Raw genomic sequence first — 72,089 nt, forward strand, 5'->3', positions numbered from 1 at the left:
GAGTCTTCTCACTATACTTACCTGAGTGGTAATACTGTGCGGCTAGAGGGTCTTATTTGAGTTATTGACCGGAGGGTCTTATATGAGTTGCTGAGTGGAGGGTCGTATGTGCTTATTCTGAGTTATTTGATATCATGCATTTTGTCTTTGTGATTTATGTTGTATATTATTCTATGTTTTATTGAGTTAGGACCAGAGGGTCCAAACCGAGTTGTGAGACCGGAGGGTCTTCACTGAGATACCAGACTGGCGGGTCCGACCCAAGCTGTGAGATCGGAGGGTCTTCACTGAGACACATGACCGGAGGGTCCTTATCGAGATATAACCATGAGAGGCTAGTTATATGTGTGTTGCATTTTGGGGAACTCACTAAGCTTTGTGTTTACCGTGTTTGTGTAAATGTGTTTCAGGTACTTCTGTAGATTTCGGGAAGGCAAAGGCATGATTGTACACACCAGCTGCAGATTATGTTTGAGGATTATGGGATATTGTTAAACATTTTATTGTCTTGTGTTTTGAACAACTTATAAATGTTATTTTGAGAAACGTGAAATTGTGTTTTGGGAGGTTTTAAAAATGAAAAAAAATCTATTTGGAAATTTAGAGTGTTACAAGTTGGTATCAGAGCCTTGGTTTGAGGGATTCAGATGTACTCTCGGGTATGTCTGGACTCAAACTGAGGATTTGAGAAAATTTTCTAAAAAGAAATGATTTTTCTAAAACGATTAATAGCTTTAAGAGGAAACGAGATGAAGCAGTGTGTACAATCAGCCAGAGCCCGAACGGTGATTTCCCAAAATACCATTACTTGTTTATATTATGAGATACTCATGAAATATTAGAGTTGCGTGCTAGAGGATATGCTAGGTATTTCAGGAATTTAGAGCTAGAGTTGCCTGATTCATGATGCCTTAGCCTAGGGGATGCTATTGATTGACATTATCTGCTATTTGCCCTATATATGTGCTGAGTAGGAGTACCAAGCAGGTATCTTTTAGAGAGAGAGCTTTGAGTAGCAGAGTAATCTAAGGGAGATACCTAGATGTGCATTTGAGTAATCTACTGTGAGAGTAGTTAGATACCCACGAGAGGTAGGATTGCCTGAGTTCAGTGATGCCTTTTGAGTTGTGGATAGAGCAAGTGGAGTTGTATTATAGAGTGGTTAATGTGCTGGTGGAGGTTATTCGATGCCCGAATGATGCTTGCTTTGTGCTTTGTGGAACTCTTGAATGATGGGAGTCAGCTACTAAGTGAATATGATGATATTCAGGAGGTAGATAGCTGGCGTCATGAGGAGTTCTTCAGAAACTGATGGCAGAGAAGTGTGAGAAACTAGGAGAGCCTAGGGAGTAATTTTAGCCTGATGAGTGCGCTATTTAGAGGTGAGTATTCGCTGGAGAGTGAGCATGTGTAATGGGATTGGTGATCGAGAAGGTTGAGCAGCTACTTAGGAAATCTGGGACGATCCGTGTGGAAAGTATGGGTAGATGTGGCAGGTAGTATGAGCCCGTACTACTGAAAGCAGATGACCCATACTTGAAACAAGGAAAATTCCAGAGGTTCTAAGTAGCAGGTTGAGGGGAGATAACATGGTTCGGGTACCATGATTCGTAGCAGAGTATGTTTCTGTCTTTACCAGTTATCCGACGATGGATGTTAAAACTAAGAATGGATATGGTGAACTGTGGGGCCAGAGGGTCATGTCTGTTGAGCTTTAATAGAGTGTACCTTGCGAGGAAAATTGAGTTTAGATCCCAAGGGGTTTGATTGGTGAGGTGCCAGTTGGAGTCATAGGACTCAAGGGAAGTGGAGATGATGCTTTGTGGAGGATTGCGGTATGGGTTGAGTGATCGGCTGATGGTTGAGATGTCACTTTCTGTGACGAGAATTACACTATTTCTGCTTTCCGCATGGAGCGAAGGGGATAGCGAGTTTCTGGTTTCATAGTTTGGAGGAAACCCCGTGGGGTAGCATATAGTTACGATATTTTCACCAGAGTATTTTGTAGTGTGTCTGCTGCGAGGTATTTCTTATACCGTAAGAGAGTCATCAGTGGGGACTGAGATGGACGAGGACGAATACATGCCTTAGTTGAGTATAGTAAGGCATATTGTAGCAACAGTTCTAGGTAATCAAGAGGATTAAATCGGGGTGGCGGCCCTCGTTGTTTACGTTGTATATCGACTGTGAGAGTGAGGTCTCTTGCTTCTATGATAATTCACACGATGGAATGTTGGCTGAGGAATCAGAGATGAGGTGTGTGTGATAGTTCATTATTCTCAGGTTGAGATTCGTAACTAATTCGGGACAATCGAGATGTCCGGTGATGTGTTGGTATGAGATTTTGGGGCGACTAGATGCAGTCACATTGGGAGGATACCGAGGTTTTCATCTGAGATTCGGGATACTTGGAGTTATTTGGTCATTATCTGGAAGACCATCGAGTGTGGTGTAGTACGTCCCATGATTCGGGAATGGTACATCTGGTGAGCCAATCTGTAGTGTAGTCTATTTGTTATGTCAGTGGGCGATGGTTCGAACCCTAAGTGGGGGAGAACTGGGTGTTTTGTGAGAAGGATTCTCAATCTGGTGTGTTGCAGAGGTTTGAGTTATGGGGATTTGCGGTCCGAGTATATGAGACTGGGGTCATGTGATGGTCAAGGCAACGTACAGAGCGAGATGATGCATGTTGCATATGCTCAGGAGAGAATGAGTGTCTTCACGGCATGTGGCCGTTAGCCAGGAATCTGATTGTGGCCCGTATTTCTTCGGGTGTGCCAATGTTTGAGTTTCGAGATGGTTGGGTTGCTAAGGTCAGGATTCGATTGCTGAGAGAATGGTAGTCTGACGTATAGATTGTTATCTATACTCCGGGAAGGGCAGCAGTTGATTTGTCAATCAACTTCAGAGTCGATATGAGTAGTTTCACATGGGCTGGATCAGTAGAGGATGGGGCTTTGGATTTGTATTTAACGTGTTCTCAGTCATGGACGATTCCTCGGTGCTTCAAATTGTGAGTTGGAGTACATCAAGGGTTCGAGTTGTATAAGTAAAAGATCAGTGATCGTGGTAAGACATTGTGAGATTCTGTGATGGTGTATCGAGGTATCCGAGTATGATGCCCTAAATTTTTGGATTACTATGAGACTTGGGTTTGTCAGACGGCAAGTGGAATGTCAAGCGACTATATTTCCAGATATGAGACCATCAGTTAATTATCGCCAGACGGGGATTGTCCAAGGGAGTAAACTGTACTGAGGGAAAGTGCCTTGTCTACGAGAGATTTCGTCAAGAGTAAGTGAAGCATAATCTAGGTAGGTGTGTGTAACTATCTAGGTTGGACCGCGGGGCACAAGTTAGTGAACTCGGTATGGTGATGATTTGATGGTGAGATTGTGGAGTGATAAGAGAGTGAGTGGATCCAGGTGGGAGTAATCACTTAGGATTGTCAAGGAAGAACCGTAGGGTGAGCCCATGGCGAGTGAGAGAGTGTTGTAAGACTACGGGGAGCCACAGCATTCACGAGACAATAAGAGAGAATATCGTAATACTGCGAGGAGCCGTAGCATTCACGAGTCGATTAGAGAGAATATCGTAAGACTACGGGGAGCCGTAGCGCTTAGTAGTCGGGTTAAGCTTGCCCAGAGGGTGTAGTTGCAGATCTGGACTCCTCTAGGCCCTCATGTACATAAAGTCTTAAGCTTTATCAAGATTTGGCCCTTCTATATGCCCTAAACCCTTCTTGAGCTTAGTTTTGGGTGTTTTAGCCTTGTGAGGCCCTGCATGATCGTAAAGTTAGCAGCTTTACGTGCTAACTTCTTCCTAAGAGGTTGGATTTGGAGTTCGGAGCATTGGAATCGACTAGAATGAGATTAATGTTTAATGGCTGAAGAATTCGACGAGTTGGGCATGTAACTCGATGAGTGGCTAGGGTTTTCCCAGATCTTTTGGACTCTGCATGGACTCGACGAGTTGGTTTGCAACTTGGTGAGTTGACTCGGGTTTTCGCCACTTACTGAGTTCTGGGGGGACTCAACGAGTTTATGAGCTGCACTCGACGAGTTGAGTCAACATGGACCGTTGACTTGAGTGTTGACTTCCATTGACTTTTAGGGTTGGGTCAAGTTGTGCACTTTGGAGAACATGGACGGGTAAAATGGTCTTTCACCCTTTTTGAGATTTAGTAGAGGAGTTAGCTTAACATTTTATATAATTGTTAAGTAGAGATGATTGTGATATGTGTAGGCGGAGTCTAGACCAGCAACTCGAGTGTGAGATACATTGCTTTACTCTGCAAGGTGAGTCTTCTCACTATACTTACCTGAGTGGTAATACTGTGCGACCAGAGGGTCTTATTTCAGTATTTGACCGGAGGGTCTTATCTGAGTTACTGACCGGAGGGCCATATGTGCTTATTCTGAGTTATTTGATATCATGCATTTTGTCTTTGTGATTTATGTTGTATATTATTCTGTGTTTTATTGAGCTAGGACCATAGGGTCCAAACCGAGTTGTGAGACCGGAGAGTCTTCACTGAGATACCGGACTGGAGGGTCCGACCCGAGCTGTAAGACCGGAGGGTCTTCACTGAGACACATGATCAGAGGGTATTTATCGAGATATAGCCATGAGAGGCTAGTTATGTGTGTGTGGTATTTTGGGGAACTCACTAAGATCCGTGCTTACCGTGTTTGTGTAAATATGTTTCATGTACTTCTGTAGATTCCGAGAAGGCAAAGGCATGATTGTACACACCAGCTAGAGATTATGTTTGAGGATTATGGAATATTGTTAAACATTTTGTTGTTTTGAGTTTTGAACAACTTATAAATGTTATTTTGAGAAATGTGAAATTGTGTTTTGGGAGGTTTTAAAAATGGAAAAAATCTATTTGGAAATTTAGAGTGTTACACCTTTTGTGTTCAAGCATGCTAGATCTAGGCTTTTATGCATTTTCTCCATGTTTGGGAGAGTTTGAGTGGATGTATTCTATGAAGTTGGCAACTTTATGGATCATTGAGGTCCCTTTGAGGCTTAGTGTTCCAGATCAGAATAATGGTTGAGTTTTGGTTCCGTGCATGAGGTTTTGACTACATTTTTCACCATTTTTGACCTAACCAAGTTCAAGACATGCATGTCCATAGAAGCAAGGGTTTTTATGAAGCATATAGGCGTTGGGATGCTTTTCAATAATAGATGAAAGTGTGGCTTAATCCATTAAGTTGTTCTAAAGCAGTTCCCACATCGTTGCATCTTGCTCGCCACGTCATTGAGGAGGGGGTTCTTCGTGACTGATTAATTTGGGTTGCTTCCACGGTGTGGTGGCATGCTTGCCACGACGTGGTTATTGGTTGGGTCTCAACTGTTTTGTCGTGGAGCTGTCACGACTTGGCCAGTGGGTGGCCACGACGTAGTGGCTAGCTGTTGACTTTGATTGTTGACTTTTGGTCAGCTTGAGGGTTTTTAGGGTGTAGACTGAGAGAGTACTTATATATTGTTGGTTAAGTGATTCTTAGTATCGGTCTTCACTGTCAGAGAGTTGTTGTGTTAGCATGTTGTTTGCGAGGTAAGTCTTCTCACTATATTACCTATGTCATAGCAGGGTGCATGTTAGACTAGCAAAGTCTTATTTGCTGATTTTTGTTAGTGTATTTATTGAGTTGTTGATTATTCCATGACTGATGATAGTCCACAGGATTGTTGATTACCCATAGGGCTGCTGTAAGCCCACAAGACTGTTGATAGTCCTCAGGACTGATGATAGTCTCAATGTTATTGAGAACCCATAGTTGGTTATTATGCTGTGTTGTATGTGATATTTTAGAGAACTCACTAAGTTGCATGCTTATAGTTGTAAATTTAAATGTGTTTCAGGTACTTCAGATGATCGTCGGAAGGCGAAGGCTTGACTGTGCACACTCATCGACAATTTTCGTGATTCCGCATTTTATGATACTCTGATTTTTGGGATGACTGTATTTTGATACATATGGCTTTCTTGACTTGGTTTTATGGAAACAATGTTTTAACTTACTTTAAAAATGAAAATTTTGGTTGTGAGAAATGGGACGTTACTGTAGGGTTTTGAGCATTCTAACACTCCTAAGGTGTACATGCAACCCTAGAAACCTTGGATCTATGTTTTACCAAGATACATGCAAAATTGATTTTCCAAGGTTCATAACCTATCTAGCATACATGGGGAACTTTTAATCATAAAAGTAAGTAAGAAAACATACCTTGTAGTAGTTTGGATTCCTTGAAAACCTTGTGAGCCTAGCACATCAAGTGTGATGCCTCAAATGTCTCACACAACACCAAATGCACTTGGAATGACTTAGAGAGCAATGAAGAACACTTAGAAATCGGCTAGCCCTCACAATTCTTACTTAGTGCCCGATTTTGGTGAACATAGTGATGCTTATATAGTGTGTTATAGTTAGGGTTACACCATGTAAACCCTAATTGTCATGACTTTTCATTTCCATGACCCATGGGTTCAATAAACACCATGGAGCATCCATGGAGCATCCTATGGGTTTTAGCCAAACTTGATAATCCATGAAGCATTAGCCCACTATATAAGTATGCATGATTTACACAATCAACCCATATATTTAATTAGTCTCCTTTTGATCACTTAATTAATTCCAAATTAATTCTTGATCATACTAATTAAATAATATTATTAATATATTAGAACTTATAATATATTAATAAACCATAAGTGTTATTTCTCTCATTTTAGTCTATCCAAATGCATGATGCCATGCAACCCAAATGGACCATGCCAAAACGGGTCAAGTACATACCAGAAATAGTTATGGACTTAGACACCTTATCCGACAGTCTCCCACTTGGATAAGTCTAATAACTATAACTGCAAGTATGACTTCAGGAACCGATCAGCAATTGTACCTCTTTCAAGGTCTCTCGGAACTGAGATGATGATGATACGCCATTTAAGATAAGTGATCATATAATCCTCTGTTCTAGATATTAGCCGGACAAATACATGGAACAATGTCTTACTTATTGTCCAGCAGTTTGTTTCCCGATTTCCGATTTGTTTGACATAGAACTTAATCGAACACATCAACTTAGTTCTGATCGGGCCCGGTACATGGGTAAACACAAAATCATCGAGGGGCCCAGATATCACTTCTGATCCAAGAAGGAACAGATAAACTTCGACTTATATGCTTGTTCTACTACTTGTTGAATCATACACAAAGGCACGTTTTATAACATCGAGTTACCAATGCATTTTCGTACAATCAATGCATAACCAACTCATAGGCAACAAGTCATATCTATAGGTTTGAAGACTTATATGATATTACCGTCTCGCGATCACTCGAGATAAATTTCATGAAGTGATACCAGCGAGCGTGGGTTGAATCCAATACTCAGAACTTATGAGCACTCATGAGTGTTGTAGCAACACTTTGCTATGTCCAGTGCCTTGGACATCTACAAGCCAACTCATGATAGTCTTGATTTATATCTACTTCCTACATATGACAGAGTGTGGAGAATTTGAATAATATGAGATACAATAACATAATTATTCTGGAAGTCAAAACATGCAAAATGAAACAATAGTAAACGATTGACAAAAGATAGCAACACTTTAATCATAAATAAATACAACTTTTATTCATCATCAAATGTCAATTACACTTTACACATTTCAAAGCTATCTAACTACTAAAACTAATATCATCATTCAGCCCTATGCGCCTCGCATGCTGGAGATGCTTAACCCTGCCCAGTCCCTTCGTGAGGGGATCTTTCGGGTTCTCATCTGATGATACCCTCTTTGCCACGAGGAGTCCTTCTTCTATTCGATGTATGATGAAATGGTATTTCCTGTCAATGTGTCTGGATCTCCCGTGATCCTTTGGTTCCTTGGCTAAGGCAACTACACTTTCACTATCACAGAAAATCTCCATAGGCTCCTTTATAGTTGGTACAACTCCAAGGTATCCAATGAAGTTCTTTAGCCATATAGCCTCCTTTGCTGCCTCGCTTGCCGCTATATACTCTGATTCGCAAGTTGAATCAGCCACTGTCTCCTGCTTGGACCTTTTCCAGGAAATTGCTCCTCCGTTTAAGGTAAAGACCCGGCCTGACTGAGAGCAGAAATTATCCCTATCAGTCTGAAAGCTAGCATCACTATACCCCAATACTCTCAAGTCATCACTCCCACCGAGGGTAAGGTCCCAGTCCTTAGTCCTCCGCAGGTACTTGAGAATGTTCTTTACCGCAGTCCAGTGAGCCTTGCCAGGGTTCCCCTGATATCTGCTGACCATGCTCAACGCAAAGGCCACATCAGGACGAGTACAAGTCATAGCATACATGATTGAGCCTACAGCGGAAGCATACGGTACTCGACTCATCTCAGCTATCTCAGCCTCTGTACTCGGGCTCTGAGTCTTACTCAATCTGGCGTTACTCTGGATCGGTAACTCTCCTTTCTTGGAATTCTGCATGCTGAACCTATTCATCACCTTATCCAAGTAGGTACTCTGACTAAGTCCAATTCGTCTTTTACTCCTGTCTCTCAAAATCCTTATCCCTAGGATATAGGCAGCTTCTCCAAGGTCCTTCATAGCGAAACACTTCCCAAGCCAGGACTTCACTTCCTGCAGAGTTGGGATGTCATTTCCTATGAGTAGTATGTCATCCACATACAATACCAAAAAGCTAACTATACTCCCACTAGCCTTGACATATACACAAGACTCATCTTCGCTCCTCGAAAAGCCAAACTCTTTGACTTTCTCATCGAAACAAAGATTCCATCTTCGAGGTGCTTGTTTCAATCCATAGATGGATTTCTCAAGCTTACACACTCTATTAGGGTACTCTGCATTGACAAAACCCTCTGGCGGACTCATGTAAACATCCTCAACCAACTTCCTATTAAGGAAAGCGGTTTTGACATCCATTTGCCATATTTCATAGTCATGAAGTGCAGCAATGGCTAACATAACCCTAATAGACTTAATCTTTGCTACCGGTGAAAAGGTCTCATCATAATCAACTCCCGGAGTTTGAGAAAAGCCTTTTGCAACCAGTCGCGCCTTATAAGTGTGTACATTACCATCCATGTCGGTCTTATTCTTGAAGATCCACTTGCACCCAACTGTCTTTCGACCTAGTACATTGTCAACCAAGTTCCAAACTTGATTGTCATAGATGGATTGTATCTCATTGTCCATAGCCTCTTTCCATTTAGCAGCCTCAGGGTCTGTCATGGCTTCCGTGTAGCTGTTAGGTTCATCCAGACTTACCAGTATGTTATCACTGATAAGTGTATCACCTTCTAAGTGTGTACATTACCATCCATGTCGGTCTTCTTCTTGAAGATCCATTTGCACCCTACAGTCTTACGACCTGGTACATTCTCAACCAAGTTCCAAACTTGATTGTCATACATGGACTGTATCTCGCTGTCCATTGCCTCTTTCCACTTGGCTGACTCAAGGCCTGCCATGGCTTCCGCGTAACTGTTAGGTTCATCCAGACCTATCAGCGTCTCATCACTGATAAGTGTATCACCTTCTGCAATAATATGGAAACCATAGTAAAGCTCAAGTGCATTCCAAACTCTCGTGGAACGCCTCAGAGGTACAGACTCTTCTGTCGGATCAACAGGAGTTTCCTCCTCAGGTTTATTGCTAGGATTTGAGGTTCCTTCACCACTTGACTCTTGAATTTCTTCAATGTCAATTTGCCTCCCACTGTTTCCTTGGCTTATGAATTCTCTCTCGAAAGACTCCTCTCCTCGCTACAAAGACCACATTATCACTAGGTTTGTAGAAGAGGTAACCAAAGGATCTTTGTGGGTAGCCGATGAAAATACACCTCTCACTTCGAGGTTCGAGCTTATCGTGAGACTCACGCCTCACAAAAGCCTCGCAACCCCAAATCTTGATGTGGTCCAGATTTGGAACTTTTCCGGTCCACATCTCATGAGGTGTTTTGGCAACCTTCTTTGTAGGGACTAGATTAAGGATATGGGCGGCAGTCTCTAAGGCATACCCCCAAAATGAGATTGGTAGCAAAGCTCCACTCATCATGGAACGAACCATATCCAACAAGGTTCGATTGCGCCTCTCAGCCACACCATTCAACTGTGGTGTCCTGGGAGGTGTCAATTGTGAGACAATCCCACATTCCTTAAGATAGTCAAGGAACTCTGTACTAAGATACTCACCACCTCGATCGGATCGAAGCATCTTAATGTTCCTGCCCAACTGATTCTCCACTTCCTGTTTGAACTCTTTGAATCATTCAAAGGTCTCTGACTTATGCTTGATTAAGTAGACATATCCATATCTACTAAAATCATCAGTAAAAGTCATATAGAAGCGGTTAGCATCTCTTGTGGCGGTTCTGAAGGGTCCACACACATCAGTGTGTATGAGGTCCAACAAACCCTCACCCCTAGCACAAGTATCAATGAAGGGTGACTTTGTCATTTTCCCAAGCAAACAAGATTCACAACTATCATTTGACTTAAGGTCAAACGACTCCAAGACTCCATCCTTTTGGAGTTGGCTTATGCGTTTCTTGCTTACATGTCAAAGACGACAATGCCATAAATATGCTTTATCCAAGCTAGTGGATGAATCGATACACAATACATTATTTCCTAGGTTATCAACCACCGACACAGTTTCATATACACCATCACAAGGTAATGCTTTAAAATAAAAAAACATTATTAAGGAAAGCATTAATACCACCACTATCATTATCAAATGAAAAGGTAAAACCTTGTTTGTACAAACCATAAAAGGAAATAATATTTCTTGCCATTTCAGGCGAATAACAACATTTATTCAAATCTAATGTTAACCCACTACTTAGCAACAAAGAATAAACTCCAATCTTGGTGACAGGTGTAACTTTCCTATTTCCCATAATCAAGTTTATCTTCCAATGCTCCACATTCTCACTTCTTCTTAGTCCCTGAAAATCACAACATATGTGAATACCACAACCTGTATCAAGGACCCAAGAATTAGAATAGGGTGAGTTATTAGGCAATATAGTGTAAATACCTGCATGGTTGGGTTTAATTTTCCCATCCTTCACATCTTGCTGGTACTTTGGGCAGTTTCGCTTCCAGTGCGACTTTACATGGCAATAGAAGCATTCCGCCTCTTTAGGGTTAGCAGAAGGAGTGACAAAACCTTTCTTGGTTCCACTCGAAGAGGAGCCATCAAGGGACTTTCCCTTGGTACCCTTCGAAGGGATCTTCCTCTTCTTTCCTTTGCCTTGCCCGATTGCCAAGATAGGGGCCGCGGTAGGAGTGGGAGTAGTATCAACCGACTTACCTTTAAGACCACTTTCTGCAGTCTTCAAAAGTCCTTGAAGTTTGCTGAGTGTAACTTTCTCATTGTTCATGTGGTATGTCATGCAGAATTGATCATAACACGAAGGTAGAGAGTGCAAAATGATATCAATTGCCAACTCCTCTGGGAAGTTCACATTCAGTTTCAGCAAACGGTCCACATACCTTTGCATTTTCTGTATGTGGCCCGTGATGGGTTCACCATCCTTCATCCTGGTTGTTATCATGGAGGAGATGATTTCATATCTCTCTTGACGAGCACTCTGATGGTAGAGGTCCATCAAATCTCGGTGCATCTCAAAAGGATAGTAGTCCTCATAGGACTTTTGGAGTTCGGCTGTCATAGTGGCCAACATGATGCATGCCACTTTGGTAGCATCTCTTTTATGGGCCTGATATTCAACGATCTCCTCAGGAGTAGCAGATGACTCGAGTTCTTTAAGCTCCTTGTCGAGGACATATTCTTTGTCCTCATACCGAGTGACCATCCTGATGTTTTTGATCCAATCCATAAAGTTGGATCCATCAAAGATGACTCTCCCACAAAGGTTCATGAGAGAGAAGGAGTCGGTAGGGTTTGAGCCAGAAGCAGCATTGTTGGAAGACATCTGAAAAAGAAGAAAGACAAGTTTAAATTAGATATAAAGATAGTCCTTAATAAAACACCCAAATGTAATATTAAGGCTAGGACCCAACACAATATTTTATAACTTAGAAGAGGGATGCCGTAATCCAAGCTATAAAATATTTGAAGGTAGGTGAATGACGATTCACCAATTCCACCATGAAAACAAAATAAATTATTAGGTTTTAATTGGTTTTGAAACTCCTAGATTCTTTGAGATTCATTGAACTTTTCAATGGCGTGTTTCAATCTCGAGTGTGCCCTTCAGGTTTTGTGACTGGGATGCCGAGGATCACAAAACAAGGTGTGAAGTAACCATGCAAATTACTTGGTACCCTTAATATTTACCCCTCAATCGATGTGCCGGTTAACCACACGCGCTCCACCGATACTATGATAACTATTAAGTTACCCTTTGCCTACCTTGTTAAGTCCAGGTTAGTGTGCCGGTTAACCACACACGCTCCACTAACGACTTAATCAAAGTGCAAAGTGTAATTTCATGGGTTAGCACGTTATTCACATTTTCCTAAAGTAACTAAGATTGGGAATTTATAAAAAACATTTAGTTACTTTATATTCATCATACTTTTAATGAAGATTTAAAGTCCTTGTCTTACCCATTCGGCTAACGACCCTCCACCTATCAAGGAAGCGGTGGGTGAAAGTGGACACTCATTAAGCTGTCATTTTATAGGCAACAACCTTATACCCCCCTTAAAGACCGGCTTCGTGAATGAGGCCTACTAACGGTAAAACTACTTGATCTTATACATATATAATTATTATTAAACTTATAATATTATAAAGTATAAGGGTTGAATTTTAACTTTTAAAATTCTAGGGGTTGGAACTAAAGTTTTTAGAGTGACTTTACATGTTCCAAAACTTGAGGGCAAGTTTTGTAACTTTACAAAACTTTTCATCTTTCATAACTTATGAGTTAATGATGTAATAAAATGAGTGACTTTTCATTTTTTTGTAACCTATGTGTTTCTTTAATGGACTTTAAAAGAAAGACTTTTGGTAATCCATAACTTGAAGACAAATTATGGATTCCATTAAAACACATAATGATCATGAATTAAACATTAAACAATTTTAACAAGTAATTCCTATGATCTATCAAGAACTCATAAGAACATGAATATTCCTATCAAAATTTCAAGAACATATGAACACATATAAACATGAAAATTTGATGTTAGCCATTGTAAATGGATTAGAACAACCATTACACCATCTAAAACAAGTTTTAAAACACCAAAACAGTTTAGGGTAATGTGTCTAGTCCATTTCCAACAGCAAAACTCGAAAATCTGCATTCAGCGGCTCCTACTCGTCGAGTGCATGAACCTACTCGACGAGTAGGATGACTTTACTCATGGACTTGTCGAGTTCATGCTGCAGAGTGCAGAAAAACTGAGTTTTTTTTCACAATTTTGCATCAAGTATCAAACAAACAAGCCTAGGCTCTGATACCACTGTAGGGTTTTGAGCATTCTAACACTCCTAAGGTGTACATGCAACCCTAGAAACCATGGATCTATGTTTTACTAAGATACATGCAAAATTGATTTTCCAAGGTTCATAACCTATCTAGCATACATGGGGAACTTTTAATCATAAAAGTAAGTAAGAAAACATACCTTGTAGTAGTTTGGATTCCTTGAAAACCTTGTGAGCCTAGCACCTCAAGTGTGATGCCTCAAATGTCTCACACAACACCAAATGCACTTGGAATGACTTAGAGAGAAATGAAGAACACTTAGAAATCGGCTAGCCCTCATAATTCTTACTTAGTGCCCGATTTTGGTGAACATAGTGATGCTTATATAGTGTGTTACAATTAGGGTTACACCATGTAAACCCTAATTGTCATGACTTTTCACTTCCATGACTCATGGGTTCAATAAACATCATGGAGCATCCTATGGGTTTTAGCCCAACTTGATAATCCAAGAAGCATTAGCCCACTATATAAGTATGGATGATTTACACAATCAACCCATATATTTAATTAGTCTCCTTTTGATCACTTAATTAATTCCAAATTAATTCTTAATCAATACTAATTAAATAATATTATTAATATATTAGAACTTATAATATATTAATAAACCATAAGTGTTATTTCTCTCATTTTAGTCTATCCAAATGCATGATGCCATGCAACCCAAATGGACCATGCCAAACCGGGTCAAGTACATACCAGAAATAGTTATGGACTTAGACACCTTATCCAACAGTTACAACTTATGATCAAACAAAACTCTATCCAGTGAACTAAAGCTCGTAGTCAGTAATCTAAAAGTGTAGTTCCTCGAAATCAAATTGTGGATTCATACGTACCTCTTTATACAAGACGACATGTGTAAGTACCGATCCCTAATCATGACATTTTGGATTTTATTTTTAGGGTTATTGTCAAAATTAGATAACTATTTTTTAAATGTGACTTGATAATTGAATACCATCAGCTCGATGGCTTAGCCATCATTTAGCTATTGTACCATCAGTTGACTAATATCTGACATACCATTAACTGATAGACCATTAATGTAACATTCTAAAATTTAAGACTATGTTCTTAAATTAATAAAGTAGATAAATAAAAAATGATTTATTTAATTAAATCATTAAGGAGTAAACAAATTATTGGTTGATATGAAGTATAGAAGGTTATAAGTAAAAATTATAACATCTTAAAGTTAAAGGGCCATTTGTGACAATCAGGTGAAACTTAGGTTTTACTAGATATTTGACCAACTTAATAACTTAGACTAAGTTTGTGAAGGTTAGGATGGAGAGGGACCATTTTGGAATTTAATTGAAGCTTCTAAGTTAGTTTGGAGTTGTTTTAAAAGAGCTTTTGCAAGGAGGGACCAAAAGTGGCAAGTTTGGAAAGTTCAAAGCTACTCAATGGGTCTTCTCTCCCATTTGCTTGGGAAGAACTTAACTAAGAGAAATGAAGAGGTAAATGGCGATTTCTATGAAACAAAGGAAGATTTATAGTGGTTGTTGAGGAATCAAGCTAGAAATCGAAGATATGAAGCAACATCAAGCTTGAGAGGTATAATTTAGCATCCTCTGACTCTGTATTTCGAATGAAAGGTTTGGGGAAAACCCAAATGTCGAAATTAGTTTGATTCCTTGATTAGGTTTTTGGTTTCTAACCTCCCTTGAGCTGTTTTTATGATCCCAATCTCATTTCAATCATCACATTGATGGATTTGATGATCCCATTGATGGATTTGAGGATTTGGGTGAAAACCCTCATGAACCCTAGAAATTCAAATTGGGGATTTCATGTTTATGTGCTATATTGGAATGGAATATATGACCTAGATGATATTTGATAATAACAAATCCAATTGGAATGCTCAAATTCATCCATGATGGGAGAATCATGTATAAGTTTAAATGGAAATGGATTTGGGGACAATATGATGAAACCAATGGAATCATTTGTAGTTGAGAAATTTATGAGTAAAGGAATTTCATAATCATGAATGGATGTTATTGGGATGATTTGAATTCAAAACTTACGATGTTTGATTCCTAGATTGATATATGGCGTTATTGGCTATAAGGGCAAAATGAGAAGGTTAGAATGGAATTAGACGTTCCATAATTACATTAAAGAATTAACATGAGATTTGTGTAATGTTAAGTAGTTTACAACACCAAATGATGTATTAGGTGATTTGGGAATAAGTCTTATGGGCTGAAGAGTGTTATTGAGCAACATAAACTCTTAACCCTTTCAAATGAGTAATTATAAGCATTTAGAGTGTAATAATGGAATTGAGGATTCCATTGTAAAGTTAAACACTTACAATGGGGTTGGTTATCATTTCATGTACTTAACAACATTCTTTTGGGTGATCAATAAGTTAGGAACAAGTTTTGGAAACTTTGGCATATGCATTTGTAAGGTAGACTAGTTAAACTTTCAATTAAACTTAAGGATCCTTATATCCTTAATGGTTTCAATGAGCACTTAATGGATTAAGTGGCATGTGTTTGGATGATAAAACACATCCTAATCATGTGTGAGAACCTAAATAAATGGTACAAAGTGATTTGGAAAATGGTCTTCAAGAACTATGCAAAGTAGGGTGTTATTTTGTGAAAAATTGAGTTTTATGTGTGTGTATACATGAAAACACGACCCGTAGATATTCATGCCTTAATTTCCACGGCCTATGGAAGTCTCTGTTAAAAATTTCTTGTTTTCTGCGTAACTTTTGCATACAGACTCGGATTCACGCACAGTTTCCGCCTACGTTCATAATTTTTCATGATGAATAGTATGAAGCAATAAAATTTAGTATTGGAATATTTTAGGGGTATTTTGGTCATTTAAATGACATGTGTCCATATGGTATAGGTAGTGTTTGAAGAATGTTTCTCTAAGGAAATGAACTATAAGATGACTAGCTAACCTTCGTGTGATTGAGGTGAGTACGTGTTGGCATTTTCCCACTTTGGGGTACATGAAAAAATGCTTTGATGTATAAAATGTTTTGAAAAGAAAGTGTTAAATGTTTTTGGAAAGAATGTTTTGAAAGAATGCCTTGAAGGCAATAATGTTTTTGAAAGCAAAACGTTTTGGAATAACGAATGTTTTGATAATGTATTTGTAAGATTTTGAAATATAGATGCTTTAATTTTGGAAATGAGTATTTTAATAATAACGTATGAAATGTGTAAATCATGGAAAATAATGACAAAAAATGGAAAGTAATGAAAAGAAAATGAAAAGTAATAAAAATGAAAGAATGTAAAGAAATAATGAAAATTGTTTGGGCCATGATACCTCATAATAGACACTAGAGGAATCTACTAGGGTGGTACCTTCCCTTCGCAAAGTAGATGACCTGATCAACATGATACCTTGGGGGGACGATTTGTTCTTTTCACCTCGGTACTGGACTTGGATAGAAAGCTAAGGGAAATGATACATTGGTTGGTTGATTTTATTATTTTCACCTTGGCCTTTGAAATCATGATGCCTTGGTGGATTGATTTGTTCTTTCCACCTTGGTCTTGGAAATGGAAAATTGATAATGAAAATGGAGATGAAAATGGAAAAGGATTAAATGAAATGATATGATAATACATGAAATGGTAAGATATGAAATAATAAGATATGAAATGATATTCTTGATGTGTATGTAAAGCGTTTACCTTGAAAATGCTTGAAAATGTTTTATGGTCTAAAACTATGTTATGTTATGAATGAAATGATGTTTCATATAAATGTTTGAAATGTTTAGGGTCACTAACCCACGTAACACACAAGACATTTTTGTCTTACGCATCTCTTTTTCATGCCATGTATCTCATGTTATATTCAAGGAGAAAGATGATAAATGGAAGTAAAAGTTACGAGATAGAGAATGGAGTGGAATTTGTTAAGTTCCTTATATATTTTGTTGATGTAATTCTTATTTTCTTGCTATGGTTTGTATGATGCTTAACGGTAACACCTAATGTTTTAATCATAAATGTTTTGTGGGAACGGTTTTTTTTGTTAAATGTGGGTTAATACCCGTAATCATTTTGTTAAAACCATATCATTTTAAAGTTTGAAATATGTGGGGTGTTACAATTAGCTTATATGAGTCCTAATGACTTTATGCGTTCGTGTAATGTTCATCTCTTCCTAAAAATTAATTTTCTAAATAAAATAATGTACTTTGCTCCACTTGCTTCTAAATTCACCAAACTATATATGAGCCCTAATGACTTTAATAAGTTTAATTAACACTAGGTGTGAGACCCATGTATTACATGGGTTAATTAAAAAAAATTAAATATCAAAATGTAAACATTAAGTATTTTTGAAAATTAAATTTTAAAATAAGGAAGGAAAAAACATATTTATTGCAATTTAAGATCATATTTATTACATTTAATACTCTACTTATATAGCTATATGTATTATGTGGCTTTTTAATTTTAAAAAATAAAAAAACCTAGAAATTGAATGTGGATATTATTTATTTCAAAAATACCACAAAATGACAAGTATCAAAACTTATGAGAGATTGACATGTGGCAAAATGGATCTTCATTTATTAGAGTAGATTATTCTATCTTAATTTGTTGACTACATGAGTAAGACAATCCAAGGTCATAGTAGCTATAGAGAAACCCATGTAACCCTCAACCACCATCTTTGATCTTGAAAAGTCTAGTATGCTCAAAAATCATATTAAAGTGATATTGATAATTAACATATGATACTAATAGATCACACTAACAACAACTTGATATAATTGATTATTTATTCGAAATTGATTTTAATAAATATTCAATAAAACTCTTATAATTAAATTGGAAATTATTCATTTCATCAAACTAATAATTTTCATTAGCAAGTAACATTATATTATTTCATATGGTATGAATTAATAAGTCATGCACAAGTTTTTGGACTAGTTGAAACCCTTTTGTCTTTTTCTCAAAAGACAAAGTTTATATTTTATAAAACTTGAGTTTATAAAATTTAAACAGACTCTTCCTTTTTTATATACAATTTCCGAAAATTAGATAAAGCAAAAGAGTTATGGGCTTTCCATTAGTTTATTCAAAAGAAATAAAGCATGGTGCAAGCATGGGAGACATGTAAGCTTTAGGGACATGTTTGTCTAAAGTGGAAGGACTTAATGGTTAAAGACTTCACTTTAAGACAATATAAATATGAAGCTTCCACTCTTGAATTGGTTGCTTCATTCTTGCTTCCCAAAACTGTAACCTCCTTAGAGGAGGTTACTCTCACTCTTTTCTTCATCTCTTCTTGAAGATTACTTGCATTTTCATGCCCTCTTTAAGTTCAAATTGGTTATGAACTTAAAGCTTAAGGGATTAAGAGTTTATGGACTAGTATCTACATCAAGCTGAGTCATTATTGGTGTCTCAAAGGTTCCACATTCTTCATCAACTTCCAAGCCTCCAAAGAGGATCCAAAGAACAACAAAGGTCGTTATTTCTTCATCCTTTATGTGGTTGGTATTTTATATTTCTATAACTTGCAAGGAGATCCTTGGTGGGTATAAAATGTTATGTTATGTTCAAAATTTTAAGTCTTCCGTTGCCATATTTTTCTTGTTTATAAAACTAGTTTTGAAATAAAACCCAACAGATCTATAAGCTCGTAATAGCTTTTAACTTTTACAATAACTATTCTAATCACTTAATTAACAAAAATAAACTTCTAATCATCTTAATGACCATTAAACCACTGAATTCCATTCACAAATTATGATTCTATTTCAATCAATATGATTCCAAGCACTTCTAATGAAGTTACGTTGTTCCAAATCTTTATAAAAGTTATGAGTTGTTATTAAACCATTGCAAATACTTAAAATTATTCAAAACATTTATAAGTTTCTACCACTTGACCCATTTGCAAGCTACATCCATTATCTGTGAAAATAAATTTGTTTTAAAAATATTTCAACGTATTCCAATGGTATTTCACTATTGGAATTACTAATTCCAAGTTCCAACACTAAGCTTCGTTAAGAATCATATAATCACATCAAACCCTAACTTGATAATTATCAGACCATTATGAATTAACTTAGATTTAATGAATTTAAATCTAGTAGTTCATCTAAAAGTTAATTTACAAGTCACGACTGCACGTGTACAACTCATACATAAGTATTAGGGTTTATATCACCCAAATTCCATCATTGGTGATGAAATTTTACCATCCATTAAATATATAGCAACCTCATGATGAACTAGAGATCATTACAAATATAAGAATCAACTCATAAACTCCTAATGATCCTTTTAAATCAGGTCTGAGAAAAACTTAGGGTTAGAGCACCCAAAGTCACCATCAAAACTCCAAATAAATATATATGATGGGAGTTGTTGCCTGAAGAATGATCAAGAAAGGTGATGAATGCTATAAACTTAATGAATTATAAGATTAAATATGGAGACTTCTGAAAGACCAAAACTTTCGTATTTTTGAAAGACCCAAACTTTCATACTTGACAATTGTTACTCCAAAACATGTTACATGCATATTTATAAAACAATATCTTACATTGATAAAGTGATTACAAAAGATTAGATACAAACCGACTATATTTTAATATTTTACATAACTACCCAGCATATTGTGATTTTATACAAACATAAACCGAAATACAAAAGTAATAGTAAAAACTATTGTACATCTTCCGACAGTATATAACCATACTGGTTACTTATCTCCTGCAATTGTTAAACATTGAGAGGGGTAAGCGGTGACGCTTAGTGAGTTCAACAATATATACAATATAACGTTATGTCATATATATACTTCAATATGGCAGAAGCAAAGAGGAACAAGGAACAACAAATGCATATGTGAATCATGAGACAAACTTTCCATATCAATCAATGATTTGATACAAAGATGTACGATCAATAAAGCTTCGGCCCAAATGACACAGAAGACATACACTTTCTGATTTAAACATTTCGGTAGATTTCAGGCTTATAGTCCTGTCTAACCATCTGCCAATGCCATAGAATAGAAGTCATTCTCTTACGGAGACATGCTCTACATGGCCAGAGGTTACGTACCAGTACCACCGTGAATCTAAGTCCTTTCACTGATCACATGGTCAAAGGTATAGCTTTGCTATCATAAATAGCGGAAATAAAAATAACACGGGAAAATAACCCGGAATAATAACACTGAAAAGCACATAGCACATATAACACATAACATACAATTGTTCATATATATTGAACTCACCGTGAAATAACCGGGGGTTAAAATAGTAATTTGGGCAGCACTTTGGCTCTAAATATAACTTCTTTCGTTGAAAACCGGGAGATTTATTGAAAACCGGGCTCTGCGAAGGTAGAGCTTCAAACCGAAAAGATAAATTTTCTCGGGCTTCTCGGGCACTTCGGGGTGTGTTTCGGGTGTTGGAAATGATTTCGGGGCTTCGGGGGAAGTCAAAATAGCTAAAATATTGATTTAGGGGTCAAAATTGGCAATTTTCCAAAATTACTCGGGAAGGCTCGCAACCTTCTATTTATAGGAGGGGAGATGCGAGGTTCGGCCGAAGGAAGGGAGAGTCACCGGACACGCGGCAGCGAGGGAGCGAGCCACGAAGCGACGTCGGATGCGAGACACGGAAGCGAGCTCGGACGCGAGGCACCTGGTGCGAGGCGCGTCGGACACGCATTGGACCGCTGTTCGGACGAATCGGAAGGCGACGTGTCATCGGCTGGGTCTTCGGCTCGGACACGTGGCGCGCATGACTCACCGAAATCGGCCTTATCCTTGCGAGATTCCTCGGATATTGAGCCTAAATCTTCTAAAATCCATAACTTTCGCATACGAGCTCCGTTTTTGACGTTCTTTATATGCACGCGTAGGCGGGAATATATTCTACAACTTTCGTATAGACTTTGTCGGCTAATTTTGACTTTATTTTTAATATTATTATTTTTAACAGACCGGAACAGGAAAATCCGTTAAAAATTCATAACTTCTTCATCCGACATCCGTTTTCGTCTGTCTTTTTACCGTTGTACTACTATTGACGAGACCTTCAATTCTCGTTTAGGTTGTTTCGGCTAAATATCGCTCGATCTTTGTTTCGAGTTTAGCTGTCTACCGCTATTCTGAAACTTAGAAAAATCATAACTTCCTCATACGAAGTCAGATTCAAATGTTATTTATATGAAAATTTATTGTTTTTACGAGTACTACAACTTTCATTTAGATCAGTAAGGCTAAAAAGTAGTTTATTGAAAACTCACTTTTTACGCGAAATAGTGTTTGCCGGATTTGTCACGGATCTTCGATTGGTCATAACTTCTTCGTTATAACTCGGATTTCGACGAGGTTTTCGCCTAAATGTTTCTAACGAGATTCTTTACAACTTTCAATAATAAAATTTTACTTATTTCAAATTTTATATTTTCGCTAAATTTCACTATTTGACTTTTAATTGGAATCTCATAAGACTTCCAATATTTTCTGAGTGATTGTAAATATAGTTTTACTTCATTTATAGTAAAAACTATCTGTTAGAACTCAACACTCAATATTATAAAATATTACATAATATTATTCACTTTTAATAATTACATAACACGATAACAGAACGTGTATGTTAGAACTTCATATTTAAAGAATATCACAAACCCTATACATGAATGAAAAGAAATAAAGAAAGCTCACTACCTTCCAAGTTAGGATAATGAAGGGGAAATGACAAATACTTCATTAAAAGCTCTTCAAGCTTTAAACCTCTATGGATTTGGAAAGAAATTTTTTCTAGAGAACTCTTCATTTTTCTAAATCTCGTTCAAATGAGTTGGGAAGGAAGAGACCCATGACAAAAAACTACTAGTTTCACTAATTGGCAATAAGGACCCTTCCAGATCCATTTTTTCTCAAACTAGTCGGCAACACTAACTAAAACTAACTAGTAACTTAATATTTCCCTAAATAACCATTTACAATATAATTTATGACATTCAAGTCTCATTTGGTAAAAAAGTCAAATTTTCAATTTTCATAAATCGACAACTTTAGTCCTTCTAACACAATTTATTCTATTTGACTTTATTAACTTCTAACTGATCTTTACCATTATATTTATCATTAATATCTACTTAATTATAACCATAATTTGTTAGTTTTTTTTCTAACACTGTTTTGTTATATAATTATTTCTTTCATACATATGTTTATTATTTTCAATTTAGTTCACAAGTAATAATTATTTATTTTATTCAACTAGAAATCATATCTATATATTTTAAAAAGAAATTATATTATAACATTAATCGTTAAATGAAGTTCACAATTTAATTTTGTAACAAATTTTGATTGTTTTTGTAATTAGAAATTAAAAATTATTGATATCAAATAAGTTTTAGATATTAAAAAAATATCAATTTTTTAGTATAGTATGAATAATGTTTTTTAAAGTTTTCAAATATTTTCATGATGGTTCATGTGTATTTTTAGATAAAAAAATAATTGTTTTTTATACATTGGGGGTGACATGTGTCGTGTCATATTGTATTTTGTGTCGATTTGAAACTTAAACATATCGGGATAGCTTAACATATAGCCTAACTTGTTTAATTATTGTGTCGTGTCATATCAATTTGTTTATTTTCATGTTGTGTTTGTGCGAGGTCTATTGTTTAGGGCTTAGGGCTTAGACATGGTAAACATGACATGTCATGTTAGATTGAAACAATAAATATGTTAAAAGAGTAGGAGTTGAGATGTGGGAAAGTGAGATTGTAGAGTATGACATATTAATGAAAAAGTAAAAAACTAAAAATAAATATTGACTCATTTGACTAATTAATGACTTCCACCTTAAAAAAACGATACAACCCAATTTTTTTTCCATATTTTATTTTGGTTTTGGATATGTCCAACTTACCTAAAAAATTAAAATAAGTTGTATATAAATAAACAAGTCATGTTAGTGTATTTTTTAGTTGAAAATAAAACTCTAACTCAAACTTGTTTATTTATGTATCTAATTTGTGTCGGGTCGAGAATTGACAATCCTATTTATACATCGAGACCATAAAGAATGGATTTTACATATGATCATATTTGAATATGATTATCGAAAAAATAACATCGGAGATATTTTCAAAACAACTTATTGACTTACTGATTTTTTTAAAAGTTAATAAGTCAAAAAATATATGACAAACTAAAAAACATTTTTCAAAATAGTTTTTTCATTAGCTTCAAAAAGTGATTTTAAATAAACATATAAAATTTGGTTTTTTAAAATTCCTTTTAACTTTTTTTTTGAACCGGTAAATACAAATATTATAATCTACTCCTAAACTAACACCTAATTCCACATATGGCCACCACGGTACTTGAACCCTCAACCTCAAGGAAGGATGACGCAGTTTCAACAGTAAAAATTTAAGTCATATATTTTCTAACTTGTTGACTTATTATCTTTTGTAATAAAAAACATTAATTTAAACATTTTTTAAGAAACTTTTTTATCAATAAACGTTTTTATCCAAAAACAATTTATAATACTATTAATTTTTTGTTCCCTAACGAACAGTACTTTTGTTTCATTTGATGGTTTTTTTTGTTTTTCTTTTAAGTTTTTTTCTTTGCTTGCTTGCTGGCACATTACGTGCTGTCTCCTCAACAACCCACCGCCATAGACACTTTTCTCGATGTTCCACACCGACTCCATTCTATCATCCTCCCATCTACTTGTGCTTCCCACCCCATCACTTCTCTTCTATTTCTTCATCGACTCCTTTTTTTCCTTCATCCACCGCCATTGACTTCAATTGCTCTCACTTCCTCCGCTCTCCATCGATGTCTGACGACCATCAACAAAAGGGGAAGGGCGGCCACCAACTCCATTGCCTCCACTGTGTAAGTACTCTAACTTCCAACTGTGACGCCCCTCGAGTGGGTGTTTTTCTTATGAAAGAAACCCTCTTCATCGCTGAACGAACCAGAAGAATAGAAACTTGTTTGTTCATTCGTTTCAACCTCCATATGCCAGCGATTGAGATCGATTTTTGTTCTGATTTCCAAAATCGAACACACACACATCAAATTGAGCTTTGGTAGGTCAATCGTTTTCCATTCTGAGCTTTGGTAAGTTAATCGTTTTCCATTCAGTAACAATGTTTTCCGTTGAAATTCATGTATGAATTTATTATCCCACAAAACCTATCAGATTGATCGTTAGTCAACGGTTCATACCAATACCCAAGTGATGCCTATGTCATACACTTCAAGTCAGTGGTACAGCCTTGCTATAAAAATAGCGGAAACAACAACTCGAGATGATAACATGGAAAAGCACATAGCACATATAACACATAACATACAATTGTTCCTATGTATTAAAATCACCTTGAATTAACCGGGGGTCAAAATAATAATTTGTGCAGCATTTCGGCTCTAAATATGACTTTCGTCGTTGAAAACCGGGAGTTTTCTTGAAAATCGGGCTCTGCGAAGGTAGAGCTTTGAAACCAAAAAGATAAATTTTTCGGGCTTCTCTGGAATCTCGGGGCGTGTTTCGGGCATTGGAATTAATCCCGGGGCTTCGGGGGAAGTCAAAATAGTAAAAATATAGAATAATGGGTGAAAATGGCAAAATTCTCAAAATACCCAGGTAATCTCGCAAGGTCACTATTTATAGGGGAGAGCTGCGAGGGTTCGGCCGAGAAGGAGGAGTCAGCGAGGCACGTGGCATCAGCAGCGAAGGCCAGGTGGTGACCGCGGAGCGAAGCAGCTGGCTCGGACACGCGGCAGCTTCTGCGAGGCCTCGGTTCGGACAGCTGAAGGCTTCTTAGCGGACCGAGCTTCTGTCCAATGGGGAAAAAAGGTGACGACATCGGACCAATCAGAGGGTGACACGCGTACTGCGGTCCAATCAGCAGCGAGCACATGTCCGACACGTGTAAGCCACACATGCGAGGGTGACGTGTCCAAAGATGACTCATCCGAAATTTCTCGAAAATTGTGCCAAATCTTGTAAAATCGATAACTTTCTCATACGGGCTCCGTTTTTTACGTTCTTTATATGCACGCGTAGAGAAAATTATGCTCTACAACTTTCGTTTAGACTTCGTCCTAAAATTTTGAATTTATTTTTATATTATTGTTTTTAACAGACCGGGACTGGTAAATCCGTTAAAAATTCATAACTTCTTCATCCGACGTCCGTTTTCGTCAGACTTTTTACCGTTGTACTACTAATGACGAGACCTTAGATTCTCGTTTAGGTTGTGTCGGCTAAAAATCACTCGATCTAAAATTCGAGTTTTTAGTTGTCTACTGCTAAGCTGAAACTTGTAAAAATCATAACTTCCTCATACGAAGTCAGATTTTGACGTTCTTTTTATCAAAATTCTCGGTTTAACGAATACTACGACTTTCATTTAGATCACTAAGGCTAAAAAGTAGTTTGTCAAAAACTCACTTTTTACGTCATTCGGCACCGTGCCGGTTTTATCGCGGATCTTCGATTGGACATAACTTCTTCGTTATAACTCGGATTTCGACGAGGTTTTCGCCTACATGTTTCTAACGAGATTATCTACAACTTTCAATAATAAAATTTTACTTATTTCAAATTTTATATTTTCGCTAAATTTCATTATTTAGCTTTTAATTGGAATCTCATAAGTCTTCCAATATTTTATGAGTGATTCTAAACATAGTTTTACTTTATTTCTAGTAAAAACTATCTGTTAGAACCCAACACTCAATTTCACATATTTTTCAAATTACATAACACGATTTCAAAACGTGTATGTTACAAATACCTCCTCCTTTTGAGGATTTCGTTCCCGAAATCACAACGATTTAGACAAATGAGGATAGTTCGCTCTTATCTCATTCTTATTTTCCCTAAGTATAATTTGAATCTTATCAGTGGTGTCTTGAATCATTTTAGGACCACCAAGAATTTTCTGTCCTACATTATGCCAACATAATGGTGTTCACATTTACTATCGAACTCTAAGACACATGTACGAAGCATATCTTCTACTGCTTGGATTGTTCTCTCCGTCTAACCATCTGTCTGGGGATGGTAAGCTGCGTTGGGAGCAACTCGAGATCCCAAATCACTTTTCATACTCGCCCAAAAGTGAGAAGTGAAGCGAGTATCACGATCGGAAATAATCTTTAGTGGCACACCATGTCTCGTCACAATTTCGTCTATGTAAACTTGTGCGTATTTCTCTATTAGAATTGTCGTACATATGGCGAGAAAATATGCACTCTTATTCAGCCGGTCGATAATTATCCAAAGGCTATCATTCACAGTTTTCTTCTCCTCTTTCAAGGTATTAACTGTATAAGCCGGATAAGTAGAATATCCCTTCGATATAATTTACGAGTTTTTAAGAAAGAAATTTATTATTTTTACGGTAGATACAAATAGAATCCTTCCTTTCGATAGGGATGCATATCATCTCTTCGTAGCACAAGAGTTTTGCGTAGTTCTTTGACAATCGATTCATGTCGAGAATAATATCAAAGATAAGAATTAGGTTAGCAGGAAGATTATAACTTTCAATTCTTATAGCACTATCTCTATAGACTTTATCAGCAAGTAATGATATATTTCCTATGTTATCTATATGAAATGATTGGACAATTGCAATATGCAATTTGAAAAGAATGAGCGAATTTATAAGGCACGAAAGAATCTGAGGCATCACAATCAAATAAGATGTGCGCAGATCTAAAGTTTACGAGAAAATTACTAGTCACCACATTCGAGTCCTAACTTACTTCCTCTGTGGTAATCTAAAATGTACGATATTTAACTTTTGGTTTGCCAAGCGATTGTCAAACTCTTCAAACTTCTTAATTACTAGCGGTGCTCAAACCTGCACCCGCTCATCATTCTCTATTGGGCTTTCGATCCTAATCTTTGAGTTAAAACTCAATTCTCATTGCAGACTCCTGCTCCTTCTTGGTTTATAGACCAAACCCAAGATAAGGTCTTTACTTTTGCTATAACAACAACTCGAATGGTCTTATTCTAATGACCTTTGATTTTATAACGCACAAGACACATAACGAACCAAACTCTTGTATTAGAATCAGATCGAATGAATCAAGCTGATGGAATAAGGAAAACAAAAAGAGTTTGAACAACACGTGGATGCTTCGGAATAGAAAGAATAGCACCACGTATCTCTAATTCGTGCTTTCGGACATATACATCTTTTAGCTTTTGGCACCTCCTCCTTTTTAGTTGGAGTACTCTTTGATTGTTGAACGGAAACTTGACTCCCCGCCATTTGATTAGTAAGAGTAGGGCGGAAACATTTCTTGTAGCCAGTAGCACCACATAGCCAGTCACATCTCTGGCTAATGATTACTCAATCCTTTAATGAAAATCGTTATATTTCTATCGACTACCTCGACCATTTACTTCTTCAGTATTCCTACTGAAGTTTCGTCGCTATACAAGACATGGTTCTCTGAACCAATCAACTCCTTTCGCGGATTTATACTAATCGGACTCCACTCTTTATGACAGTAAGATTTGAACGATAATTATTTTCTTAGTCATTACCGAAACGAAGGTAACGGCACACATGAAAAATGCTCACAATCAATGTTATTCAGACATTTGAGATGTAGCCTTTTTTATTAAATTACTTCTCTTTTTTTTCCAAATGCTCAATTGATGTCACATATTTTTACTTATGGTAGTGCAGATGAATTACAAATCATAGAAGGGTGTTTTGGTAACTCCTATTTGTTGATTGTTGTAGGATGGACAAATTGATGATGGGGAATTTGCTGCAACGACGAGGAAGTGTATTGGTGGAATTGGGAGAAGAAGCATCATTTTTTTGATTGTTTTGATTCATTTATATTGTCGTGTTAATACGGAGAGCGATATTGTTAAAATGAATGTCAATAATGCATTCTCCATTTATTATTCTCTTAAGTTAAATTTCATATTACAAATTTTGTATATAATGTATATATGCATTTTATATATCTATTTGTATTTTTTTTTGAAGTATTTAAACATATTTTCATATTTTTTATGTATTTATGTATTTTAAGTATTTTTTATGTATTTTAAATATATAAATATATTTTTTACGTATTTATATAAATTTTTAAATATTTGTAAATATTTTGGTATATCTTTCACGTATTTATGTATTTTTAGGTTCTTTATATAGTTTTTTTTACATATTTTTATGTATTTTAAATGTATAAATATATTTTTTTACGTGTTTACATATTTTTATGTATTTTAAATGTAGGTGAATAAAATTTACGACTATCTTTGTCGTTAATAAATATATTCATAAACTTTGTTCATTTACAAACTGAATTCAAGAAAAAAAAAAGAATTTACCTGCAAAAATGACGTTGATTGTTATTATCGTCTTTGAAAAATGTTGGTTTTGAAGCACTCAAGTGTTTTTTTTATTCATTTACAAAGTTTAATAGTTAACTTACAATGTAACTTAAAGTAAAAAAAAAATACATAAATACGTAAGAAATATATACCATAATACATAAAAATACTTTAAAAATACATATAAATATTTAAATACATACTTGAAAACATATACCAAAATACATAAAAGTACATAAAAATTCATATAAATATGTAAACAAATACGTTTATACATTTAAAATACATAAAAATTATATAAAAACTTAAAAAATACGTAAATAAATAAAAAAATCTATAAAATGCGTTAAAATATAATACATTTTTACATTATATAAGTTTTAAAGAAATCTATAAAAAAATTATTATTTTAAAAAATCAGCGATTTGGTCTTTGCTCGATACTAAAATTAATTTATTAGTTTTTCAGGTTTTAATCGTTAGTTTTAGGGATAATGACTTAAAAGGGTAATATATTTCTTAATTTGTACACATTTAGTCACTGACTTTTTTTTTTCCTTATGACCGGTTACTCCAGGTTAACCGGGAAAATGACTTAATAGGGTAATATATTTCTCATTTTGTACACATTTAGTCCTTAATATTTTTGTACACATTTAGTCCTTAATATATTTTTTTTTGTTTCAAAATAAGTCATTTTTGTTTTTGTACTCATTCTGTACTTATGAATTATTTCTTTAGGTTTTTCTCACGACATCTTACATGGGACAATCATTGATGAAGTATGTGTGGTTGTTGATGTTTATGTGTAACGTCTCGTTTTCACAACAAAAAATTTCATTTTTAAATAAGGCAAAACTCCCTAATTATAAATTAATTATTAAGAAAAAACGTTTATTCCAAAATTTATCGAAAATCAGAGTAACATAAGAAACGCGGAATCCTCAATATTGTTGATGAGTGTGTACAGTCATGCCTTCACCTTCCCACGATCAACGATAAAACCTGAAAACATAAACAACTGGGTAAACACAAAGTTTAGTAAGTTTCCCCCAAAATACCCGATACAACAAACGTATTATCATGCATAACGGGCCCACACTCATCAGATTGGAATACCTTGGCCCAATGAGTCATCCGACTGGAATGCTAACACACAACAGGTCCAATCAGTCATAGGACTGGAATACCCAGGGTTTGTCGGCATGCCGCCTTAACCCAACTGCTTTTCTCGAGCATTCGTGCCTACAACTTACAGCCGGTCCTCACCAGGTATCTTGGTCTACAACATATAGCAGGACCACCTCAACCTATCCCGCCACCATATGGCTATCCCACGTAAGATGTGAGAAAAACCTAAAGAAATCATTTGTAAGTATTGAATGAGTACAAAAACAAAAATGATTTATTTTGCAACAAAAAAAATATTAAGGACTAAATGTGTACAAAAATATTAAGGACTAAATATGTACAAAGTGAGAAATATATTACCCTATTAAGTCATTTTTACCGGCTAACCTAGAGCAGCCGGTCATAAGGACTAAATGTGTACGGTTTAACAAGTTGAAGGGGTAAATGTTGACGAAAAAAAATCAATGACTAAATGTGTACAAATCAAAAAATATATTACACTTTTAATCATTCCCTTACTTTTATCAAACAAGACTTTTCTGTAATTTCCGAACGAAGGACCTCCAAAAATATAACACCCCGCTCCCGAGTTGTAGCAAAGAAAAGAAGAGAAGAGAAAAGAAATCAAGGAGAGAAAAGAAGAGAAAAGAAAGGAAAAGAAATTTGTCTTTTGTGCTCCCGAGTTGGAGAGAAATGAAAGGAAAGTTAAACATTTTGTTCTTTCTTTCTAAATCCTCCCAAATCGGAAGGAAAGTTAGGAGGGAAAGTGATCATTTCATTTCCTTCCACTTCCTTCCTTTAATGAAACTCGGGAGCACCAATTTCTCTTACTTTCCTCTCACTTCTACCAATTTCCTTTCTTTTCTCTCCTTAAGTTGAACTCGGGAGCGGGGTGTAAGGCCGGACGGAGTGGACCGCGGGGAAACCGCGGGATCGGTTCCCGCATGAAGACACACCGCACTGTGGGTGCGGGAAAGGATTAGCGGGAAGAGGGTGAGGGGATAGAGTCCCGCTCTCTCTCTCTCTTTTAACCATTGGCTGTGCGATTTCTTTTTTCTTTTTTTTTTTTCTTTTTTTATTCCAAACGACTCTATAGCCGTTATATATATATATATATATATATATATATATATATATATATATATATATATATATATATATATATATATATATATTCTTTTTTCTTTCCCTTTTCTTAACCTATAAATACTCAAACATTCTATCATTTTTTTTAACCCATAACCTATATTTCTCTCTAAAAAATATTATTCAAAATGTCATCATCTTCATCATCCGATTCGACGGCTATAGAGGAGGCTAAGTTTATCGGTTCCGTCATGACGAAAACGGTTGCATACTATCAAAACCGACTAGGCGAAACATCACGTGCACGACGTAACCTAAGAAAGCCGCCGTTACGTAGAAATCACAAAGCCGGACACGATCGCCTTATAGAAGATTATTTTGCAGATGACGCCATCTACGCTGTAAAGTTTCGATGTCGGTTCCGGATGAGGAAGGAACTATTCTTACGTATTGTTGGCGATTTGGAAGGCCGCTTTCCATATTTCCAATGGAAAATGGATGCAAGGGAAAAAAAGGTTTCTCTCCCATTCAAAAATGCACGACTTCAATTCGTCAGCTAGCATACGGCATGGGCGCAGACAAATGGTACGAGTATTTTAGGATGTCAGAGCGTACCGTGCGGGAGTGTGTGTACAAGTTCTGCAACGCGATCTGTTTGGTTTATGGGCAATGATATTTGCGCAAACCAACTATCAACGATATCCACCAATTGTATACGGTGCATGAAGGCAAGCATGGATTCCCTGGAATGCTAGGTAGTATCGATTGCATGCATTGGAGTTGGTCATTATGCCCCAACGCATGGCGTGGTCAGTACATGAGAGGCGACCACAAAGAGCCGACGATCATTCTAGAGGCTATCGCATCACATGATCTTTGGATATGGCATGCATTCTTTGGTCCAGCTGGTGCAAATAATGACATCAATGTGCTAGACCAGTCGCCGGTATTCAACGATATCTACCTTGGAAAGTCACACGATGTACCTTTTCAAGCAAATGGGGTAGCATATAAGCGTGGATACTATCTTACTGACGGTATATATCCTCCCTTGTCTGTTTTTGTGAAATCGTTTACATGTCCTAACGATCCGAAAATGAAAAAGTTTAAAGAGGCGCAAGAGTCAGCTAGGAAGGATGTGGAGCGAGCATTTGGTGTACTTAAGAGACGTTGGCAATTACTAACGGTCGGGGCAAGGTCATATGAGGTGAAAAGGTTACAACACGTAATGTATGCATGTATCATATTGCATCATATGATTCCTGAAGACGAATGAAGAGCGATATGCCGATACAACGAAAATGAAGTTTTGCCAAATGTCGAAGGAGTAGTCGTTGGTACACAAGAGTATAGGGTGAATAGAAGAGAAGTACACAATCGCGACATTCATGAGGCCCTTCGTGCTGATTTGGTGGAACACATTTATAGGGCTCATATTCAGCTCCCGTACGAGTTATCTCACGATGATTTGTTTGACGAATCAGACGAGGATTCTGATATGTTCGTCGAGAGTGAAGATTCCGACGACGAGAGTGACGCTGGGGAGAATGATGCAGACGATCAAGGTGATGACGAAGACGATGATTCCGAGTGACGTATTTTGGTTTAAATAAAATTAGGATATTAATTATTTTTTCTATGTTGTAGGTTGTTTGATTTTTTTTTTTGCGGTTTTTTTATTTTTCTACTTATTTAAATATTAGGGTTAATGTAATTTTTATTTTAATTAATGAAATGCTTTTTATTTTTAATTAAATTTTATGTTTGATATTAATTTAAAAATTATAAATAAAAAAAAATATTTTATTTAATATAAAAAAAAATGATAGAAGGGCTTCTCATCCATTTTTTGGCTTTTAGGGGAGTGAAAGAAAATTGAGGGAAAAAGGGTATGGCCCACCAAAAGTGAGGGAAGACCCACAGACTAAAATGTATATGTCGTTCTCTCTTGGACAGTCGGCGGAGTGGATGATTACGAAAAACAAGCATGACTAGCAACACACAGAGATTAACTTTCTCCAGAACCAAATTTCATCCTTCAAAATGTCGGTTATTGCATTCGAAGAGATCTTCAATTCCTCATCATCATCCAGTAAAATTGAAAAATCCTACACTTTCACTGCCTTGCTAATTCATGGCTTACTGGGTTGTCGAGACGACTTTGTAGATTTCGCTAAATCCCTCGTTTCGTCTCTCTCTACTGGTTGTACTCTATTCTCTCTAAATTTAATGCATTTTGTACACACACATTACACCTAGCTGGATAAGTATCTGGAATCGACTAGGATTTACGATATTCGGTTTCTCTTTTTTGTTCTATGTAGTGATGCTATTCGTTTTCTGATGTGGAAAACAGGCATAATCATGATCTCCACTTTCTGTTGCTTCATATTTGATTGCGATTGTGATTTACATGTCTTACGGACAGAATCAGAATTGGGAATTTTGTTATATTGCTGAATAGTTCACCTGCAACTAACCAATCACATATGTAAAGCAATAAAGCATAGTTACTCTTTAAGGATTACTTGGTAACATATCTAATTTATAAGCAGATTGGAGGATGGTTGTTGTGGATTTGAGGAACCATGGAAGCTCGGTTGATCGAGAAGGTTTATCCCCACCTCACGACACACCAAATGCTGCTAGAGATTTAGCAAATCTCATTAAGTCTCTTGATTGGGCTTGGCCAGATGTTGTCATTGGTCATTCTGTTGGCGGCAAAATTGCCTTGCAATATGCTTCAAGTTGTGCTCACGGTGATTATGGTGATTCAGCGCAGCTTCCTAAACAGGTATGACCGTATGATTAAACTGTTTGACTATTAGTCAAATATATGAAATACGATTTCATCACAATTTAAAATCAACAAATGAATGTCTAATGAGACTTGAATAATCATAATTATGAATAAGATAATTAGTCAATCAGGTTCTCAAAGTTAAAGATTTGTTATGTAACTGTATATTTATCTTGATAATCAGTTTTTTACAGCAATCTTTTATGAATCTGGTTATTTACTTATTTTAACCCTTACGCTGATTTGAATTAGGTGTGGGCATTGGATTCTGTACCTGGAAAAGTCGAGAATAAAAGCCATTATGAAGAAATGGAGAAAGCTTTCCATACACTACAGACACTTCAGCCTCCCATACAGTCACAAGAGTAGAGACCTAATTTTCCTTATTTGATCATAAACTGAAAAATTGTCTTTTTTTTATCTTCTTAAAGTTAAAGATGACATTTTAGGTGGCTGGTAGATCATTTGATGAATCTTGGATTCTCAAAGTTCTTATCAGAGTGGATAAGTAGCAGTCTCAAGAAATCGGGAGAACACATGACATTTTCTTTCGATATTGATGGTGTTATACAGATGTTTGAATCCAGCAGGTAAATCTTTACTTTTCAATAACCCGATTTTACCCTTATAAGACGAGAAGGGCATTCACGTCTTTTCTTTTGCACATACGACCAAGCCCCTGCCCCACTTTGTTCAACCTTTTTGTGTGGGACAAAAAGCTAATGCATGCCAAACACTATATATTCTGTTTTGTCTTGTCCTGGTTTCAGATGTGATTTGATGGTGGTTGTATGTTGTAGGGATAGTGATTATTGGTCACTACTAGAGGAGCCTCCAAAGGGAATAGAGATATGTGTAGTGCGTAGTGAAAGCCGAGTCACGTGGGACCCATATGTGGTCAAGAAGCTTGAGAGTCTTGCTAACCGGGAAAATGATGAATCAAGAGGCAAAGTCTCGGTTCATGTTGTTCCTCGTTCTGGACATTGGATTTACAAGGATGAACCAGAGAGGCTGTTGGAGATTATGACCCCAAGAATAGCCTCTTTGGTTCAACTTGTAAGTTAGGAGCTAGACTTTTCAGCTAGTCCGACCTGAATATTTTTTATTAACATCAGATTTGATGTTAAAGTTCATTTGTACAAATTGGTTTTTCAACTATGAATGTATGTACTTTTAGTTTGAATTTGTATAATAATATTTTACATGTTATAATTTTTGCAAAACTTGCTTGTGATATTATATTGAACTAAATTGCTATTAATTTATTATGTATATTATATTTATCTCAAATATGTTTTACTTAATTATAAAATATATTAATTATTATTAATTTTAGTCTTTCAAACTTCTTTAAAATGGTTGTCTTAATAGTATGTTAATGTGAGACTAGCCCATTTGGTAGAAATAGAAGCCTCTTAGACAGGAGGCATCATGTTCAAACCTGGACATAGACGAATTGACTAAGGCTCCGTTTGATAGTTTCTGTCCGGGAAAGTGTTGTATGAGAAAAGTTTTCTGACTGGGAAAGAAACCATGTTGTTTGATTGTAGATCTGATTGACTATGTTGAATGATGAAAAATGATAATATTGCTCTGATGTTCTATACTGTGATGGATGAATTTGCTGAATAATTATAGAAACATACAAATTGTCATACAAAATCAAAATTACATAATAATCATTTAAATTCCAAATACAATGTCGATTAAGTTGTTTTTAGTTTTTTTTTTCAATTTAATGTTACGTCGTTATTCTTTCTAGCAATTAATTTTTTTTTATAACTCAACATGTGATTCTTGACTCGGTTTATGTCCGATAGTGGTGGGATGGATGGATTTTTTCAAAATATATTAGGATGATGGACCACCCTAATATAAGAACTATGTGATCATTGATAGTAGTGTTGTCCAAAAAAATAAGAACTATTCCAATAAAAATGATTTAAAAAAATTAATTTAAAGAAATTAATAATCCAATAAAATAATATTTATTAATATATAAATATTATATATTTATAAATAATATTTTTTAATATATAATTATCCAATAAAAAGAATTAATCCATTAAAAAGAAATAAAAAAGAATTATTTAAAAGAAATTAATAATCTAATAAAATAATATTATTTAATACATAAATATTATATATTAAAAATAATATTTATTAATATATAATAATTAAATAAAAAAGAAATTAAAAAATTATTTAAAATAAATTAATAATGCAAGAAAGAAAGAGGCAGAGTTTAGGGCACAATCGTCTTTCCAGCCTATTCAGCCAGAAAGATATGGTATTGAAGCTTTCTGGGAAAGACATATCTTACCGGGAAAGACCCATTTTTTGTGCATATCAAACGGTCTTTCCAGTCCATTCAGCCAGAAAGATCTGTTTGGACCTGGAAAGATGTCTATCAAACGAGGCCTAACTTGATGAATTTAACATATAACCACTAACCTGCCATTCAAAAAAAATTATATATATACTAAATTTTTTATTTTAGTTATAACTGCTAATAATAATATAATATAATTTATATGTTTCCTATAATATATGTGATCAAATTTATAGAATACTAATAATATACGTTTTCTTTAATTTAAAATTAAAATAATATCTATGAGGTGTTTTTCTTCTGTTAATAAAGATAATAATGTCTAAGGAAGGGATTATATTTACACAAAATATTACATTATTTCATCATTTCGATAAAAAAAATATATATATATGTAATAAATGGGATATTTCTTAAGTTACGGATTGGATAGATTTTTGCTGACCCACATGTACATGTGGTTCTCATCACACAAAGTGGATGATAAGGAAAAGAAGCATGGCACAAAGATAAAAGAATAACGTTCTCCCCAAATTGTTGGTTCAATTAAAATGTCGATTATCGCATTCAAAGAGATCTTCAATTCATCATCGTCATCATCCGGTGGAAGTGAAAAAACCTACAGTTTCACGGCCTTTCTAATTCACGGCTTATTGGGTTGCGGAGATGACTTTGCAGATTTCGCCAACTCCCTCGTTACTTCTCTCTCTACTGGTTAATTCCAATTTCATCTCTCTAAATCCAATGCATATCACGCACACACATAATACCTAAACACTATGCATGTACATAATGCAACATTGCAACATAGAACTGGCTGTCGGGTCTGAGAGAAGATTCGGATCGGATGTCTTACACATGTGAGTCGTGAGTGAGTTCCCGACCCGGTTCCTAACTGCCATCATCATTAGACCCACACCAGGGCTTACATAATCGTCATCTCTGCTGCTTTTTATTGTTTCACTTGTGATTAGGATTCGGACTTTGATTTCTAGGTTTTATGGACCACTTTAGAATTGGGAATTTAGTTGTACTACTAAATAGTTCATCTGTAACTCAATGGAAGAAAATTCACGATCTGTTCGCAAAAGATTGTTATTTCTATTTTTATCGTCTATTAAGATTCTTTAGTAACGTATTGAACTTGTAAGCAGATTGGAGGATGGTTCTTGTGGATTTGAGGTGTCATGGGAACTCAACTGATCGAGAAGGTTTAGCCCCACCTAATGACACTGCAAATGCTGCTAGAGATTTGGCAAATCTCGTGAAATCTCTTGATTGGGATTGGCCAGATGTTGTTATCGGGCATTCTTTAGGTGGTAAGGTGGCCTTGCAATATGCTTCAAGTTGCGCTAATGGTGATTATGGTGATTCAGCACAATTGCCTAAACAGGTATAAAAATCACAATTTAAAATCAACTTCTTGGATATTTGGTTGTGTGTTTTTACTTTTCATATTGGGTGTAATGTGACTTAAAGTTAAAAATTTATTAGCATTTATCTCAATAGACAATAGTAATTAGTTTTGGTACAAACCAATGTGATTGTTTTGGCCCGAAATCGGATTTCAAACAGGTGTGGGTAATAGATGTTGGACCTGGAAAAGCCGAAGATAAAAGTCAATATCAAGAACTGGTGAATGCGTTGCAAAAGTTGCATACACTTCCGTCGCTTTTCCCATCACAAGAGTAGAGACATCATTTCGCCTTTTTATCTTTAAAGATTCACATTTTAATTAGGTTTTTTTTTTTTTTTTTTTTTTTTTTTTCAGGTGGCTGTTGAATCAGATGATTGATCTTGGGTTTCCAAAGTTCTTATCAGAGTGGATAAGCAACAGTCTCAAGAAATCAGGAGAATACATGACATTTTCATTCGATATTGATGGTGCTATACAGCTGTTCGAATCCGCCGTGTAAACCCTAATTTTTCACCCCACCCTTGTAAATTGTAATATGCACTCAACGACTAGATCATGAAATGATGGACTAAACCTGTAAATTTTGAGATTGTCTGTCTTCCTTGATAAGGATGACGAGGGCATTCTTGTCCTTTCCATATACGCGGCCTCCAAAAAAAGTCTTAATTTTTGTACAATCATATAACATTTTTGACTTGCGTAACAATTTGATTGGGTGGTTGTATGTTGTAGAGAAAGTGATTATTGGTCATTGCTTGAGGAAACTCCAAGGGGAATGGAGATAGCTATAGTGCGTACTGAAAGCCAACTCTCGTGGACTCAGGATGTGGTAGAGAGGCTCGAGAGTCTTGCTAGCCGAGAAAGTGATGAATCAAGAGGCAAAGTCTCGGTTTATGTTGTTTCCGATTCAGGACACTGGATTTACAAGGATCAACCAGAGAGGCTGTTGGAGATTATGGCCCCAAAAATAGTCTCTTTGGTTCACTGGAAGTTGTAACTTGTACGAGCCTTTTTAGATCAATATGTGCAGCTTTCTCTCTTAAATCAGAAGCCTGTCGTATGTTGATCATTCACAGTTTGACACGGCTGTGATAACTATCACTATAACTAGTTGATTTGTTTAATATGTAAAAATATATGATCACTACACCTATAAAAATACAAGTATGTTGACTAGTAATTACAATATTTTGTTTAAATATATGATTACAAATGAAATATGAAAAATATACTAAGCAGAAACAAATAAAAATAATAATTCCCGAACCGATCAAGAATGGGGTCCCCTCCTTGCGGGCTCCATGGTAACACCCTAGGAAGAAAGTTTTAGGCTTGACCCATATGTAACTTTTGGCAAGATTTTTCTCTTTATATAAACTAGTAAAAGAAGTCCGTGTTTCGCATGGGAATGGGATATATATATATATTTTTATGTTTTTCACTTTTTTGTTTGTTGCATCATTTTGTTTAATGACATATAAATTGTCAAAATCATAGGAAATACCAATCTACTTTATCTTTAACCAATAATACCATTCTATTACATTTCTTTACACATAGAAGCAACATACTTACAAATTCTTGCCTATAAAGTATATTGCTACTATGGGTAAAAACTTATAAGTAAGCCGCTATAAGGGGAATAAGATATGAGTATGTGCCTATTGTAACGACCCAAAATTACAAAGAAAATTTTCATTTTTAAATAATCAAACACAATTACAATATTAAGAAAATACAGTCATAATTGTTTTCAAAGCATAAGTCAAATATAACTTTTATTCCAAACTTCAGAGTGTCCCTTGAAAAACGCCCGAGAGAGTGTACGCCGCGCCATCAAACTTTGCCCTTGCCCTTAGGCTCCGATGTACCTGAAACAAATCCACAAACTGTAAGCTAATGCTTAGTGAGTTCCCCAGAGCATACCCCAACACCCAAGTCACATAACACATGTATAACAGCTGCAAAAGCTTCCTCTACCACATATCACATATCATCTTAGCTATAAATCTATCTCTACCATCAGCCATAAAGGTTATCTCTACCGTTAGCTATAAAGCTATCTCTACCATAGCCACAAAGGCTATCTCTACCACATATAACCTCATATTCATGCCACACATCTCTATACAACGAGTATACCAACTATCACAAAATGGTCCGACCTTGGTGCCTTAGACCCAATGGTATGGTGAGAAGACTCACCTCTCGAAGATTGAACTGGTAGGCTGAAGTCAAATATATCCCACACGCTACTCCTTCTTAACTACCTATAATCAACAAGTGATTAACTTATCGCCATTCCCCTAAATACTCTCAAGTCAACCCTGGTCAAAGTCAAGGTCCATAGTCAAGGTCAACAGTCCATGTTGACCTCAACTCGTTGAGTATAGCCAGCCACTCGTCGAGTCCTTTCATAACTCATTAACTCGCCGAGTCACTTGAGTGACTCGTCGAGTTCCCTAATGTTTGCGGCCGCAAACCCTCAACCGCAAACTCCTGACCGAAAACTCATGCCACCCGCAAACTCTGAACCGAAAACGAGTAAACCCTAACTCGACTCGTCGAGTCAGCCAAGGGACTCGACGAGTTCCTTTAGTCATCCCAAAGTTCGGCCTTTCCAGAGGGATCTAAGGTCCCAAACTTTGGATCCAACCTCTCCTAGTGAAGATACCATGTAAAGTTACAAACTTTATGTGCATGCATGGTCCTCCAAAGCTAAAACTCCAAAACTAGGCTTCAAACAAGGTTCTTGTGGATGGGAAGGGCTGAACTACATAAAGGGAGCAACTTTATGCCTTTGGGGACCTAAAGAGATCCAAATCTGGGACCATAAGTCCAGATCCAAGTTTGACTCCATTTTTCTTTTCAAAATGGTCATTCACTTCCAAGATGGAGATCTAGACAACTAAAGGTCAAGGTCACAGCTTTTTACCTTAGAATGATGGCCAAAAAGATGTAGATGCTGGATCTACTGCTCCTCTCCTGTTTCCTTCTCCTTCAATCTCCACAAATAAAAATGCTCACAAAGGCTCTTACTCTCACTTAAGGATGTTTACAGTCGCAGACCACTTTCTGTAGGGAGCTAAGGTGCTAGGGGAGGCCACAAGAGCAGTTAATGATATTTATATAGGGGGCAAACCCTGAAATTGGGATTTTCTCTTTATAGCTCCAACTCGCCGAGTTGGTCCCGATCCGAGCCCATGATTAATGCCCCTACTCGCCGAGTTGGACTCTCAACTCGCCGAGTCCATACACCAAAAACCCTGAAATTAAGTAAATCAGATAATACCGGGAACAGGTGTTACAAGTCTCCCTCACTTGAACTAGACTTTGCCCTCGAAGTCTGCTGACCTGAACAAATCCGGGTAGTGCTCTCGCATCTCCTCTTCCGGCTCCCAAGTCCATTCGGAGCCCTTTCGGTGCTGCCATTGCACCTTTACCAGTCTTACTTCCATATTCCGAAGAACCTTGGTCTTCCTATCAAGGATCGCAACGGGCTTCTCGTATAGTTCAGACTCTCATCCACCTGGATATCGCCCAATGAAATGACTGCGGACTCGTCATTGACACACTTCCGAAGTTGTGACACGTGGAAGGTGTTGTGAATCTTGCTAAACTCCTCCGACAGATCCAGGCGATATGCCACCTTGCCCACCCGGGCCGTGATCCTGAACGGGCCTATGAACCGAGGCCCCAGTTTGCCCCTCTTACGAAACCTGATAATTCCTTTCCAGTGCGACACCTTTAGCAACACAAAATCCCCCACCTGGAACTCAAGGTTCGAACGCCGTCGGTCAGCATAACTTTTCTGATGGCTCTGCGTGACCCGCAGCCGGTCGCGCACCTGCTGAATCAGTCTGGTTGTCTTGAGCACTACATCAGTGCTCCCCATAACCCGATGCCTAACCTCGTCCCAACACACCGGGGTCCTACACCGTCGGCCATATAACATCTCGAATGGAGCTCGGTCGATACTGGCATGATAGTTGTTATTGTACGAAAACTCTACCAATGAGAGGTATGTGTCCCAACTCCCTCCAAAATCCAACACGCATGCTTGAAGCATGTCCTCCAGCGTTTGCAAGTCATGCTCCCACTTTTCTGTCCCACATCGATAGTAATTAAGATATAACTAGAGGAGAAGATGGTAGGTTTATAAAAGACAGAGAAGTCAATTTTCTAGACCAAGAGTCGTTCTTTTACATCTTGACGATACTTCAAGGGGGCAAATTGACAACTTAATTTTTCAAAATTAAAAATATCAAACATGTAGTGAACCTTGTGGGGGCAGGTGCCCCAATTGCCCTCATTGTGGGACCGCCCTTGCTGATATGTCGATTGAGATGTGGTCGACTCTGCCGGTGGAGATGACATTGTCGGAGACATCGATTTATGTCAGAGGTTTTGAAGCTAAAGAGTTCGATGTCTTTAAATCTAAAGAATGAAGATGCATAAAAACAATTAAAATAAGATGATTATGACCAGTGAAGGTGAGTTATGAGGTGGTGGGACCCACCTAATTTACTAAACCTTTTTTTAAAGATAAATAACAAAATTAAAGATTAAAAAATTAGAAAAAGAAAATTAAGAAGGGCGATTCTTTTTATGTGTAGAAGGGACCTAGCGCACAACAAAATCAAATTATAAGGATGGTCCAAGCTAAAAAAATAAGTTACGAACATGATATACAAAGGGATAATGAATTAAAAGGGTAATATATTTTTCGATTTGTACATATTTGGTCACTAAGTTTTTTTTTTTTTTTCGTCCACATTTACTCTTTCAACTTGTTATACTGTACACATTTAGTCCTTATGACCGACTACTCCAGATTAGCCGTTAAAATGACTTAATAGGGTAATATATTTATCACTTTGTACACATTTAGTCATTAATATTTATATACACATTTAGTACTTAATATATTTTTTTGTTGCAGAATAAGTCATTTTTGTTTTTGTACTAATTCAGTACTTATGAATGATTTCTTTAGGTTTTTTCTCATGACATCTTAAGTAGGACAATCATTAATGAAGTGTTTGGGGCTTTTGATGCTTATGTCAATCACGATCTCGACTACTTGATTGTTTAGGTCATTTGTTTTGAACGTCATAACTTCTTCATACGATCTTGGGTTTCAATGATTTTTATATCCATGCGTTCGTATTTTAGTCTACTACAACCAGGGGCGTAGCCAATATAGGACAATAGTGGGCCTTGGCCCACACACACAAAATTAAGGTTACATATATATGGTATGTACAATATATATTTTTGTTAAATAAATGGAATTAGGGTTGTGATATGGCGTATTCCATTCAACACTTGAAATTAGTAGAAGAGAATATATTGTTGTCTATGTCGATTAGACTCCATTTTATATTATTTTAATGATGTAAGACAACATCGTGTGCAACTTAAAATAAATAATTTAGTTAAGAATGCATATATAGTTACATTTTGTTATCGTTTGAAAAATTTTGTCACTCGTTCATATTTTGTATATTATTTGGCATATGCTAAAACAAAATCTTGACTAGGCCACTCAGTACAACTTTCGTTTAGATTACTCTCGTTAAAAAGTAGTATATTTTTATTTACGATCTTTATATCCATAAGTTTTTTTTTGAATGCATGTATGAATGTTTTTTTCTATAAAATCGAAAGTAAAAATATATTATATTTTAACGGGAGTAATCATAACCAAAGTTGTAGTAGACTAAAAAAAACGAACGTGTGAATATAAAGATCGTTAAAATCTGATATCGTATGAAGAAGTTACGACGTTCAGAATACAAGGCTTAAGCCAAATCACAATACCTACACAACCAAGCAGACGGGATCGTGATGAACATAAACATTATTAGCCCCAAACATCTCATATATGATTGTCCCACGTAAAATGTCGTGATAAAAACTTAAAGAAATTATTCATAAGTACTGAATGAATACAAAAACAAAAATAACTTATTTTGAAAAAAAAATATTATGGGCTAAATATGTACAAAAATATTAAGGACTAAATGTGTACAAAATGAAAAATATATTATTCAATTAAGTCATTTTTCTTGGTTAATCTAGAGGAACCGTCATAAGAACTGAATGTGTATAGTTTAATAAATTGAAAAAGTAAATACTGACGAAAAAGCTCAATGACCAAATATATACAAATTAAAAAAAATAATATTACCCTTTTAGTTCATTTTCTCAACGTACAAATTATCCCAAACCAGAGGCACCATTCGTGTAATCTGTGAAATAAGTGCGAACATACTCCATTACCATGTAAAAGTCATTTTCCCCGCCCCTTATTAACGGGATTTAATGATTTATGTACCGGATTTATTAACCAGCAAGAAGGTAAAGCGAGGTCCAAGAACGCAACAATGGCGAGAGTCTTCAACAACAAACGCAGATTATTTACCGGATTTATTTACTCAAGGAGATCTGTTCTCTTCCCTTCCACATCTACAAGGTCGATCGAAACCCTAGCTTTCGAAGAGGCCCGATCTCCCTCCCACAAAGCCGTACCCGATTATTCCGCGTTTGTTCTTCATGGCTTAATGGGATCTGCCAGAAATTGGCGATCGTTCTCTCGGAATCTGGCTTCTTCCCTCTCTACCTCCTCTCCACCTTCAGGTAATTTCACATCTATCCATCAGATTTAAAAAAAAAATCCATACTTTGACTTCGATATTAAACATGGTAAAGTTCAACTTCAATTTTACGTGAGATTTAAAATGCTCTAGGAAAATTGTGAAGTAAGTTATATTTTATCATATAGAAATCACAGAAGGAAACAGAGTGATCTGTGAGTGTGTGCGTGGGTTGTGTATGTATCCTCTTAACTAATACTAATCATCTTGAAACGTCTCCAATTTACTTGAAATGTATAGATTGGAAGATGGTTCTTTTGGATTTGAGGAATCATGGTCGTTCAGCTGGTGTATCTGGTTTAAATCCGCCTCATGACATACCTAGTGCTGCTAATGATGTTGCTAATCTAGTGAAATCTCAAGGTTGGAGTTGGCCTGATGTTGTTTTAGGGCATTCCATGGGTGGCAAGGTGGCGTTACAATATGCCATGAGCTGCGCCCGTGGTGATTATGGAAGTTCAGCCAAGTTGCCCAAACAGGTATTTCCATATGAAACTTTCATCTGTCACCAATTCTTAAAGCTTGTATACGATTGCACAGGTCCTTGTGGTTTTTGGGTATTAACAATTAAGTCCTTGTGGTTTTATCAATTGACTATAACTCACGGACACAAACACATGATGCAGAACAGTTGTGGGTACTGGATTCTGTTCCTGGGATAGTGAACCCTGAAGAAACTAGTGGCGAGGTGGAGAAAGTTCTAGAAACCTTGCAGGGTATATCAAAAACAATCCCATCACGCAAGTAAGTTTTTTTTTTTTTACTCATTAGTTATTTGATGTTGTAATTCATATTTACAATGTGAATGTTTTTGGGGACAGGTGGCTAGTGGATTACTTGATAAATCTAGGATTTTCAAAATCTTTGTCTGAATGGCTCGGCACCAATCTCAAAAAATCAGGTGAACATGAGACATGGGCTTTCGATCTTGATGGAATTATTCAGATGTTCGATTCATACAGGTATTTTTCTTCCACATTAATTGTATCCAAGGTTAAAATAGTCAATTTGCTCCTTCAATCAAAGTCAACAAGCATTGATACAAGTAAGATTGAAATTTATTAACTTTTCAGGGAGATGGATTATTGGCCGCTTCTAGAACATCCGCCTAAAGGGATGGAGATAGTGATCGTGCGGGCGGAAAACAGCGACAGGTGGGACCCACATGTGACTCAGAGACTCGAAAGCCTTAACAGAAAGAGAGGCGATGAATCAGAGGGTAAAGTTTCAGTTGTGGTTCTTCCAAATTCTGGACATTGGGTTCATGTGGATAATCCAAAGGGACTTTTGGAGATTGTGATACCCAAAATGTCCTCTATTGTTTAAACCCAAAGGGTTTCTATTTATGAACAATCAACAATCTCATCATATCTTTTGTTACATGATCTGTATTTGGTTTTAATCTAACTAAATAATTGAAATGATCAATCTGTGACAAAAGGATGAGGGGTAACAATTTATTGAAGAGAAGACATGTTTAATTAATTGTTCAACTATTTGGTATTTTTTTTTTTGATGTTATTGAGTTAAATGTTTGCTTGGTTTTAATATAGATATAGTTATTAGTTATTTCAATCATATTGGCAAAACTTGCTACAAAAATTTCGGGTTGCTACGTCAACCCTTATTAAGAGAGATGTGTGGTTTGTTGGTATCGTTTTTTTGGGTATAAGTAGCAAATTTTATAAATAATCAAAAAATTATGTAACAAATATCGTGTGAAAGACCTGCAACTTTCTGCCTTGCCTAAACTTGAAGTTGTCATTTCAATTTGAAAAACTTAATTATCCTTGTATCTTTTGTTCCTATTTGCCTACTTACTCATATGATATAATGACATGTAGAATCCATTAATTCTTTCTCTTAATCTACTTTTTTTGATTTTGAGATTTATCTTGATCTAGTGGGTAAAAACATGAGTAGGAACAAAAGATAGGAGAATATACACATATGATTCAAAGGTTAAAGGAGCTCTCTAACATGACTATTTTGATATCCAGAGATTGATTATCAGTGTATTCCATGTTTTGTACTCTCTATATAGATAAACATCATGTTTGGATGTAAAATGGTTTAGTAGTTTCAATATTTTCTTGGAAACATAGCTTATGTACATATTTAGTATGATAAAAAAAATGTTCAACTCTATATAACATAGCTAAGATATTTTTGTAAAATATTATTGAATTGACTTTAACTTAACATTCATAATAAATATATTGTATCATTTTACTAGGTTATGGAGAAATTATAGGCGATTAAATTCATATCGATTACTTGAGAAAAATGTTTTTCGATAAAGAATCAAAGATAATAAAAAAGATCGGGCCAGTGGGCCTAATATAGCCCAGCTCAGAACCCTAATCGCGAAACATGAATATAAAGTATATCATCTCTCTGAACCTTCACTAGCGTCGGCGCCGAGAGATACAAAGATGCAGATCTTCGTGAAAACCCTAACCGGGAAAACCATAACCCTCGAGGTTGAGAGCAGTGACACCATCGACAATGTAAAGGCAAAGATTCAGGACAAGGAAGGTATGATGTTTGCCGATATATTTAATTTGAACTGGAGGATTGAGATCATCTATAAGCAAAGCCCGATTGAATGATTTTGTATCGTAGGTATTCCACCGGATCAGCAGAGGTTGATCTTTGCCGGAAAGCAACTTGAAGATGGCCGAACTCTTGCTGATTACAACATCCAGAAAGGTTTTACTCTTTTCTGCTCATTGAAGTAAACATTTTATGTCGATTTGATGATTTAGACCTTAATTGATGACGTATAACAGAATGACCGTTTAAAAGCATGGTATGCGTTCCTCTTTTTTAAATCCTATAAAAAATAACATTGTGGTATTGCATTTATTGGAAATATAGTCATTGCTTGACTTCATGTTAATATGTTCTAGTTTCTTAACATCATTTTGTTAACTAAAATTCTCATTGCCATACCTTTTTATTTGATATTAGTAATGGTCTAGTATCGTCTTCCTGCTATACCTTTTTTGTTTATATTCATTCCTTTAGGCTAAGATGTTATAATTAGGATGCTCACTGGATCGTCACCAAGAGATTCCCTGTGAATTCTTCTTGTTTTTTTCATTGCTTGCATTGTTTGTAGAAACAGTGCTGGAATTGCATAAGAGCTATCACATTTACAAATTCAGATTGAATGTAATTAAATAATACCACATTTAAAATGCAATCTTGAAATGTTTGTACAGAGTCCACCCTTCATTTGGTGTTGAGGCTAAGGGGAGGAATCATTGAGCCCTCTTTGATGGCATTGGCTAGGAAATACAATCAAGACAAGACCATTTGTCGCAAGTGAGTTTTTCTTCAAAAACCTATATCCATTTTATATAATATTTTTTCCAATCTTTACTTTGCGTTTAATTTGTTGTTATAAGATTTATTGATCACAATGTATGGGCTTAATGGTTTCCTTTTAGGTGTTATGCTCGTCTGCACCCAAGGGCTGTGAACTGCAGGAAGAAGAAGTGTGGCCACAGCAACCAGGTATTAATTAGATAATCCCTTCAATTTTTTCAAAAATTGCTTTTTCGAGTGATGAATTTCCATGTTGATTGGACAATCTTCTTTTCTTTTTTCTTTGTGGTTGCAGCTAAGGCCGAAGAAGAAGATCAAGTAGACTTGTTGTGGGTCTTGGAAGAGGATCATTTTGGTTAACTCTAGAAGGCTTGTTTTTTGTTTTTGAGTAATTTTCATTATTAACATTTTAAAGTAAACTTGGTGGGTTGTTTGTTTAATTCAAAGAAGCACTATTGGTCTTTTTGCATTTTTGGTATACCATTGTCCTCTTCAACGGACTTGCTTTTTGAATATTTTTAAGCAAGTCCATAAGAACCAAGTTAATAGGATATGCTTTCTCCAGGCTTGTTTAAAAGATGCATATCGCGACCTTCAAGAAAAATGTGAAATGGTTTAGTGTTGAACAATGAATGACAGTGGCAAATTCGGTCTTTCGAAACCATTTTCTTTCCAACAGACTTTAACAAATATCTAGTCAAAGACTTGCGACTTTGCACTTCTACGTGTAAGTTAAAAAATATCTAATATCTTTTACGTAAGGGAGCTGATTTTGCCACTTCAGGCTTTTTATTGATCCACAGAAAATTTAAAATATTGACAATAATGCCCCTCATTTTAATTTGGAGATAAATCCCTTTCTAAATGCACAAGACCCTCCTCCATTGTTTGTTCTTTCTACTTCTGTTCTTCAGATGTTGCCATTAGATAGATTATCATAATCACAAAAAATCAATGGAAGAATTAGGAGCATTGCTGAAAATTGTAATCCCAAAAGTATGCTCCTTTCATAGTTGTCATCGATATAAACCATTCCATATGACATTATACCCTACCCTTAACTGAAAAAACAACATTACAAAAATGGCAGCCGAAGAATCGAAGATCAAGAATGTGGTTGTTGCTTCCTCCAATGACAATCCAAACAGTGTATTGTCGATTTGCGATGGTTGGTGGTGGACTCAATTTCACGGAATATGTTTATGTTTCTGATCGATCCATCAAGCACGGTTTATAGAGCAGGTTTAGGTGTTGGATTTTTAGAAACCAGGAAAGCAAGCTTCGGTGTTGGTGTTGGTAGTTGGGGTTGGGGTCGGGGTGCAGATCAACAAACCATTTTATATTTCCGGTTTGCAGATTTGCAGATCAGGTCACAGAACCCTTCACTAGTGTTCTTGATGTTGTTTCAGGGATTGCACGTCGCTACTGAGGAAGAAGGAGCTTTGCGAGTTTGGAAATAAATCCTTGTTTCTCTCTCTTCAATATCTCTTAATTTAAATTAGGGGCATAATTGTAAACTAACTATAAAATTCCACAGATAACAAAATGTTGTGGAAAAAATCATCACCCTTTACGGTAATTATTATTTATAACCTTAAAAATAATATTTAAAAAAAAATAATTTCAATAAATAAATTATACGAATGGTCCCTGTGGTTTGTGGTAATCTGTGTGTTTGGTTCCTAATTTTTTTTTAACTCGGATGGTTCTTATTAGACAAAATTGCAAAAATGGTCCCTATGGTTGGCAAAATTATGTGGTTTTGGTCCAAAAAAGTTTGGTGATGCATTAGTGGTCCAATTTTGGATATTTTTAGTGTTTTTAGTCCCTATACACTTAAAATGACTATTATGCATTTTAGATTTATATTTGTATTTTTTTATATTTATATTAATATTTTTAAATAATTAAATATACTAAAAGTCTCTCTCTCTCTCTCTCTCTCTCTCTCTCTCTCTCTCTCTCTCTCTCTCTCTCTCTCAACCCACTTGCGATCCAACCCTTGTTCACAATCGATTCCAGCATCAAATTCCAACATTAGAATGCATAATAGTCTTTTGTGGATGGGATTGTCTTTTGTGGGAATGCATCCTGAACCTGGTAGGTGTCAATCACTAAGCTTGTCTTTGTGTGAGTATTGTTTTGTTACTAGGTACGTCTATTCCCGGGGCACTTATATTGGGTGTTTACGTATTTGGGAAGAGAGGGGTGGAAGGGTCTCTTGCCTACTCCCAATAGGGTAAAGCTCGCTAAGGGTTTCCTTGGCACTTTCATCCTTGCTTGGCTCTTAGTCGGGGTCCTCCATTTCTTAATTCATCTCTTGATATTCCTTAGGATCCACCTCTGGATTTTCCTCATGGACCTCTTTTGGTCCCTTCTTGACCCATCCACAAGTTACCGCGACAGGGTAGTAGAGGTCTTTGTGAGGATTTGTGCGAGAATAAGGATATGAGAAATTAAGTGTGGGGGTTTATGGTATCCTAAAATACTCCTATAGTATTTTAAACTTGATGTTCGATTCTAATGTTCTCTTGCATGTATAGTTGGTAGGTTTTAGGTTTGTTGCAACACCACCATCACTCCCAAGCACATGTTGGTCATAATTTGAATAAATATAATTGATCAGGCTATATTTATCCCATATATGATTACATAACTGCCTAGGTTTGACTGTAGTGTTAAGTCCCATTGTATATATAGTTGTATATCTTGTATGGCTAGATATACTAGTTCACTATAAACAATTGAATATAAATGAAATATAGCAAATCCAAACATCATACATTAGTATTAAACTTACAAAGTTTACAATACTTGTTCTGTTCCAAAAGTTAAACACGAAATAACAAAGGTAGAAATAACATAATGCAGCGACGTCAGTTCTCGATCGTGGTGATTACCTGCTTACTAGATCCCTGAGAATACAAGTCGTTTTGAAAAGCGTCAACTAAAAAGTTGGTGAGTTAATAAGTATTTTTGTATAAAAATAGTTTTACACTTGTTTAGAATTGTTCTCGTTGTACTTTCAGAAAATCCGATATTTTCTATAAAATCGTTTGAAGTCTTGCTCTGAAATCATGGATATATGCATGCATGTCATTACTTTTTATTTATCCTTATAAGGAGTGATTTTTGGAAAGTAATATAATTTATAAAGGCGAGCTGTATTTCAGAGTAGTTCTTTTGAGTAATAATAACAAATAGTTTCCAGAAAATCCCATGTTTTCTAAAAGGAATATAGTTGTAAATCTTGTTTTCTTATCAGGAATAGTTGGGTGTGTGTTTTACTTTATCGTTTTTGAAATCGTATAAAATCGTTTACCCCAGAAAATCCTATATTTTATGATATACAAAATAGTGGTCTTAAAACCCTAAGACTGGAGAGGTGTGAGAAATCAACAGGCGATTGTGGACGTTCCGCGCAATGTAAATGGACGGTCAACACAACGAATGCAGACCATCACTACCATGCATAGGGGCGGTCAACACAATGTGCCAATTTATTTATGAGGTTTTCCTTACATAAATTTATAAATAACACTATTATATTCCAGTGAGCCGTTATAACCATACTAATATGACGGAGGCCTGCCTTGGCGTTTCTCAGACGCCCAAATAGATTAAAGACATTTGTCACCCTAGACTGGTCGGTCTAACTATAGCGAACAACGAAGGTGCAGGGTGTCAACCCCGTATAGATCTATACATAAATTCTCTCTCTCCCTCAAGGAGACTCTGGTTATAACTCTTACAGGACTTTAAGCGTACACTAATATATATATATATATATATATATATATATATATATATATATATATATATAGGTACATTGGACATTCGGTTGACTAGAATACTAACAGGTTTTTGAGCAAATCGATGAAATCCGTTATTTAATAAATAACAATAATTGTGCTAGTTGACTAGGTCTATCGCTTTCGTTTATTGAGGATAATCCACTTGGAATCATAATTATAAAAAATGACCCAATATTATCGATATTGGCAAAAATGGCCCTTCCTTTTTATACGTTATCAAATAAGACCCATATTTGCCAAATGGTGACATAAGTGGTTCAAACTAGGTGAGTTATTGAAAATGACCCATTTATTGTAAAATGTTCATTTTAGACTTATATTTATGAAAATATTTAAAAAGGCCCTTGTTTATCCAAAAATTTCATTTTTGGTCCTTTAAAAGTTGAGATGTTCAATAATTCTTCAATTTTATTCCATTTTCCAAAATGGTCCTTATATATATATATATATATATATATATATATGTGTGTGTGTGTGTGCCGAAAATGGTCCCCAAAATATCATTAATACCCCAATTTAACCATTTCCAAAATATTATGGTTAACAACTTGTTTAAACAAATTTTGAAACAAAACCTTATGGTTCTTGATATAACAAATTATGATTTATATTTCATAAACATATTAGTTTTTGTTTCTAACATCTACTTTGTGATGTATAGTTCAAAACCTTGAGACTTGCTAAAAATCTTGAGTTCTTGAACCAATACATAGAGTTCATAACTTTAAGCACATAAATCATAACATACATGCATAAACAAGCAATTATACTAAAATTTCACAAGACCCTTGACTTGTATCCTCCCCTAAAACCATGAAAAACATCAAAAGAGGGGTATGAAGCTCACCTTGGTTTGATTTGGTGGGTGGTTTTGGAGAGGTGATGAAAAGTTCAAGTCCTAACACTTGAAGAGTTTTGATAACCTCTTTTAACCTTGGAACATCCTAAGAATATTAACACATATCTTTATGTGTAAATATGATGAACTTAAACAAGATAATATATAGAATCACCAGCTAAAACTTGAAATACTTACTAGGATCTAGAGACTGCTTTGAGGAATTAAAGTTTGAAGCTTGAACACGTTGAGAGCATTTTATGAGTTCACGGAATATAAAAATGAGTTTGTGAAAGGAAATGAAGGGGTTTACGCTCTAACATATGGGGATAAGAATTTGATGAGATGTTTTCTTGGTTTACTATTGGGTATTGCATGAATTATTGAGATTTGTATTGGAAATAGCCACCTACAACTAATAAGCACCGTAAACGCATTTGAGTTGAGAGGAGTTTATGGTCTAAAAGCATCCTAGGTTTGAGTTCACGGTCATATTGCCTTCTAGGATTGAGTTTACGCCAACTAGGTGGTCCACCAAAGGAGTTTACGCCCTAGATTCTTCCTTGGATGGTGTTCACGGCCAAATATAGTTCACTAAATGTAGTTTACGGCCAAAGCTTGACTTCTTAACGGTGTTCACGGCCATGAAAGCTTCTTAGTGAAGTGTTCATGGTCTTAGGCTATCCGGAGTGGGTGTAAATCCACGCGTGAGTTTCCTATGTGGCACACCAACTCACCGGTGAACACCGCCCCGTGTACCGATGGTTTGGGTGTGGAGTGATGTCTGGTGGATGAGAAGACGGATGAAGACGGGCCTTTTGATTGGTGCATTCATTTTCCCTCACATTTTCTCTCCTTCTCTCTCCTCCTTTTTGGCCCTTCACTACCAACCCACCGGTGAACACCATTTCCACAACCTAGTGGGTTGGTTGTGGAATGGTAAAATACCTACGTGGCGCTGAGTTGGCTGGTGGTTTGATTGTGACCACTCCCTACAGCCTTAGATGACTTTTTTCAGTGCATTCACGTTTTGGATGATTCTCATATATTTTAATATGTTTCTTGTGCTTAGGAAGCTCAAATGATAGCCTTACAATTCAAGCATTTAAGGTTGCAACATAACACAAGTTCTTATATCGTATCTAGTGATTCTTAATCAAATCCATTCATCTAGTTTTGCCTTGATAAACTTGTTTACTTTCAGGAGGTTAACTTGTATGTGACTTTCAAAGTGTATACTTCTATCTACATGCACTTATGCTCTCAAGGTTTTCAAGGTTCTTATTGTAACAGGGTTACAATTTAGACCCTGCCTGGTCCTAATATTTCAGGTTGTCACACGAACCATCACCGGACCTTAGCCATTGATCTGCACCACCATCGCCATCACATCCACAACCACGACCAGAAACACCCTTTCGATGGCAAAGATTGAGGTGATTTACTCCATTGACATAGAGGCAGTTACTCCCGAAACACAACAACCAAATGGTGGAAGACGAAGTCTGGATGGGATTAAGAGGTGTTTGTGTAATTACTAGATTAACCGGTGATGGTTGAATTACAACTGAGATGTTAGAAAGAGAGGGTGGAGGAGATGTTACAAATCTCGATTTACCGGAAAAGCCCCACATTCAAGAACCAAACTCATGTTCTTCTTCACAGATCAAGGTGGTGGTGCCATTGGGCTGTGGGAGTCCATTTGTCTTTTTGTTGAAGTTTGGGGAGGGATACATCGAGAGAGAGAGAGAGAGAGAGAGAGAGAGAGAGAGAGAGATTAGGGTGGTGGTGGTAATTTCTTTTTCCTTTTTCTTTTAATTGAAATAATAATAAATAAAATAAAAGAAATTAAAAAAGAAATATGTAAGGGTATATTGGTCATTTTAAGTGAGGTATGGACCAAAACTACACAAAAATGCCAACCATAGGGACCAAAACCACACAAAGTATCCGAAATTGGACCACTGATGCACAACCAAACTTTTTTGGACCAAAACCACAAAATTTTGACAACTACAGGGACCAATTTTGCAATTTTGTCTTGTGTTTTTGTTACATGTTCCTATTACATGTACAAAAACCATTATGTCCTTATTCATTTCTTTTTATATAATTTATTATTTACCAATTATTAGAGTAAATTACATGAATGGTCCTAGTGGTTTGGGGTAACCTGCACGTTTGGTCCTTAACTTTTTTTTTTTTTTAACTCGGAGGGTCCTCAATATGTGTTTTTGTTGCGTAATTGGTCCCTACAGGACATAAAAAGACAATTTGACCTTAATAATATATTTTTTTAAATTTCTTTATTTATTGTTTATTATTAATAATTTATTAAATGTTAATAGGCCCACTTTATTTTTGTGAATTCACCTTCTTCCTTCCAATACCTGACACCACACACCGATCGCGTCTGCGAACGCATTCTCCGGCTATAGCTTCGGCCATCGGAAACACTCCACCCACCAGAAAATACACAAAGAATATTTGGTTCAAACCTAGCCACCAGGTCCAGGAAAAGCACAAAGAAATCTAATCCATAAAACCCCACAAATCAAAAATCAATAACCATTCTTTCCTCCGTGACCTCACATGCTCATCCAAACCTTCTTCACTCTCTTTCGCCTCCTCTGTCGCTAGCCATCACAAACCCCCTTCTTACTGTTTCTCTTTCTAACTTCATCTTCTTCATTCCACCACCCCGATAACTACTACCAATACAACCCTCAAAATCATATCAGTACAAACCTCAATATCAAAATCAAAACAAACCTAATATATGAAATTCAAACCTCAAAATAAAAAAAAAAAACAGTTCAAAAATACATATTATATACCAAATGATTCATATCCTAATATCTGAAATTTAATTTTGCAAGTTGAATCACCAACCTAATGAAGAAATGAATCACAAATCATAAACCAAATGCTTCAGATCATAATATTCCTATATCAAGAATGGTAAGGAAAGAAGTGAAAGGGAAACAAATGGATTAGAGGTCGACGGTTCATGGGGCAGCATCTGAGCGATGGTGGTGGAAATCTAACATCACCAACGCTGGTCCATAGGTCAACGGTGGTCCAAAGTCGAGCAGCAGTGGTGGTTCCCTCTTCTCACTGCAGAGTTGTGATGTAGAGATTGAGCAGCGGTGTGGAGCCCTAAGCAACGGTCTTCGACGACGGAGATCTCCGACGTCAGGTATCATCCCTTCTTCTCGATCAAGGGTGAAGAAGGCAGTGATGTTAATCGATGAAATGTTGTTAGGCTTTCCGACGAGAGGAATTGATGTCCGACATGATATGGTAAGGAGGCGGTGGGGAGTTTTCAGCAAAGATAATGGAGGGGAGAGCTTTCCGACAAAGGTGATAGCAGATGAATTGGTCGATGTCTCGATGATGATTAAGAAAACTAGAGATACGATGGGGGATCGAGGAGGGTGAAGGTAAGGGGTGGGAATGGGACCCACTTTATTTAATAAATAATTTTAATAGATAAATAACAAATAAGAAATAAAGAAATAAAAAATGAATAAGAAGGGTAATTTAGTCTTTTTATGTCTGGTATGGACTCACCTACAACAAAAATATATAGTAGGGACCTTTCGAGTTAAAAAAATAAATTAGGGACCGAATGTGCAAATTACCCTAAACCACAGGGACCATCCGTGTAATTTACTCAATCAATTATTTATAAAATAAAAGTAAAAAATAATAATGCTCCCAAAGGATCCAAACCTCTACCTTTACCTTCGTCATAGTTAAATAACCCCCACCATCCTAAACTCTCGATCTCCTTCTTCCTTTCATTGTCTCTTCTTTAAAGTCCATTTGTAGAACCTTGCATCCATCGTTTCCACCTGCACCTTCTCCATCTTCACTTCTTCCTCACCACCGACTACCTCTATCTTTCATCTTCACCGGCGAGCTGCATGCCCCTCAAATCTCTTTTCCATTCTCCTGTGAAACCCAACATGACCATCGACACCTAAACTTCCTTCCATGGAATCCACCCGCGTTGGCGTTCGCTATCTCTTTATCCTCTCTCTCTCTCTCTCTCTCTCTTGCTTTGAGTTTTTGAAATCGTTCTACTCAGATTCTAGATTTAATTTCATCAGGTTTGATTTTCTGGTGTTCATCAAGATTTGGAAATCAAACTTAGGGTTTCTTGTTTATAGGGGTTTCAATTTTCAGATAGGTTTTTTGATTTGGAATAAAGAACACACGTAATCCTTTACGCCTTGTTCCCGAGTTCTACTTAAGGAGAGAAATGGGAGGATATGGAGGGAAAGTGAGGGGTGTCGAAGGAACATCGTGTTCCCGAGTTTCATTAATGGAAGGAAAGTGAGGGGAGGGGAAGAATTTTGGAGTCATATTTTCCTTCGAAAATTTCCTCCTAAATTGGGCAGATTTGGGAAGAAAGTGAGAGGATTGAAAATTTTAAGTTTTATTTTCTTTTTCCTCCTAACTCGGGAACACAAAAACTTAAAATTTTCCTTTCATTTCCTTCGAACTTGGGAACACGGAATAATGAATATTTTCCTTCACCTCCCTTTCTTTCTGTCAAAATTTTCCTTCATTTTCCTTTAATGAATTTACAAAAAAACTCGGGAACAAGGCGTTAGAGGTTAGTTTGTTCGTCGATTTTTGTTGGCTGTGTTGTCATCAACCTCGATAAACCTACATCTACAATTTAGGGTTTGTTTGTTCTTCGAGTAACAGGTTGATTTGATTTTCAGATTTTTATTTGGATTTGATGACAATGATTAGCGGTGGTGGTTGTTAGAGGTGTACATAGGTATCAGTGATTGGTGGTGGCGATTGTTGGAGGTGGATAGGGGTATCGGTAGTTAGTGGTTGTTCGAATCTTTGATTAAGGAAGGGTATGTTGTTTGTGATATTGGTTGGAGGTAGAGACCGATGATATTAGTCTGGCCGGCGACCGATGGGTGATGTGGACTAGTGTTGTTGTTTGTGCCCGGTGATGGATTAATTGTTCAAGGTTGAAGATGGTTGAAAGGGTGAAGAGGAAGACTTGAGAGGATGGGTCATATCTTATGAATTAACAAGATTTTTAATAAAAAAATAACAAATAAACAATAAACAAATTAAAAAATAAATAAAGGAGGGTAATTTAGTCATTTTATGCCGTTGAGGGATCCATCGTGCAACATAAATACATCTTAAGGACTGCCGGAGTTAACAAAAAAATAATTAGGGACCAAACGTGTAAATTACCCTAAACCACATGGACCATTCACGTAATTTACTCTAGAATATATTTGTTTCACGGATTAAAAAGAAAGATTAATATATAATAAGATGAAAATTATCAAAAACTATTTATTCAAACTAATAAGTAATTTTAAATCTTTTATATCCAAACATTTTAAAATGCTTACGTAATAACCTAATCTCCCTATACCAATAAAAAAGTAGTTATTTTGCCAAGTGTCGTCTTATTAGGTCTCATAATTAATATCATGCCACTTGTCAACATATTGATTCTCCATTTCAAATTTGAAAATTGAAATTTTTCACTCTAATTACATTAAATTAATAACATTAGAATAAAAAATAAAATAAAATTAATACATATTATAAGGTGATATAATTTCACGTATTTACTTGAATCAACGATTATAATTTTATATAACTAAAAATATATCTCTTAATTAATAATTTATTTAAAATAATTAATTAATAATTTTAAGTTTTTACTATGAAAGTTTAATTAATTTTGTAACCGTGGTTCCCACAGGTTATAAACCAGTAAATTAAGGCTGGAGGGAGTGATGCTATAAAAGTTACACTCCCTTCACTGTCACGTAGACGCCACCTCATCCTTTACCACAAAAGTGTGATTTCATACCACACCCAAGGAGCGGTGCCACACTTGTTTTTTTTTTTAATAAATAAAAATTTTCATTGGTTGTGTTTCAAAGGTAAGAAAGTTATCAAATCACAATCACCCAAGGAGTGCTCCCTTCCAAGGCCGCAGTGCACTCCCTACCGCACCCTTACCGTGGTGGGGGGGGGGGGGTAGTGTTCCTGCACACGTGGCACCAAAGTGCGACAGTGGCCGCACCCCACTCCCTCTGGTAGGGATGGGATTTAGAACCGGAAAACCGGACCGAAACCGTTAGAACCGGAATATGTAGAACCGGTCCGGGTCTCGAGTTTAAAGAATGATTTTATCCGGGTTCCGGGTCCTTCGGGTCTGGGTAAACCGGGTTTAATAACCGGAACCGATTTTAGGGGCCAGAACCGGTTTCTATGAAAAGTTTAAAACATGCATATCTCATTCGTTTGAAGTCGGATTGACATGAAGTTTTTTCCAGAGTTCATTTTATAGTTTGTACATGATTTTAGACTATAATTTTGTCAATTTTAAGTTAATATTCATTGATTTACAGCCCCTCAAATTCGGGATATCAAAGCTGGACATTTTATGTTTTTTAGATATTTTTTTTGTATTATGTGAATTTTTAAAACGTGCATATTTAATTCGTTTAAAGTCAGAATAGCATGCAGTTTTTTCCAAAGTGTAGTCTAGAGTTTGTACATGATTTTAGGATATAATTTTGTCATTTTTGGTTTCATATTTATTGACTTACAGTTCCCCAAAGTCGGAATATCAATGCTGTGAATTTTCCGTTTTTCACCTTTGTTTTTATATTTTGTGAAATTTTAAAAATGCATATCTAATTCGTTTGAAGTCGGATTATCATGAGGTTTTTTGCAACGTGTAGTTTAGAGTTTTTACATAATTTTAAACTATAATTTAGTCATTTTGGTTTCATATTCATTGATTTACAGTCTTCCAAAGTCGTGATAGCAATGCTGTGAATTTTCTGTTTTTCAGCTTTATTTTTATATTTTGTGAAATTTTAAAAATGCGTATCTAATTCGTTTGAAGTCGAATTATCATGAGTTTTTTTTGCAACGTGTAGTTTAGAGTTTATACATAATTTTAGACTATAATTTTGAATTTTTTGGTTTAATATTCAATGACTTACAGTCCCCCGAAGTTGGGATATCAAAGTTTAAAATTTTCAAAGTTCAACCACTAAGTAATTACCCAAAAATTCCGGATTTTCCGGTTCAAGACCCACTTTACCCGGTTCCACCCGACCCACTTTAATGTTTCCGGGTTTTCCGGTTCTAGATCCACTTTACTTGGTACCTTATCCGGAACCGAACCGGAACCGGTTACTATATACCGATCCTACAAAATTCCATTAACCGGTTCTGGGTATTCCGGGTCCAGGTCTACCTGTCCGGGTTTGGACCCACTCTCATCCCTACCCTCTGGTCTAATAAGTCCCTTAAATAAACAATTCCAAACGTGCCTAAATATTTTATATAGATAGATAATTCTATAAGATAAATTTCATTATATTATGGTAAATTATAATCGACTGATATTTAATTTTTATGAAGAAATTATTCACAGCATTTATTGGAGAAAAAAAATGTGGATAAAAAAAAAAAGACCAGTGGGCCTAGAATAACCCAACTCAGTACCCTAATCGCGAAACATGAATATAAAGTCCATCATGTGCTCGAATCTTCATCAGCGTCGCCACCGAGAGAGAGAAAGATGCAGATCTTCGTGAAAACCCTAACCGGGAAAACCATAACCCTCGAGGTTGAGAGCAGTGACACCATCGACAATGTAAAGGCAAAGATTCAGGACAAGGAAGGTATGGTGTTTGCCGATATATTTAATTTGAACTTGAGGATTGAGATCATCTATAAGAAAAGCGCGATTAAATGATTTTGTATCGTAGGTATTCCACCGGATCAGCAGAGGTTGATCTTTGCCGGAAAGCAACTTGAAGATGGCCGAACTCTTGCTGATTACAACATCCAGAAAGGTTTTACTCTTTTCTGCTCATTGAAGTTAACACTTTATGTCGATTTGATGAATTAGACCTTAATTGATAACGTATAACAGAATGACTGTTTAGAAGCATGGTATGTGTTCCTCTTTTTTAAATCCTATTAAAAATAACATTGCGGTATTTAGCCGATGATGAGTTCATTTGATATTTTAATGTAACTGTCCAAATTTAGCCGATGATGAGTTAGTTCATTTGATATTAGTAATAGATCAAGTATGATGATCCCACTATATTTTTTTGTTGGTATTGATTTCCTTGAGCTTAGGTGTTCAAATTAGTTTCATCACCAAGAGTTGCCCTTTGAATTTTCATTGTATTTTCATTGCTAGCATTGTGTATAGAAACAATACTAGAAACAATACTAGAATTGCATAAGAGCTACCACATTAACAAATTTAGATTGAATGTTATTAAATTATACCACATTTTAAAATGCAATCTTGAAATGTGTGTACAGAGTCCACCCTTCATTTGGTGTTGAGGCTAAGGGGAGGAATCATTGAGCCCTCTTTGATGGCATTGGCAAGGAAATACAATCAAGACAAGACCATTTGTCGCAAGTGAGTTGTACATCAAAAACCTATATCCATTTTTATACTATTTTTTCCATTCCTTACTTTGCGTTTAATTTTTTGTTATAAGATTTATTGATCACAATGTATGGGCTTAATGGTTTCCTTTTAGGTGTTATGCTCGCCTGCACCCAAGGGCTGTGAACTGCAGGAAGAAGAAGTGTGGCCACAGCAACCAGGTATTAATTAAGAATCCCTTCAAAAAATTTCTTTTGTTAAAATGCTTTTATGTGATGTATTTTATGTATGTTTATTATTTTTTTTCTTTTTTCTTTTTTGTGTGGTTGCAGCTAAGGCCAAAGAAGAAGATTAAGTAGACTTTTGTATGTGTTGGAAGAGGAACATTTTGGTTAATTCTAGAAGGCTGCGTTTATTTTTTAGTAATTTTCGTTGTTAACAATATAAAGTAAACTTTATGGGTTGTTTGTCAAATTCAAAGAAGCAGTATGAAATTTATGTTCCTTCAAATTTTTTTGTATTCTTAAAATTTAGTCATTTTTTGAAATAACCATAAAAAAGTCATAATTAGTGACCATAAAATCGTACATTAAGGCAACCAAGTTTGCAAAGTTTTCCTTGTGATTTTGAAGTGCCATTTAGAGTTGGTGATTTATTTGCGATATCCATTTAATTATTGAAGTATTTTAAAGTGCGTAATTGGCAATTTGTAAAGTTCACAAAAATGCTGTCTTTTTAATGCCACTTTACAAACCGTTTTTCCTCAAAAATACTCGGACGGTTTCCTTTCCCAAACCAATATGATCAACCAAGGTACTAGGTATACCATATTCCACACACATCGACATAGTTTTTGGGTTATGTAGAAGCAAGTTCTAAGATCAATTTCATCGTTGTTGATGTTGATGGTGTCAAATACATGTGTGCGAATCCAACGACTTCTTGCATACTCATTTGTGGCAGGAGTTTTAAAAAGTCCTTCCCTTCCTCCTCATAGCCTTACGAAATAGTCTATGGTGGCTATATCTCTAATTTTAAGTTAGCAAAAACTAATTAGTTTATTTATTTATATTAAAAGTTAATTATTATTTTTTTAAGTATATCTAGATATATCATGAATATTTAATCCAATCATTATTTTGCGATTGTGGATGTTTTACGAAAATGATGGAACAACGGACAACATGTAAAATCATCGTGCAACAATCATTAGAGTTTACTTCACTATTGGAGGCAACTGAAAACTCAAGGCTTTCCAATAAATCGAAAAAATTGTTGGGCACAATCATTTTGGCGAGGATATGTTTCATGTAGAGAACAACAAATGACGCGAGGTTTAATAACAAAAGACGTAATCCGACAATGATATTCGATTTGGTTACTTCTCATGGGCGAAATCTAAGACGAAACTTAGGTCATGCTTGTTTACCTCTTATTGTCTCTTAATAAGAGGCAACTTTAAATCTGACCGATTCAGAGCATTTGTTTACTTCTTATTTCGACATTTGAATTTGAAAGGCACATACGAGCGAATAAGACTTTGGAGGGAGTCTGAATGGAAAAAGGACACACTTGCATAGTAGGCCTTTATGCACAAACTTCTCATTCACCTTCAATTGACTCCACCACTTCATCTTCATTTGAACAAATCACACCGGTTTCTCCTTGCACCACCACCGACCCTATAATCCTTCATTTTATGGTCGTCGGTGTCTCCTGACCTCCTTCACATCGTCGGCATCTCCTAACCACAACCTCCTCATTCCATACATCCTCTTAATTTTTTTTTCTCTCTCTCTCTCAATCAAGCTGTGATGAATTGTTGTTTAATTTTGGATTAAAGCTCAGATTCACTCTCTTGGTATTTTGAAGGTTCGAAGTATGCTATATAGTTGCAGTTTAGTCTGTCCATACCAGAAACAAGGATCTAGTTGACTTTTTTATGTAAGATAGTATTATATGCAAGTAGGGGTACATACTTGTACAATGAAGGTTCTTCTAGAAAAAACTTGGTATTTAAGCATGTCTGTTGTATACATCATTAGTTTGAGATACAAATACGAAGTAAAATTTTAATCCCACGAGGTTCAACGCAATGAAATTTTACGGATGGATCAACTTTTGATTGTGACAAGTTTAAGTCAAGTATGTCTTGATTCAATCAAGGTTACACAAAGCATAGATGATGAAAACATCACTGAAATTTCCTGCACCATAACAACCAAAGATGATTGTGACCAAAATCAACAAAAAAGCGTTTCAACAAGGTAATATAACAAAACAAAAAGTGTTTTCATTGAAGAAAGAGGAGGACACATACAACCAGAAATTCAAAAAATTCATGAAGTTCATTAGGCAAACTTACCAAAAATCGAACTGTAGCATCCCAAAAACCATGATAAATTTTTTCATTTTTATATAAAACATTTCCACAAAAACCACAAGATATAAACCTTTGTTTTCAAATCAAATCCATAGAATCAGAGTATCAAAAATCTCTCAAAACATAAATCAACAGGAGGATGTGTATGATCACGCCTTTGCATTTCTCCAATCATCTGATGTAACTGAAACCACTGAAATCAACAACTATTAACCAAAGCTTAGTGAGTTCCCCCAAAATACCCCGCACATAACACGTATACAATGCATGCACACAAGGCCTACAACACGAGGCTGGACCGCCACCTGTGCCTTCAACAACAAGCTGGACCGCTCCCGAGCCTATAACATAAGCTAGACCGCTCCCTTGGGCTCACAGTATCAACTGGACCACCCGAGTATCTTGGCCTTCAGCACAAAGCAGGACCGCATCAGCACAACCACATTATGTCGACATATGCAAACAATAATCAATAACCAGCAAATACAGTTAATCATATAGGTCTACCAATCTAATAGATCACTACAACATAACATCATCCTATACATAATGATACATAACACAATCTAGTGGGTCGGTATTGGTGCCTTCGACCCACGAGTACTCAGAATGCATTTCTAAAATGAAAGACTTAGGAAAGACAAGATATATTCTTGGAATGTAAAATCAATAGAGATAGATAAACTAAATGTTAAAAGTTTTATATATTTATGCATATATGAACAACATCTTGAAAGAGATCAAGACACAAAATTCCTTTGGAGGAATCTGACATTGTTACATGACACTAAGTTTTAAGCTAGCCTCAAAAGGACCTAGCTCCTAGATTTGAACTAGCTGAAATGATTTATATTCGATTTGCTTGGCAAATGAATCCATCATTTGTGCCATATTATGCATAAGACCTGGTATATGATCATGCTATGAGCATATCATAAGATACCAATTAGGTACATGGTTAAGTCACCAGATGAATATAAGAACATTCTAAAAGTACTTTAGAAGAACTAAGAGAATGTATGAAACAATTAGTTTAGAATAAAATCTTCATGTGAAGAACTACATAAGATTCTGATTTCTAAGCAAATATAGATAATTATATCTTATAATTGGAGTGTGACTTCATTGTGGGATGAAGTTGAAATCTACTACAAAATAAGAATTCACTACTTTAGAAGTTGAAATCTAAATATGAGTGGATGAATGAGTTCATTAAAAAACTATGTTGATTTCTGCTATTCAAGGATCACATATAAATCTTCGTGACTTCGAGAGTATACTTAATCGAGCTAAGTGACTCTATGTGTAACACCCAAAAATTCAAGCAAATTTAAAACTTTTTAAACACCCAAAAACCATTAGTTATCACAAACTTGTTTTCAAAATGTATAATATCAGAGTATCCCAGAAACATAGTCATAAAAAGTGAGGAGCTGTACGATCACGCCTTTGCCTTGCCACGATACACTGATGCACCTGAAACAATAAACTGAAACTGTAAGCCCGAAAGCTTAGTGAGTTACCCCCAAAATACCGATACACATACAATCCACATAACCATGTCTGCAACATCATAACATAACAAACTGAACAGAACATCACGTAACGGGTCCACATCTTTACAGACTGGAATACCCCTGGGCCCACAGTGTGAGTCTGGAATGCCTACCTGGCCCTCAACTCACATCCGGATTGCCACCGAGCCCTCAGTACGAGTCTGGAATGCCTACCGGGCCCTCAGCTCGTATCTGGAACGCTCCCAAGCCCTCAGTATGAGTCTGGAATGCCTACCGGGCCCTCAGCTCATATCTGGAATACTATGGGGTTTGTTGGCTACCGCACGGAGCAGTACAACCTCAACCCATCCCACTTAACATGTCGACATGTAACAGATAAATGCACATACAGGTAATCAATCAGTATCACAGGTAGTCCTACAGACCTACCCTCTAGCATATCAAACTAGCATGCGTAACCAACTCATACTCAACATAATACAACTACTAGGATATCATATCCAATGGGCCGGCCTTGGTGCCTTAGACCCCTTAGTATAGTGAGGATAACTCACCTGACACTGCTGAAGTCCCGCAGGTAAAGCTCCCGCTGCTGGTTGACGGATTCCCAAACTGTCCACATCAAACAATACCCAATTAATAATTGGGTTCCAAGCCCAAGGTCTAACTCACACTAAAAAAGCCTAAAAGTCAAATCATGGGCCAAAGCCCAACATATGGCCCAATTTTCCAAATTGGGCCCAGACCTCTACATGGTCTTTCCTTAAGGCCCATCTACTTATTTTGGTCCGTTAACTTGTTCTTGGACAACCCATTAATAATCACCAAAGCCCACTAAGAAGGCCCAACTCAAGGCCCATGTGAAATTAGGGTTTCACATAAAATCACAATTAGGGTTAAGTGTTTCTCACTTAACCCACGAAGGACTTAATCCACTAAGGACTTAATCAATTAAGCCCAATATTGCTGTAGGTTAATTTGCCAATGATTAGTAATTATTATTTTAAGTTTAATAATTAGTTCTTGTGCGCGTCCCAAACAATTCCCACAATTAGGGTTTAATGCTCTTAGGGTTTTCCAAACCCTAATTAGGGTTTCCAACCCAAATACTAGCCCATTTATCAATTTGTTGGGATTTTAGGTCAATTAGGGATTTATTGGGTCTATTAGACCCACTAGAATATCATCAAGCCCATTAGGGTTTTATTGGGTCCATTGGGGTCTCTTTGGGCCCACTAAGGTTTCTTTTGGACCATTAGGGTTTAGTAGTCCCTTGTCCAAACATCCAAACGAGACACAAACCAAACAAGGCACACCGCCACCCGACACGGCGGTCGGTGGCGGCAGCCACCACCTCACGGTGGTGGTGACAGATTTTATCTACTATTCCGTTTGGTTACAACTTACAATACGGTCCAAATACTACACACACTAACAACACACACACACACACCTAAAGTACACAAAATCACACACACACAGCCACCTTCCATGGTGGCTGGTGGCGACGGAACATGGCGGCAAGCGGCGGCCACCATGGCTGGCGGCCATGGTGGGTCTTTTCTTCAATCTCCGGCAGCAACAACTCGCACAACACCTGATCACGAGCAACACAACTCGCATACCCATCCTATTTGCTTAGGAAAATGAATCCAACACCCACCCGCGGTGGGTGGCGACGATATCAACCCAAGAAAACGACAGCAGCAGCGGCCATTGGCAGCGGACGGCAACAACTCCAAAATCGGCGACAACAACACCCGTTAGGTGGTCATCCGACGGCGACAAGAGGTACTCGACTCGATGGCCCTTCGGAAAAGCAATGGTGACCGATCCATACAGCGGCGGTGGCGGTGGCTACGTCCTTCACTGGTTCAGCGCAACAGGCACAACAAATCTCAGTGGTTCACGATCCACCCTCGCTTCCTGTTCCCTACAGTGGCGGCTAGAGGTTTGTAAGGTGGCGGATGAAGACTTCCATGGCAGCGACGAAGACGGGGAGGCGGTCTAACGAGCAATGGCGGCAGCAACGCACCCCTTCGTTTTTTTCCGACGTCAAGACGAGCAAGAGGAGGTTGGCTCCGGTGGTTTGGGGCTCCAACTGTGGTGGTGTGCGACTCGACGGAGGAAAGTAATGGCGCCGGAAATTGAGAATTGAGGGTGGCGGCTGAATGAAATGAGTCTTAGGGTTAGGGTTTGAGGGGTTAACACTATATACACTCCTCATATGGAACATCTTCCCATATTGACACAACCGGCCCCTCCTCCTCCTATCCCTTTCAAAATGAGTCCTAATTTTACCCTTTTAGCCCTCAGCATTGACATTCTTTACAATTCAGGTTTAATATTTACTAATTTCACCCCTGCTTCTATAATTATTCTCAATTTCGATCCCTAATTTACCAAACAACCCCTTGGCTTATAAAAATCTTTACAAATTAAGTCCCACAACTACACTTTAACCCCTGGAGTTCAAATCTTGTCATTTGACTTCCCGAAACCATCACCCCAACTAATTATTATTTAATTTCTAAGCTCTAACAATATAAAAATAATAATAATTACTTCCCGAGGTTCCTGATTTATTATATAATTAATCCCTTTAAAATGGGATGTTACACTATGTCACGAAAGAACACCAATCATATAGTCCAAGATATTTAACTATACCTAGAGTAAAGTCAAATATGGAGATGATAGTATTTGCAGAATTCACACAAATTAAGTTCAGTCGAACCCATTAATAAAGTCCTTCTTTTGAGCTAAGTACGAATGGTAACACTTCAACTACAAGACTTTATTATTCTAGAAATGATATTTTGATTTGGATTTAGTATTTGGATATTGGAACATTGTGAAAACAACTATTATATAATGTTTTGATATACTGTGATATGATCATAAAATCGATACTTGTTGTGTTTTATATTAACATGTTTAATCTATAAATAATCTTATTATTCTAAAGGTTCATAGTCGGTTATAAATGTGGGAACAATTATGAAGTAAGACTAATATGAATTGGATTGGTTGACTTTCACCGAATGAAGGTAGGCAATGGGTTGTAACCAAGCTTCGTAAGTACTTGTTAGATAAGTTGTATTGAACCGACCCGCATCAAGATCACCTCATGGATCGCTATCATGCATGATACTTGATTAAAAGGTACCATCTTTATATCGTTAACACCTTAGATATATAGTGGGACTTAAGTGTAGGGAGTACTGTGCTTTGATATGGTCAAATGCTGGTCCTTAACCGGACAGTTATAAAATCCATTTTCAGGTATAGTGTGAACTATGCAAGAGGCTTATATAGTAAAAATGGGATTTGTTCCTCTTATGTGTTAAGAGTTAGACATCTAAGGTTCCTTACCAAAAGTTGAACACTTAATGAGATTGATCGCGATCCGTATCTCATGTTTAACATGATGTCTGTGACAAAGGATTTTGTGACCCGTCGGCAGAGACTTTGTGAGGCCCCAGTTGTGATCGCGATCCATCACCGGTTTAGGAGCAATCCTCATACAGAGAGGACGGGTGATAGCTTATGCTTCGCGGCAGTTGAAGCCACATGAGACAAGATATCCCACACATGATCTTGAGTTGGGGGTGGTGGTTTTCGCCCTCAAGATTTGGAGACATTATCTTTATGGGGTCCACTGTATCATCTACACGGACCACAAGAGTTAAAGGAATATTATGGATCAGCCTAAACTGAACATGAGGCAACGCAGGTGGCTGGACGTAGTCAATGATTATGATTGTGAGATCCTTTACCATCCGGGTAAAGTGAATGTGGTGGCGGATGCCCTGAGCCACAAGTCGGCTGGATCTTCTGTTCTGGTGACATGTATGAGGATATCTGTGGATTCTCAACTTGTGGGTTTGATTAGGGAGGCTCAGACTGAGGGTGTTCGAGAGGAGAATTGGAAGATTGAGAGGATCATGGGTGAGATTACCAGATTTGTTCCGGATAGTCATGATTTGTTGACCTGTTGCGGTCGGGTATGAGTTCCTGTGTCTGGTGGGGTCAGACAGATTGTGCTGGAGGAGGATCATAAGTCTCGCTTTTCTATCCATCCGGGGCCACCAAGATGTATTGGGATCTGAGGTTGAGTTATTGGTGGCCGTGCATGAAGAAGGAGATCACATGGTACGTCGAGAGGTGCTTGACTTGTAGGATGGTCAAGGCCGAGCATTAGAGGCCGCATGGCAAGCTGCAGCCTCTGGAGGTTCCCATGTGGAAATAGGAGCAGATATCGATGGACTTTATCACCAAGTTGCCGAAGACGACAAAGTATTTTAATGCTATTTGGGTCATCGTGGACCGATTGACCAAGAGTGCCCACTTTCTGGTAATTCGGGAGAGCTTGTCGGCCGAGAAGTTGGCCGATGGGTATATTCGCGAGATCGTTGCTCGCCATGGGGTTCCGATCTCCATTATTTCAGACCGTGATGTTCGGTTCACCTCTCGATTCTGGCAGAAGTTTCATGAGGAACTGGGCACGAGGCTGCATTTCAGCACAACTTACCATCCGCAGACCGACGACTAGAGTGAACGGACCATTTAGAACCTAGAGGATATGTTGCGAGCCTGCGTCATTGATTTTGGTGGGAGTTGGGACTCCTACCTATCTCTTGCTGATTTCTTCTACAACAACAGTTTTCACTCCAGCATCGGTGCTCCGCCTTTCGATCTTTTATATGGGCGGAGATATCGCACCCCAGTCTGTTGGGGCGAGGTTGGTCACAGAGTCATGGGTCGGACCGATGTGGTTCTGCAGACTACAAAGATGATTCAGCAGATCAGGCAGAGATTGCAGACTGCTCAGAGTCGGCAGAAGAGCTATGCCGACCGACGCCGATCTGAGTTGGAGTTTTAGGTCGGTGACATGGTGTTGCTGAAGGTCTCACCTTGGAAAGGTGTGATTTGCTTTAGGAAGAGGGGGAAGTTGGGTCCCCGATATATAGGACTATTCTGGGTTATTTCCAGGGTTGGTAAGGTTACTTATAAATTGGATCTTCTGGAGGAGCTCAGTCAGATCCATAACACTTTCCACGTTTCGCAGTTGCGGAAGTGTGTTTTGGACGAGGATGCAGTAGTGTCATTGGATGATATTCAGGTTGATGAGCGCCTGAACTATGTCGAGAGGCTGATAGCTATTTTAGAAAGGAAGGTAAAGGTTCTGCGTAGCAAGGAAGTACCTTTGGTAAAGGTATATTGGCAGCATCAGAGGGGATCTGAGTGGAGATGGGAGCCGGAGGCTGAGATGCGGGAGTATTATCAGGATTTGTTCACCGCAACAGGCTTTGAGGACGAAGCCTAGTCCAAGCGGGGGAGAGTTGTAACATCCGATTCCCAGATATGATATTTATTATTGAAAAGACAATTTTCCCTTGGAACTCGTCGAGTTGATGGCCTCAACTCGACGTGTTGAAGGCTTTTGGACCGCACATCTTTTTGGACCAACTCGACGAGTTGGTGAGGAAAACTCGACGAGTTGGCGGCTGAATGAGAAACCCTAAATTTTAGGGTTTGCACCCTATATAACCTCCTTAAGTCCTTGAGGCTGATCTTTTATCAGCCTCCAAACCCTAATATCGACCTTGTAAACCCTAATCTTCATTCCACCTTATTGTGTGTGGTTTTTTAGAGTAAAGAGGGAGAATATTGAAGGAAGGATGTAAGGATCTAGCATGCTAAGCTCACATCTTCAGTTTGGCACTCTTTTGGACCTTTGTAGGTATTCAAGATCCGATTTTTGTCTATCTATGTAGCTAGATCTTGATTTTGTTCCCCTTTTCCTCCTTATTCTTGGGTGTTGCAATGGATGAGCTTCATAAAGTTTGCAACTTTATGAATCTCCAGGTCAAGGTGACCTTGGAGTGGGTTAGATCTAGTCCTTTTCCAAGTCTTGATGCCATGCATGGAGTTTAGGTCATATTTCCCCTTTTTGGCTCATTTTTGGTTCAAGACATGCATTGGACATACATGTCTATAAAGCACCCACCTTTGGGACGTTTTTGAGGCTAGAAAAAGTTGGGTTCTAGATCTTAAGGATTTGTGCTTAATGGTTAAGCTTTTGAGTTTTCAAGCCTTGTGGATGGGTTTTTGAGCATTTGGAGTAGTTCCAAAGGATAAAGTTGGAAAATTTATCCTTTTAGACACATTTGGAGTTTAGATGTGAGCCTTAGAGTCTCTGGAATCGAAGAATCAACTGTATGTGTTAAGACTGGGAAAACTTGGCGAGTTGTTCAGCCAACTCGGCGAGTTGGCTAGGGCTTTCCCCGACTTTTTGAGTTCTGTAGAACTCGACGAGTTGGGTCAACATGGACTGTTGACCTTGACCGTTGACTTTGACTTTGACCATGGTTGACCAAGATTGACTTTTAAGGGCATTTTTGGTATTTCAAGATTTTGATGGGTTAGTCATGATGGTTGTAGGCATTGAGTCGGGAGCTGAGATTCGGAGTCAGGCCTTATCAGTTCTGCTCTACTTGTGAGGTGAGTTTTTCCTCACTGTGTTAATGGGTCGAAGGCACCAATGCCGACCCTTTGGATTGTTATCCTGATTATCGTATGATTAAGTACAGTAGTGATCTGTTAGATCTGAATCCTGGTAGATAGGATGATGCTATGCTTATTGATCTGTATGATCTGTGCTTGTCTGTTGATTGGTTATGTGTTTATGAGTTATGTATATGTCGACATGTGTGTGGTTGGGTTGAGGCGGTCATGCTTTGTGCTGAAGGCCAACATACCCAGAGCGGTCCGGATAGACTGAAGGCCTGCGAGGCGGACCAGTCAGGCCGAAGGCTCGGAGAACGGTCCAGACAGGCTGAAGGTCCGGTGAGGCGGTCCAGACATGCTGAAGGTTCTGTATGCGTGCTGTTGTGTGATAGTTATGATTTGTATTGTGGTGGTATTTTAGGGAAGACTCACTAAGCTTTGGGCTTATAGTTTTTGATTATGTTTCAGGTACCTCAGATGATCGTGAGAGGCGAAGGCTTGATCGTGCACCTCCTTGTGTTTTGTTACTTGCTCTATTTCACAAAACAATTACAAATTTTGCAAAATAGATAACTTGAATGATTTAACCCTAATTCAAATGGCCAATAAGAATTAAAATTAAAATCAAACATTCGATTGAAACGAAATCAAATTCACTAGATAGAAATTAGAAAGAAACATCAGATTACATGATTGAAATCATAACTAAAAGTCAAGACATAAAGTTGGAGAAACTAGGGTTCTAGCCACAGATGACTAGAAGAATAAACAAGTCTAGAAAAGATGAAATAATCCATATACGAGACTTACAAATCAACCGACAAATGTTTCCAAAATGATTACAATCGAAACCTTGCAAAAACCTTCGAAATTGCTCTTCTCCCGTGCTCTAGAAAATGAAGTCTCAGTGTGTAAATGTCCCCAAT

The 72,089-nt window shown here is 36.8% G+C and overlaps 6 protein-coding genes across 6 annotated transcripts; all 6 read left to right on the forward strand.

Moving 5' to 3' along the window:
- The first annotated feature begins 31,939 nt into the window (after nt 1-31,939).
- Nucleotides 31,940-32,716, forward strand: LOC145130807 (uncharacterized). The gene is made up of 2 exons (XM_079065569.1): nt 31,940-32,337; nt 32,401-32,716. Exons 1-2 carry the CDS (start codon nt 31,940-31,942, stop codon nt 32,714-32,716), a joined length of 714 nt encoding a protein of 237 aa, XP_078921695.1.
- A 375-nt stretch (nt 32,717-33,091) lies between these two features.
- Nucleotides 33,092-35,145, forward strand: LOC145128742 (uncharacterized). Its single transcript, XM_079063546.1, has 5 exons — nt 33,092-33,325; nt 33,678-33,916; nt 34,175-34,287; nt 34,372-34,512; nt 34,723-35,145. Exons 1-5 carry the CDS (start codon nt 33,166-33,168, stop codon nt 34,985-34,987), a joined length of 918 nt encoding a protein of 305 aa, XP_078919672.1. The 5' UTR covers nt 33,092-33,165; the 3' UTR covers nt 34,988-35,145.
- Nucleotides 35,146-36,725: 1,580 nt separating this feature from the next.
- LOC145132733 (uncharacterized) lies at nt 36,726-38,872 on the forward strand. Its single transcript, XM_079067627.1, has 5 exons — nt 36,726-36,968; nt 37,409-37,647; nt 37,830-37,942; nt 38,026-38,166; nt 38,404-38,872. The coding sequence occupies exons 1-5, from the start codon at nt 36,806-36,808 to the stop codon at nt 38,666-38,668; spliced, it is 921 nt and encodes a 306-aa protein (XP_078923753.1). The 5' UTR covers nt 36,726-36,805; the 3' UTR covers nt 38,669-38,872.
- A 5,093-nt stretch (nt 38,873-43,965) lies between these two features.
- Nucleotides 43,966-45,815, forward strand: LOC145128584 (uncharacterized). The gene is made up of 5 exons (XM_079063395.1): nt 43,966-44,313; nt 44,571-44,809; nt 44,962-45,074; nt 45,152-45,292; nt 45,404-45,815. Exons 1-5 carry the CDS (start codon nt 44,061-44,063, stop codon nt 45,654-45,656), a joined length of 999 nt encoding a protein of 332 aa, XP_078919521.1. The 5' UTR covers nt 43,966-44,060; the 3' UTR covers nt 45,657-45,815.
- Nucleotides 45,816-46,712: 897 nt separating this feature from the next.
- On the forward strand, nt 46,713-48,132 carry LOC145128910 (ubiquitin-ribosomal protein eL40 fusion protein). Its single transcript, XM_079063684.1, has 5 exons — nt 46,713-46,868; nt 46,956-47,042; nt 47,558-47,660; nt 47,786-47,852; nt 47,959-48,132. The coding sequence occupies exons 1-5, from the start codon at nt 46,766-46,768 to the stop codon at nt 47,983-47,985; spliced, it is 387 nt and encodes a 128-aa protein (XP_078919810.1). The 5' UTR covers nt 46,713-46,765; the 3' UTR covers nt 47,986-48,132.
- An 11,737-nt stretch (nt 48,133-59,869) lies between these two features.
- LOC145128911 (ubiquitin-ribosomal protein eL40 fusion protein) lies at nt 59,870-61,260 on the forward strand. The gene is made up of 5 exons (XM_079063685.1): nt 59,870-60,019; nt 60,107-60,193; nt 60,678-60,780; nt 60,905-60,971; nt 61,083-61,260. The coding sequence occupies exons 1-5, from the start codon at nt 59,917-59,919 to the stop codon at nt 61,107-61,109; spliced, it is 387 nt and encodes a 128-aa protein (XP_078919811.1). The 5' UTR covers nt 59,870-59,916; the 3' UTR covers nt 61,110-61,260.
- Nucleotides 61,261-72,089: the final 10,829 nt, after the last annotated feature.

This window comes from Lactuca virosa, chromosome 8 (assembly GCF_052849685.1).
Source record: "Lactuca virosa cultivar CGN04683 chromosome 8, Lactuca_virosa_CGN04683_v6, whole genome shotgun sequence".
Taxonomy (NCBI): Eukaryota; Viridiplantae; Streptophyta; class Magnoliopsida; order Asterales; family Asteraceae; genus Lactuca; species Lactuca virosa.

Excerpts from the sequence above, each read along its gene's own strand:
- LOC145128910 (XM_079063684.1), top strand. The coding sequence starts at position 46,766 with ATGCAGATCTTCGTGAAAACCCTAACCGGGAAAACCATAACCCTCGAG. Across the intron at positions 46,869-46,955 it reads AAAGATTCAGGACAAGGAAG|GTATTCCACCGGATCAGCAG; the intron begins GTATGATGTTTG and ends TTTGTATCGTAG. Across the intron at positions 47,043-47,557 it reads TGATTACAACATCCAGAAAG|AGTCCACCCTTCATTTGGTG; the intron begins GTTTTACTCTTT and ends ATGTTTGTACAG.
- LOC145128584 (XM_079063395.1), top strand. The coding sequence starts at position 44,061 with ATGGCGAGAGTCTTCAACAACAAACGCAGATTATTTACCGGATTTATT. Across the intron at positions 44,314-44,570 it reads TACCTCCTCTCCACCTTCAG|ATTGGAAGATGGTTCTTTTG; the intron begins GTAATTTCACAT and ends TGAAATGTATAG. Across the intron at positions 45,075-45,151 it reads AAAACAATCCCATCACGCAA|GTGGCTAGTGGATTACTTGA; the intron begins GTAAGTTTTTTT and ends TTTTGGGGACAG.
- LOC145128911 (XM_079063685.1), top strand. The coding sequence starts at position 59,917 with ATGCAGATCTTCGTGAAAACCCTAACCGGGAAAACCATAACCCTCGAG. Across the intron at positions 60,020-60,106 it reads AAAGATTCAGGACAAGGAAG|GTATTCCACCGGATCAGCAG; the intron begins GTATGGTGTTTG and ends TTTGTATCGTAG. Across the intron at positions 60,972-61,082 it reads AGTGTGGCCACAGCAACCAG|CTAAGGCCAAAGAAGAAGAT; the intron begins GTATTAATTAAG and ends GTGTGGTTGCAG.
- LOC145130807 (XM_079065569.1), top strand. The coding sequence starts at position 31,940 with ATGAGAGGCGACCACAAAGAGCCGACGATCATTCTAGAGGCTATCGCA. Across the intron at positions 32,338-32,400 it reads AGGTCATATGAGGTGAAAAG|AGCGATATGCCGATACAACG; the intron begins GTTACAACACGT and ends AGACGAATGAAG.
- LOC145132733 (XM_079067627.1), top strand. The coding sequence starts at position 36,806 with ATGTCGATTATCGCATTCAAAGAGATCTTCAATTCATCATCGTCATCA. Across the intron at positions 36,969-37,408 it reads CGTTACTTCTCTCTCTACTG|ATTGGAGGATGGTTCTTGTG; the intron begins GTTAATTCCAAT and ends ACTTGTAAGCAG. Across the intron at positions 38,167-38,403 it reads CAGCTGTTCGAATCCGCCGT|AGAAAGTGATTATTGGTCAT; the intron begins GTAAACCCTAAT and ends TGTATGTTGTAG.
- LOC145128742 (XM_079063546.1), top strand. The coding sequence starts at position 33,166 with ATGTCGGTTATTGCATTCGAAGAGATCTTCAATTCCTCATCATCATCC. Across the intron at positions 33,917-34,174 it reads CAGCGCAGCTTCCTAAACAG|GTGTGGGCATTGGATTCTGT; the intron begins GTATGACCGTAT and ends GATTTGAATTAG. Across the intron at positions 34,288-34,371 it reads CCTCCCATACAGTCACAAGA|GTGGCTGGTAGATCATTTGA; the intron begins GTAGAGACCTAA and ends ATGACATTTTAG.